General features: G+C 42.8%; 3 protein-coding genes across 5 annotated transcripts in view; 2 read left to right on the plus strand and 1 right to left on the minus strand.

The window, feature by feature from the left end:
* The window catches only part of CHST10 (carbohydrate sulfotransferase 10), a 22,103-nt gene extending 15,203 nt beyond the window's left edge, over positions 1–6,900 (minus strand). The window contains exons 1-2 of the mRNA XM_039548682.1: positions 6,803–6,900; positions 1,936–2,070 (exon numbers count right to left, since the gene is read on the minus strand). Coding sequence (XP_039404616.1) covers positions 1,936–2,035 — 100 coding nt within the window. The 5' untranslated portion in view covers positions 2,036–2,070; positions 6,803–6,900. The remainder of the gene's footprint in view (positions 1–1,935; positions 2,071–6,802) is intronic.
* A 2,960-nt stretch (positions 6,901–9,860) lies between these two features.
* Positions 9,861–29,361, plus strand: NMS (neuromedin S). 3 transcript variants are annotated; one of them, XM_019282772.2, is made up of 8 exons: positions 9,861–9,974; positions 23,713–23,768; positions 24,140–24,190; positions 25,284–25,343; positions 27,261–27,296; positions 27,714–27,755; positions 28,728–28,758; positions 29,247–29,361. In XM_019282772.2, the coding sequence occupies exons 1-8, from the start codon at positions 9,905–9,907 to the stop codon at positions 29,261–29,263; spliced, it is 363 nt and encodes a 120-aa protein (XP_019138317.1). In that variant the 5' UTR covers positions 9,861–9,904; the 3' UTR covers positions 29,264–29,361. The 3 variants fall into 3 exon arrangements, with proteins under 3 accessions (XP_019138317.1, XP_039404629.1, XP_039404643.1); XM_039548695.1 differs by lacking the exon at positions 9,861–9,974 and adding an exon at positions 23,440–23,584; XM_039548709.1 differs by lacking the exons at positions 9,861–9,974; positions 27,261–27,296 and adding an exon at positions 23,440–23,584.
* An 11,740-nt stretch (positions 29,362–41,101) lies between these two features.
* Positions 41,102–47,939, plus strand: PDCL3 (phosducin like 3). The gene is made up of 6 exons (XM_039548717.1): positions 41,102–41,173; positions 42,529–42,658; positions 43,800–43,890; positions 44,548–44,691; positions 45,542–45,750; positions 47,064–47,939. The coding sequence occupies exons 1-6, from the start codon at positions 41,168–41,170 to the stop codon at positions 47,204–47,206; spliced, it is 723 nt and encodes a 240-aa protein (XP_039404651.1). The 5' UTR covers positions 41,102–41,167; the 3' UTR covers positions 47,207–47,939.
* Positions 47,940–71,390: the final 23,451 nt, after the last annotated feature.

Consider the following 71,390-nt stretch of genomic DNA (forward strand, 5'->3'; position numbering starts at 1 on the left):
AACTACAAAGCAAAAAGAACACGATTTCTCTCTGAAAATTTATTTCCATCTATATTGGATTACTTTTCCCTTCACACAGATTCTTCTATGAATAATGTTTCTTCATCTGCATCCACAGGGGCTTACCGCTTTATGGTTGAGAAAATGTGTGTACTGCCTACGTCCTTTTCTTCAGGGAGTACTCTGCCTACACTGGATTTTAACAAAGGGCACGCATGGAAAAGCAAGTTAAAACTGAAAGCAATGTAAGCGTTCAAGCACTGTAATTATTGCTGTGCGCAGACTTACTTCATGGTATTCTTCTGGAAAATACAAGTAATCCGATTCAGCTAAACTGTTTTTCACTATCATTGTGTAAAAGCATGCCTGTAGATGCTACAGAAACTTGCTCCTTAAGAAGTTCCTACTGTTCATGCACCCAGGACATTAGTAAAAGGCTTAAACAAAAGAACATTGATTCATTGAGCATCTGCTGGTTTTATTCTATCTGCTAAGATAACACATCCAAATAAGAAGAATTTCTGACAAGTCATATTTTATTAAGTCTAGAAGAGCTTCTCCAGGATTTACCATCCTGTTTGGACTTTCTCCAAAATTCTGTTGGTATATTCAAAGTATTTCCCTTCATTAGTTCTAGTACAAACACTCCAACACATATATACACTTAACCACAGTCATGCCTTTGCAGGACAAGCTTAAGAACTTATATATCATCTGGTTAGAGAGCTATTTAAAAGGAGTGGAAGAGTCAGCATAGAAAAAAATAAAAAAGAGAAAAAACTCGGCAAGCCAAGATAAAAAAAAGCAAGTAAATGCAGAGGGTATGCTGTAGTAATTATTTTTTTTAACTACATTTTAATTTTCCTGACAAATTCTGATGAAAAGAACCACTCAAAGAACACCTGAGCTGGGAAACGAGTTGGCATAGAGTGAAATACTGGAAGATATAACTACCTAACGTAAGACTAGCTGATTTGCAGATGTACCAGGACAGAACAGCCGGGTCCAAGGAAAGCTAAGTTAGTCTACAGTTCTCCTCTGCAAGATTTGCTGAATAAATCTCCACATAGATGCGTACTATTTATAAAGGTACACCTAATGTACTTACCCCTTATCAAGTTATTGAAAAATATGGCACCTAGTATCAGTGCTTCAAAAGTTACTTTTTTTTTGCGTATCTTAGGAAGATTCAGAAACACAGACCTCTTAAGACTGTAAGTCATATCATCACCTTCACCCAAAACTCTGAGTAGGATGGCTTTGTAAGAGCAGCTCCCCAGCAGACAGAAAACTAAAATGCTAGGTGGTGTCATCAAATGGCTTAAATTCTTCATCATCTTAATAACACCTCAGCTACTTAAGCTAAGCAAAAGCCTGTAAGCTGTTTACAAGTCAAACAGCAGGTGATAAAACTGAATGCAAGAAGCAGGGCAGAGGCGGCTAGGCAAAGTGCATTGCAAATGAAATAAAACTTTCCACAAGTTTTACATAATACCTCTGCCACAAGACAAGCAGTCACAAGGAGACAGAAACTAGTATCATGTGAAATGAACTCTTCAATATCTTCTGAGTCTCTTTTAACTTTAAACAGGTAATAGTACTCTGTTGTTTTTGCAGAACTCCTACCCCTAGTAAATCAAGATACTGACACTAAATGTATTTGAAAAAGCAGACCTACCAAAACAGTACTGTCAAACATGATCCCTCCTGTTCTTAACCATCAAAACCCCCACCATGACATTAGACTTGCAGACTTCTAGCAAGGAAAGAAGGAGCTGAATATCAGCACTGTCACTTCTAGAAATTTAGTTGTTCTGTTCTCAGTCCTACTGAAGAAGTAGTAACATGCCAAGAACTACTTTTCATAGAAAAGAGTATTTGTGTGAAGCACTATTCAATTTTCTGTTTCACATTAAACATTAAAGCTGAACTTACCATCTGGGTCTTTAAAAGTCAGTGTGATAAACTTGCTAGCAACCATGAACATGAATATCACCCAAAAGCATGCAGCTAGCAGCAGCCACTGGTGGTGCATGTTGTCAGATGTGAGCCATATAAAGTTGGGACTTCCTGTTTGAAAGAGAAAAGATTGAAACACTAGTTATTTTTGCTACAGTTTAGAAAAATACTTTCTATAACCTAAAAGAAAAAACTTTAATACGTATGTGTGTCGTAAAACACAGCAGTAGATTTCACTTTTTACTTTTTGCCCATTCAGTCATATTTTTAACCAGTGTTAAGGCTGAGGCAATGTAACCACTGACTGCTATCAAAAGGAGGCTTCACTTCTTCACCCCTGTGTACACATTCCCAGCCTCCTGATTGTGCTGAGAATAGCACTGGCTGGCTGACTGCTTGGGGAGACAGATCAGCAAAACCCATGATTTTTTTAAAGAAGAGTTTATTTTTTGATTCAGCTTAGCAAGACAGCCCAATGCAGAAAAGGAAGGGAGCATGAAGAACGCTGTGCTCTCAGTGGTAGATGTAACATTAATACTGTTCTTGGTTATCCCAAGTCAGCTTATGACACATAACATGGACTCTTCCCCTGCCCGGCCTACAGAAGCTACCAAGCTGCAATGCTAAGCTTAACCTGGCCAAATATTTTTCGTTTTCCTTGCAGCAGTGCCTACTACCTGTAGCTGTATCCCTGCCTCAAAGACACAACTTCCTCAGGAGTGCAGGAAGGGTTACCCAAACAGTTGAGACTGCAGCTTTAATGTGCAAAGAAACCACCCACCGGAACAGACTGAATACATGCAGTTTTATCCTGATTTTTGAAACTGCAATCCTAATAAATTATTTTCCATGACTGTAAGTTAAGATTAAATATAAGGAAACCGATGATAAAAAGGATTGAAGCTCCCAGCCACTAAGAGAAATGGAAAATGTTAAGCTGTATCTTTTGCTGAATTGCCAGCTTCTGATGGGCAATACACACAGGGGTGGAATCAGGCATCTGTGAAGCTCCACCACAAATAAAAAACAACCCACAACCAAAACCTAGAAAAACACAGCTCTATTGTCTCTACTGTTGCTGGAGAGGTAAGACACCTGAGGGGCTGAACTCAAAAGAAAAAGAGTGAATGCTTCCTTCTGAGGACGTATGCAACACAACATCAGAACACTTAACTGAAGAGGACCTAATACAAAAATCTCATACAATTACATCCTCACAGCAATCCTGTAACTACCAATAGGATCAAACTCAGTCCTAAAGTAGCCACACGCAACTTCAGCGAGAGTCACAACTGCATGGTTTGTGATCACAATTTCTATACAGCCATTTGAGTGAATTGCCAAGGAATGTAAGAAATGCCCTCACTCCCAGTTATGATGCTAAAAAATGTTAGTTAATACTTCTAAGGAAGCGTTTATTAAGTTTTTCAGTCATATACCAGTATTCCATCTTCTTCATTCCCACAAAGCATCAATAACAAAAGTAAGATACTACTGCTACAGGTGCCAATTGCTTTTCCAACTAGCTTTTGCCTTCCAGCAATGTAGATGTTTCCAGGAAGAGTTCTCTCCACAGCTGACAGCAGTGAACCATCTTCAGGATATGCTGAAAGTCTGTGCAGGCAGTCAAGCAGTTCAAAACACATTTGGGACCCAAATGATGTATGAAAAATGGGTAAGAGGAGGTAAAGAACTGAGTATCTCCAGTTAAAGGGAAAAATATTTAGCTAGGGTGCCAGTGTTCAGGCCTACTTTTATTTTCTCGGTGCAGCATTTTTCAGCTTGGCTTCTGAAAGTTCCCTTCTTTCCCCCTCTTCTTTCATGAGTTCATTTTTAAGTACTTCTAAAAACACCACACCTAGGTATCAACTGTCTTTTGGACACTTAGAGGTGCTGTGACCTCCATTAAGACGATGTTTGTCATCTCCTGTTTTTTGCTGCAATTCCCTGGCTCACAACTGAGCATGCCATGTCCAAAACATGTTTATTCTTCATGATCTGGAAGACTGTTGACCAGGAAAGGCAAATACGGTATGAATTCCATCAGACTTTTCAGTCTGGCCTCTTTTCAGCTAAGCAGTTCAAAAGTTATTCCCAACCTACCACTGCACTAGTGCAAAGCCTACCCTAAGATTCATGCTGAAAACCACCAGGTCTCAAAGGTCCTCATTTTTCAGTCTGCCATGAAATGCACCATCTTCCACTTAGGCACTGAGATTTGTCACCTTTACTTTCAGACATCACATTCATTTCCAACTCTCACAGATGACAGAATTCAGACTGACTATCAAGACACAAAAATGTAGAAACAACATTTTTTACTTTTTAGGTAGCTCTGCTAAAACCATGAGAACCTTTCAACATTCTAAACACAATGCAGCGGGCTGACAGAAGCTTGCAGAGAACACTCTGCAGGAGGAAAATCTCTAACCATCAGCTACGGGCTTTTCAGAGGTATAATGAAAGGTCTGGGCCAAACCTCTCTGCCCAACTCAGTATATTTGTTCTACATAAAGCAGGGTAGAAACAGCCTCCAACATTCGTAGCATCCCTGCTAGTCTGCCCACTTTTATAATGGTGATGGATGCACACCATTCAGTAAGAAGTATTGATCTATATCCCCTTACGTAATTTATGTATTGGATTTCTAAGAAATTGTGTTAAGTCACATGGGAAATGCAGTTTCCATGTGCTCTGACCTGAAATGCAGTTAGTGTAGACAGGACCCTGCTGCCAGGTCCTGTGCTGTAAGGACAGGAGAGCATTTCAGCCAAAGTCACCTACAAGCAGTACAGTTCTCACCTCAAGCACAGGGCTTAGAGAGTAGGAAGGGGTCAGAACTGCAGCCACATCCATAGGAACCACCACTTCTACCCTTGAAGACGTGGAAGCTGAGAGGAAAACATTAAGCAGTTTTGTCTACTCTTTTTTTTTTTAATGTGCACAGGAAATCTGCAACCATACCCATGAATGTAAGAGCCTTGTCAGAGGATCTGTCATAACGTAATTATGATGTTACTACACTGTTACTCACTTCTAGCATCCTAAAGTACATCTGTATCAGCAGCACATCACCCATCTCAAGAAGCAGAACTCTTCAAAGTTACAGACAGAAGTACCTCAACATGCTCACTTAAATGCAATGATCAGTACTTTGTAAAAAAATAATGTGTTTATGTTGTTTCTCTGTCTCTACCTTAATATTTTTATTGTTTTCACATAGGGCAATTGCATTTCCTATTTTATCTCCAACCTTACTGCATTTCTGTTGCTTCTCTTGCATTTATTTTCTAGTAAATACAAGTACTAGCTTCTGTTTTTCCTCTTTAATAGTTTCCTTCAGCTTCCAAAACAGTCTTCTATTTCTGGTTGTCTAAAACACAATTTTTCTTTACAAGTAGAAAAAAATGAGAAATATGTTGACGGTTTAGTCCATTTTCTCACAAGGAAATACACAGAGTTTTCTGGTTACTCTTTCTCCCTCTTATTGCAATTCTACACTTTTTAGGAGTGATCTCAAAACTCCTGTCCCTACCCATTCCTCTGTCCTTCCCCCTCAGGGCTACCACAAAGACAAACTGCCACATAACCCTCAGATTAGCCAGATGAAGAGTTTTGCATGAGAAAAAATGGGATCACCAACACACACACAAACATGAACCAAAGATCAAGACACAGAGTTGCAGGCTTGACCCGTTGCCCGCAAGTAACCTGCTACCTCCAATAAACACTCATTCTTTGCACAAGACTGCTGTCTTCAAGTGACTGATGGGACAAAGTGCGAAAGATTTAAGCAGCATTAAAACTCAGTGCAGTCTCTGCTCTGCAGCTTATGCTGCTTGCATAGGGGCTCCTTGGCAGGACAGTCCTTGCACGCATCCTGAATGGCAGTGACACTCCAGGAGGCTCAAACTCCCAACTGCGTGCCCAATCAGCACATGATTAATGACGTAACTAGAAATGGAACTGGTAAGGAAAGCAGCAACTAACTGGGACACCTAAGCCATTTTCATCAATGCTTCCTTTGTGTTATCTTACAGGTAAGAAAATCTGGCCAATTTGTTAAATTTAAAAATATTCCTGACTAATATCTATCACAGACGGTCCTTTGGCAAGTTGCGTGGTGCTACTAAATGTTGTAACATACATCGTAACAGGCTGGTTCTTTCCTAAGGCTTTGCTCCTCCCGAGGGCACTGACAGGCCTGTGCGTCTGCTCTTCCAGCTCCGGCTGGGGCGCGGAGCGCTGCCTGCGCACGCAGCTCACCTGTCAGCGGGATGTGAACCGAGGCCCGGGGCAGCAGCGCCTGCACCAGCTTCGTGACCCACCTCAGCCCGGGGCAGGCCCGGCGTGTGCCGGTGTCGCGGCCCCGGGCTGCGCCGGGACCCTGCCTCCCCTCCGTACGCCGTGCCCTGACAGACACCAGCTCCCACTCCAGCGAGCGCCCCATGCTCTTCACAGCTGGGAAGGGCAGCGGCTCCTCTGTCCCCTCCATCCAGGCTTCCTGGGTGCTCCATTCATTCCATAAGAGCAGAGCGGTCCCCGCCAAGAAGAGGGGACAGGGCCGTGCTCTGACCGGCAGGGGACGAGCCGAGGTAATAGCCAGCCCCAGCCCGGCTCCGGACGCAAGGACCTGGGCTGAACAGACATAAACTTTTCCCGTTCTGGAGGAGGACGACGAAGCTGGGCGGGCTTCCCCTCACCCCCAGGAGGGACGGACGACACATGCCCGCAGCGCCCGCTCGCTTCCCCGCCCAACCCAGGATGCCGGAGGAGCCTGTGTCCGGGGCTGGCGGCCGCCAGGCCTCCCCCCGTGGCCCTCCCCAGCCCCTCCCCGGCTTACCGGCCCTCCAGCGCCGCTGCCCGCGGCCCCGGCCCGCGGCGGCGGGGTCCCGCCTCACTCGGCAGCACGGCCGGCCCGCTCGGGCGGCCCCGGCTGTCGGCGCATCCCCCCCGCCCGGCTGCGGGCGGCGGCGGCGCCTCCCCGGCCCCGCTCAGCCCCTGCCGCCGCCGCCCGGCCCTGCCGCCGCCGCCTCCATTTCCTCCCAGGGCCGCGGGCAGGCCCCAGCCCCGCCGCCGGGAAGGGGAGGAAGGTGAAGGCCGCCGCGGGGACGGCTCGGTTCGGCTGCGAGAAGACGCAGCGCCGCACCCGGCCGCCCGAAGGCGGGAGGGAAGGAGGGAGGGCTGGGCAGCTCTGCCCTCCTCTCCCCGCCTCTTCCCTCCTTCCCCTCGAGTGTGGCTTTCCGGCTGGACTCACATATATACACGTGTATACGTGTGTTTGGGTTGTTGCGGTTTTTTTTTTTTTTAACGGCTAAAACATCTTTCGTAGGTCACTAATGCTCCTGTTTAAAAAAAACCATATAGATGTGGAAATCACAGAACCATTAATATTGGAACAGACCTCTAGGATCTTCGAGTCCAACTGTTTCCCCAGCACTGCCAAGGCCACCACTAAACCGTGTCCCCGAGGGTCACATCCATATGGGTGCTGTGGGAAGGTGATTGCACCGCTGCCCTGGGTAGTCTGTACCCATGTTTGACAACCCTTTCCACAACGAAATTTTCCCAAAAACCTGACCTAGATCTCCTCTGGTGCAATTTGAGCCTGTTTCCTCTGGACCCATCACTTGTACTTAGGAGATGAAATCGATCGTTGCTCGGCTACAGCTTCCTGTTAGGGAGTTGTAGAGGTCAAGAGTCCCTTTCCATGTGACTCTTCCTCCCTGATGTTTCTCCAAACACTTCTTACTATTTCTTCAATTGTCTGAGGCCCACCATCAGGCAGGAAAGTTGCCCTTGGCCAGGCAGGAATGAAAAAAAAATGTAAAAGCAGCTGGCAGAGCCAGGCATTGCCCAACGCCTCACCCTGACACGGTAGACACAGGGCGGGTGTAGGCTCCAGGAGAAGAGGAACACTACCCTAAACCACTGTGAGAAACAGCTGTAGTGTGAAGGCTGGTGTTGTCTGAATGCTGCTGTCCACAGCCTTTAGCTAAGCCCAGGCTCCTTTTCCCCCAAAGGCACTGCATAGTGCACACAGTCACTGCACACAGCTGTACACTCAGTGCTCAGCTCACTGGACAAGAAACATGCTCACAGTGGACAAGCAAAATGCTCACCTTGAGGACTCTGATACACACAAACCCCATGAAAACCCGGTGATGGTGATCTTCTTAACATCTATTTAAACAGGTCCTCTTGAGGACATATTGCAGTCTTAGAGGGCACTCCTCCCTGTTAGAGGAGTATTTAGCCCCTCTGATCCATGTCTTTTCAGACTTGACTACCGTGGTGCACTTTGCTGAAGCCTGACCAAGGAAGTCCAAGGATTCTGTCACTGGTACAGATACCATGGCCAACCTATGGAGCAGAACAGGGTAATGCAAATGCGTTAGCAATTATATGCTCAGCTGATGGCTGCTGGTCTCCAGTGAAGCAGCGGAAACACAGATCTCACTGGGAACCAGTGGCCAAAAGCCAGTAATCAGAAAACCAATTCTCTGACTGACTCTATGTTTGTTTGTATCAGCACCTTGGGACACCACATTCTTGTGCATCCCTTCCTCTCTACCTGTGAAGTAGAAATGATGATTGTGACAGTTACCTTGTTGGCAAAGCACGTTGGAAATCTGTGGCTGTCACCAGTCTGAGTCTTGCACAGGCTAGAAAGCTACTCCTTTCTTCAGGTTTCAGTGATGACTACCGTTTCAGCTACACACAGATTTATTAATAAGCAGTCTCCAGCTGTGGAACCAATTCCTGCCAGATTATCAGGCTCAATTTAGGAACTTTAACCTTTCAAGTATGTTGTTACTGACATGTATAATAATTAATCCAGTACAAAAGAGACCAATTTTCCAAATTAAGCACAGTTAATAAGCTTTGTTGTCAGTAATCAGGCCTGAAAGTGTCTGATGACGTTGAAGAATGTGTTGCATAGGCAACTGTACTGTTGGATTATATAGTTGCTACTTCAGGCCAACAGGATTCTTGCTACTAATAATGCTAAATTGTAGTGGAGTTTAGCATTTCAAATAGGCAGCAAAATTGATGTGTGAGTCTAGGTTCTTTTTAATACTAGAGAATTTTTACATTGCCAAAGAGATGTAAAGGATAAGTGAGCTGGTGAAAAGTCATCCTGCTCTCTCTGGGATATTCTAGAGTGTCTTTCCCAGATATGTGATGCTAAAGCCAATGGAAGTGATGTACCCATTTTTTCTGTAAAGACATGGGCCTAAACGTAAAAAGTTGATCTTTATAACATGTTTAATGTTTATGCCACTAAAAAAAGGGGTGTATGTCCTAATAGGGTGTATGTCCTAATAACTCTTGTATATCTTTATTCCGGGTTTGACATTTCTCCTGGAACAGTCTTACAAAAGATCCACATTTGCAGGTTGGCCACTCAGGGAAGACCAGGTGTAGCTCATGCAAGCATTTTAAGAAGTTATCTGTCAGTGGCAGGCTGTCATGACTGCCCTTGGTATAAGTTAATTCTAAATAGCATTTAAGCATACCAAAATGTTTAAATGAGCCTCTGTCTTGGACAAGGTAAGCAATCATCCATAGTGCAGTTTGCATTTGAGCACATCCAGCCTAATCACACTGAAAGAACCTTTATTTTCCTTGACCTTCCAAGCTCATCCTATTCAGCAGAAGCCTGGGCTTGCCCATATTGTTAAACTTATGCTATGTTTATTTTTTGCTCTTTGCAGTTATTTCAGGTTTAAATCCAATGCCAATTACTAGGATTAGTCTTGGTAGCCCTTTTGAGTCATGCTTTGTTTCCATAAGAGCTGACCTTAAGACAAGTCACCTGCTCAGCATCAAGTACTTGCGAAGATTTAAATCTTATTTAAATCAGTAGGAAGACGTGCTTTTCCTAGTGCTCTGCCATTATTAGTGAAATCATCTATCTGTTTCATGACTGCATTTCTGAAGCATGACTGATCACCAAAGGAGATCTCTTGGGTACAAGTACCTTGATTTGCAGATCAGACATGGCACCTTTGGTATGTAACACATTTATTAGAGTGTGATCTTCGTCACCAGATTCTGTCTCTTTCTGGAACTTAAGGGAGCTTATTTAAATGTGGTTTGTGTTGATACAAGATACAACATATAATATACTTTGTGGCCTCTACATTATTAAGAGACACTGTGGAAATAAAAAAAAAGGCAGGCCAATGAATGCAGGGAGATACAGCCTCACACAGATGCAGGATTTACTAATATGGCATAAATATCATACATAAAGTAGCATGTGTTTCCTGGATTTTTTAAAATATAAAATAACTTTAACAAAGAATAAAGTGCATGTCAAAAACAGCTCTTTCATAGGAAAGATTGAGGTGTGTGGAGGGACTGGGGGGACTTAGGGCTGATATCTGTAGCAAAAACATACTGCCTGTAGTAGGGGTATAATCAAATCCATAAGCAGCAAATGAGATGTGTTCATTTGAAGATTAAGTTAACTTTTTATTTTGGGTTAGAGGCAAGTTTTACCTTGATCACGAGTGCCTTGGAATTCTTAAATCTTTGCATATCATTACACAATTTGATTGCCTTTGAGAAGGAGACAAAAAGTTTAGATTGAGGTAAGTAGGTCATTAGCTGAACCATCTAATTTATCTTATATTCTTCAGACATTTAGTCTGAGCTGGTAGTTTGAAAAGGGAAAACAGCTTTGTGAAGTTTATTAATAGCAAAGAACAAAACATGCTGCTAGACGCTGGACTAGAGTAGCTAAGAACTACATTTAATTATCAAACCAATTTCAATTAAAATTGAACCTAATGATTCAAAATTAATTATATAGGTCATAAAATGAGTGCAGCCAATCAGCAAACTATCATGTCAATGTAGCAAGGTAAGTCAATTCTTTAAATAAAAATCAGAAGTAACAATTGAATTTTAAGTCCCAGTTATGGGTGTTTCCCAAAGTAGAGAAATTAAGACAATTGACTGAACCACTTAGTGTTCAAAACAAGTTAGTGTATTGCAAAGCGACCTGCTACCCTCTTTTAACCCTCCCCTCTCCCCACAGCTCAAATCAGACAGCTGGATTCACCAACTTTCATTTTGCTCTATGGCTGGCAGAGTCAAACTGGCAAGCAGCTGAGTCTTAAATTCACCTGTTGCATTCCCCAAGGGACAAGTTATTTCCAGGCTACTCCCAGGTGACAAAGTTGCTGTGACCCTGCAGGTATGGTGCTCACGGTTGCATCTGTGACTTAGGCTCCAGTGAGGACAAACTGCAGGTGCCCGTGCACCTGCCAGTGCTGTGCCTTGCCTTGAGAGGAGCTGCAAGATTGGCATTGCACAAATAGAGAGCACCAGAGCTGCTCTAGGCTCAGTAAGAAGTAAGGCAGATTTCAGGTGGAGGTTTTTTTTGTCACTGCATTTCAAAAAGGATTATTGAGTGGAGGCAGCTGTGCTGCTCTGAACCAATACTTCTCTTTACCAGTGTTTGAGATTACACTCTAAAATATTGGAAAAAACACCTAAGGACAGCATGCTAAGCAGAAGACACAATTCCTGACATATCTGATACCAGTAGTACTGCTGTAGCAAGGGTTGGGAGAGCTGTTGTCTTCTGCTTGATTATCTCCACATTAGAAAACTGACCAGTTTTGGGGTAAGTAGAAACACCTGAAGGAGGCTGAGGGGTGACTTGGGTCATGGGGGGATGAGATTAAAAAAGAAAAGTGGGGGCAGGCAGAGAACCTGGGTCCCATTTGCTAATGAATGTATGTAGGATTAGAATATTTTACGTTAAGTGGAACAGCCTTCACAGGGACACTGAGTGCTTCAAATAATTTATAACTTGCTGTTTAGGGCTGGCTCTTGGGAGGTGGCAGATGTGGTATCTATCAGGAGGAATTTGAACATTTGTTTCCCATATCCTTATAGTTGAATAATTAATTAGGAATCACACCACTCTTGTGAAGGCAAGAAAAAAATGTTTGTGCCAGAAATTCAAGGAAATGTAAGTCTAAAAGAGTTATCCTAAAATGACAGGCATTGTGCTACAATCCAGACTTGGGAGGGCAAGTGGGTGAGAGGTGGGACTTCACCTCTGTTGGCGCATCCTCCTGACCAAGGCACTGCAAATGCAGACTGTGCTCTGGCCACAGGGAGTGACTCCCCAGGGAGGGCCCACGTCCTCCTGCACAGTGTGGCCCCTTTGCCATACCTCAGAGTGTGGTCCTCTGGGGGCATGGTCCTCATCCAAGAATAATTTTGGAGTTATTTATATGTGACTGTTTCCAATGGAAATTAAGAACCCATCATTTTACAAAATCTGATGCCTACTCCATAGTTTCCTTGACTCTTTAAAACAAACAAAAAACAACAAAAAAAATCCCCTCACCCCCCAAAAGAAGAGAAACACAAATTCTTTGTGTTTTTAGGGGATTTTTTTGCTGCCTTCCTGAATATGAGCTGTTAACTATGTTACCATGTGTCCTTAACTTACCATGCATGTTCACATGCTACAATATAAAAAAACAAAAAAAGGGACAAGGAATTTCCCCAGTCACCACATAGACAGAAATAGGGATGGGAGGAAAAATTAAGAGGAAGTAGTTGGATTGTTTTGAAGAACAGGCCTTTGGAGTTGTAACACTGAGGTGAGATGAATTCTTCAGTCACTGAAACTTACGTTGAAGTTTCTTGCCCTTGAAAAACAGAGACATCAAGATCTAGCTTTACCTTGATTCTCTGTGGCAAATTTTATTTCCTTCAACTCAATGTTTCTGAAGATATTAGAGCACAGCCCGTCTTGGGCTGCAACAATAAAATCTTGTTCTCACTAAGGTGAGAACACATAGGAGATTGTCTATTTGAAAATGCCCATTTCTAAAATAGGTGTAATTTAACCAGTTATGGCAACCACCACCAAAAAGATCCCTGAAAATATGACGGGTAGGGTAAATATAGCAAGTTTTAGTGACACTGCTTTCAGCCTCACTACAAGGAAAAGGCTTGAGAATATAAGATGATTTCAACATTTAATGTAAAGCTTTGAGATCTCCCGAAGTATAACCGATGGTCACCAACTAGCCTCTCAATTTATTCAGTTCACCCAAAGAGCAGTTGATGTTTTGGAATTGTGACCGCCAGCCATGCATCAAACCTTATGTCAGGACCAGCCATGATAGATCAACCATGAAAAGCATTAGGTTTTATCTCCAGAATTTATTCACCTAAAAAGAGGGAGAATGATTTTACATCTTCTTTCTATGTATTCAACTTAAATGAAAGAAGGTTAACAAGATGAAATTCATATTCACAGATGATCTCTGAAAAGTATTATAAGATACTCAGTTACAAAGCATACAGTTAAATGAATAAGTCACCTGTTGCTATTGCAATTGGTATTTGATAAAAGGCAATATTGAAGGTGCCAGCTTTATACTTCTAGAAAAGAAAAGTCATTGTTTAATGCTTTATATCCATCACTGTAGTGTTTATGAAAGTATCATTATGTGTTTTTTCAAGTGATGTTGCTCTAAATTGCAAAATCTACATCTGAGCTCAAAATAATGAAACGAAATAAAAAAAGAGTAAGCCAAGCCAAGATGTTGTTTTCAAGTATGAACCAAGTGTTATGATTAAAAGTACATTTTTTTAGTGGTTCAAGATACCATCTTGTAGCACAGATCCTACAGACTCTTTCTCAGCTCTTTTAAAAATATTGTGGGTAGCCTATATCAGCTGTATTAAGCATTCCTCTCTTACCATATTACAGCATAAATTCTTACTAAATACAATCTTTTTTGACCATTTGGAGCCAAACCTTTCCCTTTCTTAGGCTGTCAGCTCTTGCTGTCAGGCACTAGATCCTCTGTTCACCTTCAGGCTCTGCTCACAATAATCTTTGAGAATTACAACTATTTCTTTTTTAGTATAAGGAACACCCCAGCCCTGCATTTGGAAGCATCACACCACTTAGGCAGGCATATTTCCACAGCAACACTGTCTTTCTTTTAAGTTGTATCCCCAGAAAAGAAGGAGGCTGCCATCCATCCATCCATCCATCCATCCATCCATCCATCCATCCATCCATCCATCCACTTACCAATTCCCTCTAGAGATTTTGTCCTTTTATATTTTGCATCATTTAACTAGTGGGCTTTCCTGGTTTGAAAAAAACCCTACCAGAGCAGTTAGCATGTACTTTGCTGCGACATCCTTATTCCCTAATTTACACATCTTTGTTGAGCACTCACTTCATTAAGGAAACTGTGTCACTAAGCAGTGACTCATTGATCCAGCCACTGCAAAGAGGGCAGATTATTTTCTCCTTCAGGAACGATAAACAACAGCAACACACTGAGCCTCATTCTCTTGGGTAACTCGTGGTGCCACATTGTGTCTTGCTCTGTTGTTGTCTAAATGCGCTCCTGTTGCAGAAGTTCACAGAATTCACAGAATGTCTGGGTTGGAAGAGACCTTCAAGATGATTGAGTCCAGCCCATGCCCTAGCACCTCAACTAGATCATGGCATCGAGTGCCATATCCAGTCTTTTTTTAAACACATCCAGGGATGGGTCATATCAGCTTCTGCTGTTCTCTTGATATTGCTGGAGTTAGAACAGGAAAATTAATTTTGGCTATGTTTTCTCCAAACAGAAGGCAGGGAGCTCTGCTTGATTTTTCCTTTTTTTTTTTTTTTAATTGTCACACTGTAGTCATTATTGATGCCATGATGATTTTTTGCCTTTTCTTTTATACCCCTTTTATATACCTTTTTATAGCTTTTTGTATTCTTAGTGTTTTTTAGCCTACATTCTTAGACTTATTTTGTTAAGCTAGGAGACCAAACATCTTAGAAGCCTCATAGTTAAAGATCAAAAAGCCCCAGACACCAAGGTCCTCTCCAGAACACATTTTTTAAACTAAGGTAGAACCATCCAGGGGAAGGTTCCTTGAGGAGAAGGGCTCACTTGAGCCTCTCACTGGGGAATCTTTGATAGATATGCTAATTAGTAAAACCTATAATGTTATACCTGATCTATCGGGTGTGGGCATTGCAGTGTGCGTTTCAACACATTCCACCTGGATGTGGTGCACCTAAGGATCCTTAAAATAAATACTGAAGTAAAACCCCTTTTTCCCTTCTAACCATGTTTGATTCTTAATTTTAAGACCAAGAAAAGGCATCATTATGAGGTTATCCTTAAGCCATTGCACACAGATTTCATCTTATCCAACTCCTTCACACAGGAAAAATCTCTTTTCTTCACTAGCATTTTACAACTGGATAAGTGAAGCATGTTATTGATTCCATGGCAAAAATAACACTGCTTTAAAACAATGCTTGATAATGGTAGTTTGATATAGAAGTTACCTCAAGACTGCCTTTCAGAGTTGCAGGCAGACCAGGAACTGCAGCAGCATCACTGTTTTATGCCAAAAACTCTGCAAATTGCTAGAACCTGCCAGGCTACGCTCTGAAGTGAATGTGTATTTCTTTTAATGTAAAACCAACAGAAATTGGATACACAAATATGTTTCTCATGTAGAACAGAGGACATTTAAAAATATTTTTCAAATGATAGCTTGGGTTTTGGAAATATATCCAATACACTCTCTAGAAATTGTTTCTGTAACTTTATTATGCCTCATGAAGCTTTATCAAGGTCTTTATTGGCTTCTTTAATGTTGTACTCATTTATCTTACTGTATTTCATCGTAGATGAATTGATTTTGACTTTACATCATTCTTCACTATCCCATTAAACACTATCTTCTTCAGACACTCTGTTGCCAGCTGGGAATATGTTAACTCTGTCAACAGAAAGAAAAAGAAAATTGAAATTGTATGCAGTTAATTCTCCTGTCTCAGGACTATTCATCCAGCTAAATAAACATTACATGATCTCCATTTTCATGTGACTTCATGATAAGCACATACCTCTGGCCATCATAAATCTCTGAGGTTTGCAGTGATAAACTAGACAGGATTTGCCAGTTAGTGCACTGTATCTTTTTATATTAACAAATTATGAGATGTGGTCCCAATGTGTCATCTCTGCTAAACCTCTCCTCAGTGACATGTACTTAGAAGAAAGGTACCTGATATAACCATTGATGTGGCTGCCTGTTTTGGCTTTTCCTTCATCTTTAACAATTAAGTCTTTCCAGGTGAAACTCTAAGCTCTCTGCTCACTTTTAAGTGGGGTGCCTTACAGCAAATTATACTGCAGAGAAAAGTCTGTCTTCTCCACTTACATGCTAGAGAGGCTCCAGCCTCCACATTTTTCTGTAGTAGGGCTGAGACAGGCAGAGACTGCATTTGACAAAACATGAGGGATAGAGTAGTCCTCTGTTGAGTCAGAAAGTAGTTTTCCCTGTGGATAAGCTCTCCGCTCTGTTCTTTGGTCATTATTTCCTTCAAATTCTCTCAAATTTTTCCCCTTCTTCTTTGGCTTTGGAGTAATTCCTTCTTTATCTTGGAGCCTTCAGAGCCAGCAGATAGTGCAGCAGTTGCCATTTAGGACAGAAGATGCATTGTCAAGATGTGTTGTTATGAAGGGGAAAAGCAAGCTGGCCTTACTGCATTTTGTGCGCAATGTTGCTAGCATTGAGGGACATTCAGGTGCATAATTATCCCAGGGAAAAACTGCTCATAGCTTAAACCAACTCAAGACTGAAGTAGTTTATTGAATTATTAACAGCACATAATTGGTCAGCAACTGGTGAAAAATATATTCAAGAGCTATACCAGGAGATAAACCTCAACATTAGACACTCACAAACTGTTACTGAACTGGAAATTTTTAAACACCCTTGTATAACTAATCTCCAAATGCTCAAATTCTGCACAGGGAGGGACAAATGCCCACCGCTCTCTCCAGGGTAATGGGCTCCACTCCTGCCTACTTCTCCTTTGGGGGATGTGTGTGCTCTGGCTGTGTGTGATCCCCCACTGCTCCCAACACTCCCTGAACCCTCATGCCACCAAGTGAGACCTGTTGGGCCACAGGTGCACGATCTGCACTACATCCACTGGGTCATCCCTACTGGGTGCCAGCTGTGTCCCCCAATCCACATGGGTGCTGCAGTGCCAGTGCTGAGCAAGGCCCCTGTCACTGTCAAACCCTGCTCTGTTACCATCACCAGGGCACTACCCTCTGTTGGAAATTTTGGTCCATCTTTTGCACATCTTTTGAAGCTCAGTCTATTTCAACAGACTCCAATATCCTGGTTCCTGTTAAACCATGGTGATGGTCTTCATCTATAAGCAGCACCTGTTTGGGCAAGCATCTTCTCAGTTTCTGGTGTTCCACTCGTGCTTGTTGACAATCAGCTTCCTGTCTTACTAAGCTATTTTGTGAAGGGTGGTCCACAAAAACATTCCCCCCCCCCCACCAATATTTTGCTGTAAAGAAATACTTACTAAGAAGAGAAAGTAAATACAGATGGAGGATAGGAACTCCCAAAACGTCTGTATTCCTGCCACCACACTATCATTCTCCCTCATTTGTCTTGTCTAGCTGGTGCATCATATTATGGGAGGTCTTTTTCTATGCATTTCTGTCTAATGGTGTGTCTAGATCTTGGACTGGAACTTTAGCCCCCGTTGGGCCTGGAAAGGGCTGAGCAACACAGTTCCCAGAGCAGAGATCAAGTGAGCAGAAGGGCTCATTCATGGAGTCCTTCCCCAGGCAGGGAGAGCTTTCTTAATTCAAGGTTTGGCCTACATGGAGCAACTAAAATCAAGAAGATAATGTGTAAATTGGGTGTTAATGGATACAAATTAATTCTGTATCTATAATAAATACCACCATGCTTCTGCAAACAGACCTTTGGGAAAGGATAACAAAAAATCTCATTCAAATTTATTGGAGAAGAAGATTAAAAGCTTTTAAAAGACATTCAACTGTAAAATGGTTCCTTCAAAGGAAAACCTGCCTTTTGTTTGCCTGTGATTCTTCTGGACAGCTGCTTGCAGGCAGACCAGGCAGATCTTTTGCCATAGAGGAAAGACGTATGTGTTCTGGGCACAAAGGGCTTTAGGACTCAGGTGGGGAGAGAAACAGCTTCTGAGGATGAGACGCAATTCTCAGTAGAGGCTATGGACAACACATCACTACTGACAGACAGGTTTGGACCCTAATCCAAGCAGTAGGATTAGTATTAGTGGTTCTTTGTTTATTGTTGGTTTACAGTCTGGTCTGACTGCTAGACCCAGAAGTGCATTTCCATGAAACTTGCAATTCCAATATTTTGAGGCCAATAAAATCCTCTAACAACTGAAAAGTTTTGCTTTCTGATATAGTAGAGCTTTTGTGGAGTGATATAATCTAATGAGATTTAAAAAATACTCAGGCCAATGAGTGTCAAGGCATAACCATTTTGGCCAAAGGACAGCATAAAAATTAGCTTAAGTTTTACATCTTAAGTCAGAAGGCATACAACAGTTCATACAAATGACATTTAATGTGTAAAAGAAGCAATCACTTCATTTTCAATACCAGCAATACTCTGTAAAGATATAGCTGACTTGAAAGAGAATGAGAAAAATGAATTACTTTCATATTAAGTAAGTCAAGTTACTTAAGAAAAACACAGGTATTTTCAGCAATAAGTGTAAGTGACAGCGTTTGAGTACTTACTCATTTTGAATGGCCCTCAACTCAGATGTCTGACAGGATTAACTGTTGATAAGTATGGCTAAGGGAGCAGAGCTTTGGGTTAAACTCTTTGCTCCTCATTCAATAAGTGACATGTAAGTTGGAGTGTCCAGAGGCTTGAGCTCCAGTTATTTAAGCACTCAGCTTCCCAGATGGGTTGGTTTTTGTGTATCATGTTAAAGTCAGGCAGATGATGGGTCATATCACTAGTACAGGGTGGATGGGTCATATGATACTGAAATAGAGTAACGTAGTCTGGTGATTTCTTCTCTCTGGCTGGTGGGTTTAGAGTGAGTGATCTTTGAGGAAACATAGTCAGGTAGTAAAAATGGTCTGGGACTGGCTCTCCCTGTAGTCAGTTCTTGGTGAGACAAACATTTATTTTCAGCTACTCTCTTCTCATATAGTAATGGATATGTAGGATTTGGGTATTTGCCAGAAATCTGAGATGAATGATACACATGTTAAGTCCTTTACTCTAGTAATCAGTGTAAGGTGTCCACAGACTGTGGTGATCCCTCTATAAACACAAAATTATGATTTACATATAGCTATACTCAAAGAAAATTAAAGATACAAATGAAGTCATTTAGATTTAGGAGGCATGGATGAATCAGTGTCAGCATTATAATTCAACTATTAAAATCAAATTTGTTCAGCTGGTGCTGTGAAGTATGTGTCAGCCACTCCAGCATTTGACTCAGAGGCCACCTGGAAATTTATGGCAGGGCTAAGATGCCAGGAATTAATCATTCTGGACAAATCCTTGATGAAAGCTCAATTGCAGATATTGATTGAGTTATCCCACCAGTTGCCTGAGCAGAAGAGCATACTGCTTCCCTGTCCAGCTGGGGCAACACCAAATAAAATTAAGCCAAGTCAGAGCTCCAGGTTAAAGATCTTTTCAAATGTCTCAAAATCTAGAAATTATACTGATCCTTTATCCCACTGTAGCCAAATACTTCCCATTGCTACAGCACTCTTTCCATACAGCACAACATGATAGGTACAAATTGCTCCATTTCAGAGGAATTTACACTTCTCTGGCTGAATGTAGCAGACATAAAATCACATTTCTCCAAAAATTAGCCAAGAAACTATCCAAAAGAATGCAAATATTTAGATTCCTGGTCTAGTTTCCTAACCTCACCACTAGCATCTGTCCTCCATTTTGATGCTCTTGGTTAGTTCTTGTCTTTGAACTCCTGCCCTGTGGGACATGCTTTTAACTGATCCCCTTGAAACATTTACTTGCTGGCCTACTCAACTTTAAGACCACGGCTTTATAGCTGTAAGGTATAGCAACCCAACCACAAGCAGAAGCATAAGACTGACTATTGTGTACTTACTTGACATTCTGACAACCAAATCAGCACCTATAGCAGATACCAGTTTTACAAAAGTGTGATATGTGCTAGTAAAGCAAAGTTGGGGCACACAGCTCTGAGTGCCCAGTGGAGCCCATGTGAAAACAAAAATGAGACAAGCTCCCACTGTTTGGACCACTTGTTTGTGCTGGAAAGGTAAACAAATGTTAACTAAAACCACATCAAACACAGCCTTGTATTCAACGTAAGTAGGCACTGTTATATGTAATAGGAACAGTGGGAGATGTCTGCAGGCTCTGTGACAGGTTTGCCTCATAAATCCTCTCCATTTTCTGCAGCTTTCCTCATCTTTCCAAACAGGTCGTGGCTGAGGTATTGAAAGCCCTCAGAGCAGGATAAGGCTTTGTAGGAAGTGCTGCTGAGCTGCGGAGGGGGAGAGGCATGAGCAAGCAGAAGCAGCCGGTTGGGACGCACTCGGGAACTGCTCGATGGTGACATTTTGCAGACTCTGTCCTTGCTGTCTGCAATAACTACTGATTTCATTGCAGAAATCACTTACAAAAAGGAAACCAGCCCTTCATCTGTTTTGCCCATTGACACCAAATTTTCTTCTTATTCATTTATCAATCACAGCATGTTTTAGTCTAAAATTATGGGTGATATTGCTGTTGCTAAATATATGCCAAGCCTCCTTACTCACAATAAAAAAAAAATCCTCTTGTTTCTCATCTCATCCCTACTAAAGCTTCATTTTAAACTCACTTGTGAATCACTGTGGGCACTGAAAGTCACCCTAATTTTCTCTCTTTGTGCAGAGAGCCCAGGACCTTAAAGCAGTAATTTTATTTATCTAGTAAAAGTGTGGCTCATTAATGTGGCTTGGTGTTGATATATCCATTGGCAGAGCTGCACCTTAGCTAACACCTTTAAAATGAAACATCCAGCAGCAAAGAAAGTTCTGATTTAGGAAGCTGAATGTGTTCATTATAAAACACCCTCATATATTTGAAATTTTAGTTCTCAACACTTTCCCCATTCTTCTCTCATACTGCACAGCTGTGATAAAATACTATTTTCAGCTAGGAGATAAGTTGTGATTTTTTTTAGTGGAGTTTGAATGAGTAAATTTTTATCTCATCTCTAAGTATTAAGCCTCACTTGATGCAAATGAATAGCTCCATAGGCTTCACTGTAGGCAAAATTTGCTGAAAGAAGACACAGAGTACACTTAGGGCACTCCGTGGTAAAGGGTGAAATAAAGCAGCAGATGGTTTATTGTGCATGAGAAGGAGGAAGGAAAGGTTCAGGTAGCATCCAGTATTTTATGAAAGGTAGAAGTAGATTTTACTCACCCAGCATGATCACATGCCACTTTTCCTATGCTGTTACAAAAAAAATCCTACTCCTAAACTCAGATGTGTTGAAAGAGGCTACTATATAGCAGGCTGTGTGAGAAAGAAGTGGGAATTTAGGCAGGTAATGGGTCACCTGAGGAAGAAGGCAGAAGACTGTGCTTTTCTACTCAGATAGGGAAAGCCAGAGAACCACATCCCATTACAGTGAACTATCACTAGCAATCTGGTAATAATTTATAAGTATTCTTTTGTAAAGAGATAGCAAGTTATTAGGATTTAAAAGGATTGGTATCTCATATGTTAACATTAAAAAAATAATAACAAATAGTGAATCTTTAATGGCTCTCCAAAATCCCGTGAGTCTGCAGCATGGGAGTGATTTGGATGCAAGATCTGTGATAAGCATGGCAAGAGAAAAACTGTTGGTGAAAAATAATTTTAAGTTTGGTTAAAGTGTTGAAAGACAGAAAGAAGATAGTTAATATGAAAATGTGTAATCCTTCAGAGTATCTTTACCTTCTCTCATTTTACTGTCTGCCTGTGATGAGCCCAGCTCACACTTAGTGGGGCTCTGCTTTCACATTTCTGTGACTACACTGGCTTAAATAAATTACACCAAACACAAACCTGCTTCTTGCTGCTATCAAAAATTAAACACCATCCTCCTTTTATGAGCGAATTTAACAAACACAGACAGTCCTTTCACTCCAGGATTTCATGGGCTTGGGTAGAAAGCAGGACCACTGCAAATAGGAGCTATGGGCTTCCTGGAACCCTGCATCTTCTTGTTAATGAAAGCCTGGGAGGATTTGCTGTGAGAAACTATCATCACAAAACTTGCTGCAATCTGCTTTAGCTCCCACTAATTATACAGTCAGAGGGACTACTAATCTCTTTGAATTCTATCCTGTCTTGAAACTCCCATTTCCACTTAAGACAGTGTGAATCTGACAGCTGAGTGTCTACTCCAGCAATGTCTGACCTCTCCTGACATCTCCCTACTCAGATTATTGCCCCCAAAAGGCTGTGATGAGGCGAAGACAGCTGTCTCTCCCAGGGGAAGGAACAAAGGGTGAACTAACAGTGTTGGGGTCACTCGGCTGCTCCAGTGCCTCTTTACATGTTCAGGACACACAGCTGTGTAGCTGACAAAGTCGATGAAGTCTGGCTCCCTTTTTCTTGGTGAGAAAACAGGTGTGTCTCCTCCCTGACTGTTCTGAGATGCTCCCACTAGGAACAGTCCTACCGTCATCCTTTTAGTGTGCAGCACAGCCATTGAGGGACATTATGAGATGAGGTGGGATGCTGTGAAAATAATAGCTTCTGCAGCTCTTTATGTCTCATATCCCGCACTGGAGCCGTTGCCTCCCAAGCATGTCTAGTACATAGAATCATAGAATAGTTAGGGTTGGAAGGGATCTTAGAGATCATGTAGTTCCAACCCCGCTATGTTAGAAGTTGGACAACTGAATATGTATTTGCTTCAGCAGGCCCAAAGTCTATAAAAAAGAGAGTTTGGGAGGGCTCTGCCTTTCTCAGTCTGTGATCTGATTAGAAAGCATTGCCCTTACAACTTGCACAGAGAAAACCAGGAAGAGTTTTCCATAGTCAAACACAATGATTAAATCAGGAAGAAAGGAGATTCACTTTCTGTTGAGAGCAGATCTGTATCTCTTCTACAGCCATACCCACTGAGAAATGAACAAAGAGGTGGATGGCCTTCCTTATTTCACGTGAAGGTAAATGTAGTAAAATGGGCCAGGACTTGTTCAATATGAAAGTTCACATCCTTTCTAATTAGAAGGCAAACTTTATTTCCCAAACTGCCATGAGGAGAAATAATTTCCAAACACTCAGCAAGCCCTACTACAAAACAGAATTTTCTGTTGCTCCGTCATGTGACCATGCACAGCATCTTCTTTTCATCTCTCACTCTTTCCTCTCAGTCACCTCTTGTAGAAAAGCAGCTTTGACGGGGAGTTCTCGGGGTTGGAGAACGGGGTCCCTACGGCTGGGGTGGGGGTTTCTCGTCACGGCGTGCCGAGCCGCGGGGCGGTGGGGGCGGCAGTGCTTGTCCGGCAGCGGGAGCGACACCGGGAGCGACAGTGGGAGCGCTGCTTGGGACCGCCCCGGCGCCCATTGGCTCGGCGGCTCCATATGGGGCTCGGCGCGGCCCCATAAAGGAGCCCGTCCGCTCGCCCATCCGTCCATCCCCGGCCCGCCATGCCCTCGGCGCCGCCTGCCCTGCCCTGGCTCCTGGCCGCCTGCTGCCTCTGCGCCCTCCCGCGGGGCTCAGGTACGTCCCGGCACCGGCGTCAGGGGAACGCGAGAGAACCCGCGGAAAGGGTCGGCTCCTCTCGAGAGAGGAGCGCCGTCGGGGCTGGGCTCCGCGGCATCCCAACGCACCCGTGTCCCGTCCCGCAGGGTTCCCGCAGCCTTTCTCGCGCTACCGGGACGGTGTGGAGCTGCCCCAAAACCAGGTACGTCTGTCATTGTCGTCTGACAGCGATGCGCGGTGGAGAGGTAGGGTAGAGACGAGGAAGGTGGAAAACGACACTCGTCTTTGGCAGGGAAAAGAGGTAGGAAATCGGCAACGGACTGGCAATGCCTTATTAAAAACCCTGGGGGAGATGGTAAAGAGAGGAGGGAGGCTGGCGCCCTGTGCCCTCCGCAGCGGCAGGTGGAACAGGTGCGGGCAGGGGTGTGGTGTGCAGCCGGGTGCAGAATAGGACACCTGGGTCAGCAAAAGCTGGACAGGCTAATAACGAGCCAGTCCCGACTTCCCGAGTGAAAACACAGGTCCGAAGGTATGATAGACTCACTGTTAATGTCTGTTCTTTACTTTTTAAAGCAACTGGCACTGTGTTTCAGTCAATGGATGGAAATGTCGGATCAGCCTCAGGTAATTTGACTCTGGTAGTGTGTTTGATCTGCTGAGACTCTCTCCTCCAGACATACTAATTGTCCTGTATAACCCGGAGCATCGATGCCTGCAGGTGGCACAGCCTCTGCCAGAGAGCCAGCAGCTCTGGAGAGCAGAGCTGGTTTGTTGGTGTATGTGCTCTCCTCCCAGTGAAGCTAATGCGGACCTAAAGGAAAGCACGGGTTTGTTTTTCCTTTCTTGCCATGCCAGTAGTAGCTAACACTGAAGCAAGAAGTGACGGACAGCTCTGCAGGAGTTAAAGGTCCTATGTGGTCCTGGCTCGGTGCTTGGTGGGTGGATGGGTTTTTTCTGGGGTGCTCAGAGGAGAGGGGAGCAAGGGGAAGTTTTCACAGATCACTTCTGCTGGCCCAGAGCTTACAAACACTTTAGAAGAAAAAATTAGTATGTGAAAGATCAGCTACACTGCATTTAATATCGAGCCCAAGGGTTATTTTCAAAGTGGGGAGAAAAATATTTGCAGGATCAGGAAGTATTTGGAAATTTTTAACATTTTGTGCTGATTTTTTCTGTCTGAAATCTTACAGTTTTGTGAACCAAGACTTGTAGAAAACTGTTCCCAGAGCCTGTTTTTGAGGTGTCTTATACCTCACTTCCTGTAGTTCTTACCTAATGTGATTGCATGCATAAGCAAATCCCTGTCCTGTGGCAATGACTATGGGACAGTAATTTCAGTATTCATGGTTAATGATTATACCATTGATTGACTGAAATGCTTGTAGGTGAAAATGAGCACAGATTAAACATGCCACAAACCAAAGCTATCCCTAGAACAATTAGCATAGAAAAATGTATTTTAAATGTGAGGTTGATTTAGATCTCTTTATAGCACCAGACTGTATTGACAACTGTTGTATTCTGCGTATTCTCCTCAAACAAGAGACTAATTTTTCAGCTCATAATAGCATCAGTAAGTTTTCCCCTGCTACAAGTGTTTTTAGTGAACTGTGCTCAATCTAAATTGATTCAGGATCAGAATCAAGCCTGTTTTCTATCAAACCATGTACACCACATTCTCCCAGTAAATATATTAAAGTATTGCTTGTTTTTTCAGATCTCCAGCACTGTTTTGGATCTCTGTTATTCCATATTCAACAGCATGCATAAAAATGAGGTAAGGGGCCATTGTTTCTTTTGTTTCAAAGCACGCCTTTCTTAAACTTAAAAAGCAACCACTCCACGATCAACTTTTTGACATTTCTCTCCAAACAATAATGTAGAATCTAATAGTGTGATGGTTTAAGAGATGTAGGAGAGTATATAAAATATTTTCTTCTTGTTAGTAGTTTGCTTGTAATTCTTAGTTACTTTAAATTATTTATATGAAATTGCTGTTTTTCACCAATTTAGAGCTCAAGAACCAAAACATGCACCTACAGTCAGAGTATTTTAACCTGACCCTCAGTTTTGAATAACACTGGGTTAAATATGCTTAAAAGATACATAACACTGGATCAATAGCATACCTTGTATCATGCTGAACATGGAGGTGTATGAATTGCTTTACTGATTTTAATACTCTATTTGAAATGGTCTTGGGGTTTCTTTGTGTTTCTGACTCAGATTAAAGAGATTAAGTTGAGGAGTTATTGAGTATAGTTCTTTTTTGTTAGTGCAGTCATATAAAGACCCACCTCAGTGTCAGTTCTGCTTTATATCACTATTTTATTATCACCACTTCATTAACAACCTTTTCCAGAAAATTCACTCACCCCCGAGTGTAAGCTAAAAAGCCAGTTTACTTGTGGAGGCTGAGTCCTCTGTTGTTTCAAAACAAGAGTAGATCCTGCAAGACAATAATAGAAAGTATTTTGAAATGCACTTCAATATCTCTTCTTGCCAGTGTCTTTGGCTTATTATAATTCCAAGCATGCTTTCCTGAAGCAGTAATAAAACTCTACAATACTGAAGCTGATAGTATAAAAAAATTCCAGCATTTCAGTCTTGAATGTCTAATAAATGTTTTTGAGTTCACTATTGACTCTTATGCCTCCACGACTTAGCCAATGAGGGAACATCCAGAATCATCTGGTAACTTTGAACAGAGTCCTATTCCTGGTTACTGTTTTAGTAACTAACTTTGCAAAAAATGGTGTCCTCAAGATTAGAAGCTGAATCTCATACAATAGCCTTTCAAAAAATATGAGCTACATGTCTGCAATATGATTTCTAGGTGTGGTCTGAGTAAAGCAGCAGATAAAGTAAATATGTGAAATATGGAAAAAGAACTATGTGAAGTTTTACCCAGCTGATCAAATCTCATATTACATGAAGTTATACTTTCTTAGCCTACAAGGAATCTTGAGAATACACTACAAACATGAGTCTGTACGTAGTGAGTCCAAGGAAAAAGTTATGAAATCCTACTAATGGCAGCTGAACTTAAATTTCTACATTATCCTATATTTCTGTGAATAAAAAAATAATTATTTAGTCAGAGTTAGAGATTCTATAGAGAAGGTAGGTGGGGTTTCAAGAGAATGAATGAGGCCTCAGCACTGTGAAAGGTGAAGTCCATGGCAATTTGGGCTTGAATGGGACTTGAACCCCACCTGGGGAATTTAAAATATTTTGTGAGAGCTAAGACTAACATCATCGTCTAATCTTTGGGTAAACCTTGTAGATGGTGCTTTCAAAGAAAGCAAAAAGAGCTATCTAAACCCATCTACATCACAATCACTTCACTGTGTGTTTGAAATTTCCATCCTAGAGTTGTTTAGAAGCTCAGTTTTTACCATATTTCTTCCACGTAGTAATCTCTCACCTGTTATAAATTAGTTAGGATAGTTGAAACTTCAGGCTAAGTCATGAGTCAATCTCTGTCTTTGCTTGGTATGTAATAATCATATCAGAACAAGGGTAGCATTCATATTGTCTCTGCACTAGTCTCCTCCTTTGCATACTTTAAAGCACCTTGATTGAGCAGGAGGGCTCCCAAACCATGGCTGCAGGTTTAGGGCTGCAATAGAGGGTCACTGTAACAAACCAAAACATGCCGGCATCTTGATTAACTTACAGTGTCCACTTGCAGGAATCACAGATTGCTTCTGCAAAGTTTACAAAGAAGGTATGTAAATGTGAAGACAAGCAGTGGCAGTAGCAGTGGCTAGGGAAGTATGTCCCTTTCCTTGTTTCTTTTGCTGCTTTTTTAAAGTCACCTTGTTTTTTTTCAGTGGTTGGGAAGTGATCTATGCTGACCCTGCTTATACCCGATGCGTAAAGCTTTCTTTTATATCTCTTCTAAACCCTGTGAATCTTTAATTATGGTAATTTATTATATTTACACTCGACACAATGTTCTTTAGGCATCAATTTTTAATCAGCATCCCAGATGAATGGGCATTGGGGACTATCAACATCTTGTTTGCATGCTGCTGAAAAAGGCCCCAAATTACCGATATTCTGATAGAAAGGTAAAATTTGGCAACGGATCTATGGAACTGAGTTTAAAGTATTTTGTCATTGTTTGTGTTTGATTTTACAGGACAGTCATGGAACTCTGGGGCGGCCTTTCTTCCTTTTCAGGGTATCTGAGTCTCTTCATTTTAAAGATTCTCAATAGCGGACATTGTTATATGTTCACAGATGAGCAGCTGTTTCACAAATTCTTGCTGCAGTTGTTTTGAAGAGAGGCCAAATATCCCTTGCTTGAAAGCTTAGGGAGCCATTTGCTCGAAAAGCTCTGGTTTGACTAAAATATGACAAGATAATGAGATCTGGGGTACTAATGGATTAAACACTTTTTTTTGTTTGAAGATACGCCTCTGCAAATGTTTTATCTTGAGCCAAATCATCCATGTGGCTTGTATCTCTGAGACTGTCAAGGTTCACTGATGCTAAATAAATTAGATCAAACATGTGCCTGAGCTGAGTGTCCACCTGGTTTGAGAGGTCTGGCAGGAAGTGAAGTCGCTGCGTAACGGTGAAAAGCCAAAGCAAAATGATCATCATTTCTGTCATGGTTTTCACCCATGGGCTTGCTGAGCTATGACATGGTCTAATACCCAATGTGCTGGTTTAGACACTCCCTGATTAACACCAAAGTAATTTTTAGGAATATCTTGAACACATTTTAAAAAATTTAAAATATTGTAAAGTAGGTCATGTCAGGTAACCAGAGTCCCAATTCAGCAGTAATTTATGTTTAATTCAAGTTATTTCAAGTGTGTCCATCCAGGTTCTTTCAGTGCTGGTATTTATATGCTCTTTCTTAGGTATGTGCCTATACTACCCCAATGAATTGAGACCCAAACCCTGAATGAGAATAATTAAAGCCAGAATGTTTAGGTTTTTGGGCAGAGGCTGAATGAAAATTCTCATATTGAAAGGCATAACCCACCCTGCATGGGTCCCCTGTAATTTGACATGTTGCTGTAAAGAAAATCTTACTACAGTCTTATACAGTCCTCTGTCTGCACGATGGGAATGTATTTTTGGTGTGCTTATAGGTCTGTAATCCATTACTTCTTTACAATCATCTAATTATTATATTTTTCAGCCTCGAAATGGAAGAACTATTGAAGGCAGTGGTAAGTAGGCAGCCAAAAGCATCATGAATTTCTTCTTCCTTTTCACTAATGATGATCCTCATGACGAAAGAAGGTCCTGAGAAGCATTACAAACCTAGTACCAATCTATGAAACACACATTTCATATGGCCACTGAGAGTTGTCTTGACAGAAACATGGGGTTTTTTCATGCTCACAGACTTAAGAGTACACACCCTTGACAAAGGGATGGTTTTCTTTGTCATGTTTCCATACTCTAAAAGAAGGTCAGCAGGGTTACAACATGGTAGAAAGAGAATTGTGTGAGGAGGGAGGATTCATGTTTGAGCAAAAATAACAGATTTGGGTGCTTATCTAAACTTTCAAGCATCTTAATCTTCTGGTATTAGAATCTGAAGCTATTTAACTTCTAACTTTGAGAAGAACCAGATGCACAGAACTCTGAGTACTAAGTCATATTCACATCAACATCTCAACATAAAAGATGATACTGTGTTAATTCATTTCAGAATACCGTGGAATATGAAGTTCATGGATTCATTTACCAACTCGATGACTTGGTTTACATAAAGGAAAGAGACTTCCCATTGCACTGGTTGTCTATTATGTGACGCAGTTGTCTGGAATTTGCTGTTCCATGTAATAAATTTGCAATCAGTAATTCTTTTTGTTGTCCTTTTTTTATTGAAGCCCATACCAGGCTTCCTTGGGCTATAGTGGAGCAGTGCCTGGTGCTAGCTGTAATCAAAGGAAATCAATGATCTCAATATCAACCATTTTCAAATCCAACAGTGAATTTTATAACATCTTCTTTAATATGGTCATAAATGATAAGCTTGTCCTTTTGACTAGGTAATATATTTCCCCATTATTTCAGAATAGGCATCCGGAACAGCACAATATTAAAATCATCACGGACATTTTAATGATTTATTTTGAGTAACTAAGTGCTTGAGTGTGATAATTGATGAAGCCAAAGCACTTTGAAAGAAGAGGAACAAGTACTGCTGCTACACACAGACATGATTTGATCAGATCATGTATTTTTTTCAGCTTTGCCTTACTGGCTATCATAAAGCACAAATGATGCACTTTGGAGAAATATTCTGAACATCTGCCCTTTTCTCCTGAAATCATGCTTTTAAAAATGTAGTGCAGCTGCTTGTGCTTGCACTGTATGGAGTGTTTTGGTACATGGAGACATTTATGGGCACAAAACTTCAAGTACTAAGCAGTTACTTCCTTAGGAAGAGAAGAACATAGTAAAATTGAGGGTCTAGGGATACAAATGAGGCTGCAATTCCTGAATGTACCATTGGTTTCCTGAAGCCCTCTGTTACCCCTCCTTCTCTTTGGCTACTGGGGCATAGTACCATTTCAGTTACACTGGCACAGCCACATGTGATTTGGATACACCTTTAAAAACAAACCCTGAGATACCTGCAATTTTGTTGTTTTGTGGGGTTTTATCTGGGCAAGTTCCCAATTTGGGCTGTGTTAACAGAAGTTTGGTTGGCAGATAGAGAGAAGTGAGGAGTTGTTCGGCAATTTTTGACTCCATCTAGAGTAGAGTGTTCAGTTTGGACCCTCACAATACAGGAAGGCCATGGAAAAACTGGAGGAAGGGCCTCCAAGGTGGTGAGAACTGCATCACCTACCCCTGAAGAGATGCAAGGGCAACTGGGCTGGTTCAGCCTGAAGGAGAGATGCCTTCAGGGGAATCTAATATACCCTCCAGTGCATATGAGGGTCATCAAGGAGACAGCTAGGCTCCTTACAGTGTGGGGTGGGAGGACAAGTAGCAACAGGCATAAGTTGAAGCAAGAGCTGTTGAAATTTCCAGGCAGTGCAACCAGTTGTCCAGAGAGGACAGTCCTTGGAGATTTTCAAGACCAGAGTAGACAACAGCTGGTCTGAATTCCCACTTGGGACCAGACTAGAGACCTCCTGAAGTCCCTGCGAGCCTCAGTTATTCTGTGACATGAGTACAATATCATGCTATTTATTTCAGCCTCCAACAGGGTCAAGACCTGGCTGAATTACATCTCCTGGGCAGAGGGTGCTGGTGGGGTGGGGGGGGTTCCCAGGCAGGCTCCTCAGAGAATTGAGGCCTATTTGTGCCCTCATAGCACCCTGTTGCTGTTGTCAAATCCTGTAGGAAATTATTCACCCTTGGAATGGGATGCTGGCTCCTCTGGCTTCTCAGGTATCTGGAACCAGTTAGGATGTCCCTCTGGAAGGAACAACTAAGCCAAATAAAAGTGGTGGGGATGCACTCTGGAAATGCAAATAAATAAGAGATAATGACGCAAAAGCACTGCAATGGCACTTCTGGCTTGTTTCATGTCAGAGGCCAAATCTGAAAAGTATCAAGTTTTGCTCAGTTCTGCGTAAGTATTGGTACAGGTATTGGCTGGGATAGAGTTAATTGTCTTCACAGCAGCTTTTATGGTGCTGTGTTTTGGATCTGTGACCAAAACAGTGTTGATAACACAGGGATATTTTAGCTATTGCTGAGCAGGACTTGCACAAGACCTGTTTCCCACCCCACCAGTGGGGCGGCTGGGGGTGCACAAAGAGTTGGGAGGTGACAGAGCTGGGACAGCTGACCCAACTGCCAAAGGGATATCCCACACTATAAGCTGTCATTCTCTGCAATAAAAATTTGGGAGGAGAAAAGGACATCCCCCCCCCCTTTGGAGTGATGGTGTTTGCCTTCCCAAGTCACAGTTAGGCATGATGGAGCCTGGCTTTCCTGGAGATGGCTGAACACCTTCCTGCTGATGTAAAGCAGTGAATGAATTCCTTGTTCTGCTTTGCTTTTACCTATTAAATTGCCTTCATCTCAGCCCACAGCTTTGCTCACTTTTACCCTTTCAATTCTCTCCCCAACCTTTGGGGAAAGTAAACAAGCTGGCTGGGGTTAAACCACAGCAGTACTGCACCACAGGCAACTCATGCTGTGCTCTCACAGTCAGCAATGGCTTTCTTCACCCTCAACAGGTTTCAAGAATAACATCTATTTGGGCCTTGAAACTTAAATAAGATTGATAAATAGGTGGTAATTTGCAGGTGAGAACCTATCAGGCTCCTCAGCCATCTGTAGTAACTGGCTCCTCCATAAAAAACACAGAAGAGCTCTTCTTCATTACTCAGTGGAAATCTTTGCTCCCTGGAGCAATGCAAATGTCACCTGTGAAACAAGAGAAATTAATAATATAGAAATGCAAAGGTCATCTCTGGCTTGAAACTTTCTGAATATCTCACTTCAAAACCCACGGCAGAAATTCAGGAGCGCAGACACAGGTGACAACAACAATTAGAAGCACAGAAATATTTCTGCAAGAAAAAGAGGTGAAAGCTCAGTTCTCACTGTCAGACAAAGAGACAAATCAAGAGTTTCATGACAAGGTATACAAAGTAATGAGTGTGTTTAGAAGAGTAAATTGGGGCCTATCCATCCTCTTGTAATAAAAAGCATCAAGAAGGCACAGTCAATTACACTGAGAGGCAACATATTTCAGCTGCAAAGGGGAATTTTTTTGTAGCACTTAATCAACTCCTGAAACCAGTTGCCACAGCTTAGAGCATGTGGTTACGAACAGCTCAGAGGACTCTTGGAAAGGCAGGAATGGTCAGGAGCGCACACCTTCGTGCCTCCTAACTTGACTTGAAAAATCACTTCAGGCTGGCCTAGGACCTTAAAAGCCTGGCCTGCTGGAGCTGGGCTCAGGAAGGCACTGCTCAGCAGAGCGCACAGCAAGGGACCTGGAAATGCACTCACCTGTGGGGGAGTGAGTGCTGCCTGGCCTCATGACATGCTGCTCACCAAAGAGACAGAGCACGAAGCACAAGAGGAAAACCTTCTTGGTGTTTTACTTCCCTCTCTCTGGTCCCTTCGTGATCTTGTGCCTTGGACAGCCTCACTCCCTTCTCAGCTCCCACAGGGAAGTGCTCACTTACTGAATCTTCAGGTAACTGCAAGCTGGGAGGGATGGCAATGCTGCAGGACAGAGTCAGCATTCAGAATGATCTTGGCAAAGATGCATATGGAAAAAAATATGTACAGCTCACTGGGGATGAAAGGAAGTGATTACACATAGTGAAGAATAATCAATTGCAGCTTTGCAGCAAAGGGGATGGGTAACTGTAGAGAGTCAAATACCATAGTGTTGAGGAGAACACAAAAATACAACATGGAATGGATAAGAAACTGTAGAGACTGTCACAGGGGAGGTGTTGCATTACTGAATATAGGTAAGGCTTCATGTACAGAGCAATACAGGAGAAGAAAGGGGAACCACCAGCAAAGAGGAAAGGCAGAGGTCAAGGAAAGTTGGAACTCTGAAGTGGGATTGATTTTCAAGAAGGAAAGTATGAGGAGGGGAATGATAAAATGCTTCATTTTAAGCTCACCATTCCTGTAGGCATTCATCAATGCCTGTGTTTACTTATTTGCTGGGATCTTAGAGTCAAGCAGTGATTCCAGGATATCTACTGGTTTCTTATGTGGAAATCACTCTTAAGACAGATTTACCTGTTCCAGACAGCTCACACATTGCAATTGCCATCCCTCTACCTTATTAAACAGGGTAGAAACATATCTTTGACTGGGCTGGAGTGCATAAACTGCACTCCAGTTTATGCACTCCTATATATATATAGATAGATAGATAGATATCGATAGATATAGATATCGATAGATATAGATATCGATAGATATAGATATCTATAGATATAGATATCTATAGATATAGATATCTATAGATATAGATATCTATAGATATAGATATCTATAGATATAGATATCTATAGATATAGATATCTATAGATATAGATATATAGATATAGATATATAGATATAGATATATATATAGATAGATATATATATATATATAGATCTATCACTCTGATAGATTTCTCCACTGAACAACTAGAAGGAGCTACTAAGTCTCCTTCAGTCACTTCTGGATCTACTTTTTCCAGTGTACAAAACCAAAAATATAACTGATCTTATAGCAGGATTCACCACCTAAAATTTTGACATTTCTCTTGTGCAAAGAACCTTGCACACCAAACACCATCTCCCTATTAGCCTTCAACCTGCTAAGAGATCAATACAGGTAGACTGAATGACAACATAAGGCAAACTTGAAAGAAAAGTATTTTGCATATCTTTACTACAAAGCTTCTGCACCCAGGGGTTACCACACAGCAGTCCAGATAGTACTTGCTGGATTACTGCACTGAAAGATGCGTACACAAGTACAGGCTTCTGGAGTACAGTTATCTAAATATTAACCAGAAAAATACCTAAATATGGACTAGAACTTCCAAAAGAAAATGCAAAAATGTGCAACGCACATGAACCGACCTCAGAGCACCCACAGGTAATCATGTGTGATCCATCAGAAAAGAAGCAAAATTCAGGAGCCTCATTCAGCACAGCACCAAGGTCATATTTCCTCTCATGACCCTGGCATGAACTGATGTGCCACAGCCACCTACATACACCGCTGCACAGCTTGGCCTCTCCAGGGACTTCACCAGAGACACTGCTACGAGAAAAAAACACCAAAAATAGCTTTTGCTATGACTCAGTAGTCTTATACTACATCTTTTCCTTCATTTTCACAGCTCTGTGTAGTCTGCATAGTTCCACAGACTATGTATAGTCTCAGATTACAACCCAAATTCACTACACTGTGACTTTCACGAGAGCAGCAGTTGACTTCCAGGACAAGTGTTTAGGAATTGCAATATTTAGACTGGTCAGCAGAGGGCAATGCCAGGATCAAATTTGGGGTGTTCAAAGCAGATGCACTCCGGGCCCTACCCCTCTCCACCGTGCGCTGAGCTTGACCAGTTCAGGTAGTGAATGAGTTCAGACCTTGTACTCACCTAGACAAGAATCTCTGAGGCCATAACTTGGGATGCTTCCTCTCCTTACAGAGAAAGTGAAGGTGACAGAAGATATCAAGCCTATAAACACACAAATCTCAATGCAGAGTGAACTACAAGCACTCTGCACAACTAAGACATCCATCAACAGCATCCAGTCCTCTAGACAGATAAAAGAAGAGTTTTTCCAGGCATCATTTCACCTCCATGCTTCCATCTGCCCACCACTTCACTGAATTGTGGAGCACCATGTACACGCATTTTCTAATGGGTGTTATTGAAGACATCTGTTTTCCTTGAGAGACACTGGTGCCATGACATAACTGAGTTAGGAAAGTAACATCACATCAAGATAAATGTGTTTTGCAGCATAGGTAACAAGAGAGTTGCCAGAGGAGCTGTGTTTTGAATGGTTGTTTTCTTTTTTTGCTTCGATTTGCAACTAAGTCACATACCGGCCTCAGCTACAGGTGATTGAGCCAAGTTGAAACCTATAGCATGAGACATGACAGAACTAGTCACGTGCAAAAGTACCATGCACTTAATGTCTCATTTTGTCACAGTAAATGAGCACTTTGGTGATCAACAGAACAGGCAAACTTATTTCTATTAGATTTGTAGTTTGAAGAGGATCTCCTATACTGTATTACATGAAAGAAAGTTTTTAATCACAATTTCATTAGAATCACCTGGGGTATGATTTCCATACTACAGTTTCCATGCTTCCAAGCACTTCATTGAAGAAGGGCTTTCCTGTGGGTATGAAGCTAAACATCTACACTACTAAGATGACACCTTTATCTTTCCCCTTTGTGAAAAAAGGGTATAGTTACTTAGCCTCAAAAGTTTTGCTGTGATACTCTGTGCATTTCTGTTCAAAATCATTCAGAGGGCTTATTAATCAACCTGGATACAACCCCAACTTTCCAAGGAAGCCAAATATTGATGATCTGGATATTTGTCTGAACTTGTTCCCAATGCCTATGGTTAGAACGAATAATGATATTAATGACCATGACAGACTAGTAATATTTTTTGAGAGTTTACCTTATGATCAAATAAGAGAATTTATCCTTGAAAAAAACTTGTTTTCTGATTACATGAATGCAACATTATTTATCAGTTTAATTAGTGCTACTCTAGTAAATGTTTAAGTGCTTCTCAGCATGTTTTGCAAAACTGGGTGCCAAAACTGAGTTCTGCATTTTTCCCCTCTCATACTCGCAACACCTCTAAGCAAAAAAAACTAAATAAACCCCCAAAAAACCACAAAACAAAAAACCCCAACTTTTCTTATTGTTCTATCCCCAGGTTTCTGAGGATCTATAATTTCACTGCTGATGTGTTGTAAGGCAGCAGTGAAGTGCCATAACTGTGTTTATTTCCTCTTCAGCAGGAGAACATTTGATCTGTTGATGGCCCCTGCCAGGGCTGGCTTGAAACTTAATGAGCTGCATTCACTTCTAACAAGTGTTGTGGAAGAAAGAATATGTCTAGAAAATATCAGTAGTGCCGTTGTGTAAGTAACAGGACAGCAGGTATAAATGCAGAGCAAAAATGGCCAGAAAGTATCCTGACATTCCTCTTGCCTGACAAGCTTTATAGTGTAAACAAAAGAGTATCACTCAGTTCTTCCTGCCACACAGGGAATTTTTCTTCGCTTTATTCTATTGTGAAATGCTACCTCACACAAATTTTACATTCACTTCCTGCTGACATTTATGCTGCTCTTTCCTTCATGGTCTATATCTATCTCTCATTCTATTTTTACAGCATTTTCATCTCCATTCTCACATTTCACAGTTTCTCACCACTTCAGAACTATTTCTCTCAACAACAACTTCTACTTGACCTTTTCCTCCTCCTGTTGCCCCAGCACAGAGTGTCCTGGTACAGAGGAAGAAGGCAATGAACAGGCTCTGACGAGGAACATGCTATAAAGCAAATACCAGAGCAAGTTTCCTTTGAGAGGAACTGTTACTTGTTAATTTCAGTCAAAGTAAGTTAAATGTCCCTGAATATGGAAGAGCCATTTTACTTTTTTGAAAGGATGCAAAAATGACTATTTAAAAAAAATTATGGATCCATAGAGGAAAGCCAATGGACTAGGGAGGGGAGAAGGGGGGTAAGACCCCTTCTCACGTTCTTGATAACTTTGTACAATAGACAAACACTGAAATTGTCATCTGTGTTAAGAGAGAAGACATGGCTGCACCAGTTTCTGCATGCTTTGCCGTGATAGAGACTTAGAGTAATGATGGAGCAGTGTAAAGAGAAGCAAATGCTCAGTACCATTTTATGAGCAATCCAGCTTTAAAATGCACAGGGTTACTAACTTTTAAAGCAGAGTTAAACAACCTCTGAGGCACTGAACTAATTGCACCATGAATCCGTGCTAGATGGAAGAAAAGTTCACAGGAATAGCAGTGTGTATCTTTTCCCTCCTTTCCCTGATTCACAACACTTACCTGTAACATGTTTTCAAAAGTAAGCATGTACTGGACTTTTTAAAAAAAGTTATTCAGGTGCTATTCTAGGCTATTTTTTTTTTTAATATTTTCTCTGTTCTTCCATCCATGAGAAAAGGAGACCAGTGTTGCATTCTAGAAACTTTGTTACATGCTTTAAAAATGCCTTAAAATTAGCGGGCAAAATACTTGACAAAGAAGCAAACACATACAAATTAGTGGTACTGAGTTCCATCATCCATAAGTGCACAGACCAGACCAGGAAAAGCAAGTTTCAGTGGCTACCACCATATGCCTGAGACGAAGCAACAGTTCTACTAGTTTTCTTTGGAAGGAGCTGAGAGAGGATCTTTGGTACAACCCCGCCTTGAGGAATGGTCACACAGGCAAAGAATTTGTTCAGCTCTTCATCACTTCTCACAGCTAGTTGAATGTGCCTTGGCAGGATCCTTGTTTTCTTGTTTTCATGTGCAGCATTCCCTGCCAGCTCCAGGACCTCTGCTACCATGTACTCCATTACTGCAGCCAGGTAGATGGCAGCACCAGAAGCAATCCTATCAGCATACTTCCCTCTTTGGAGGAATCTATAGACACGACCCACAGGGAACTGCAGACCTGCCCTGGCTGATTTGCTTCTCCTTGATGCACTTCCAGGCTTGCCAGCCACTGCTTGTTTCTTTCCACGTGCAGACATTCTGACAGGTAAGGAGACACAGAGGGCTGGAGGTCTTCAAAATACTTGGGTGCTTGGGCTACAGCTAATGGGTAGCAAGAGGAGGCAAGAGCAAGGTCAGTTACCCTTTCTGCTCTTCCACATCAAGGACAGAGCTCATGCTTTTCTTGAGGAAAGAGCTCACCACACACCACAGTCCATCAAGAGCAGAACTAAAATTTTAGCTGTTATTGCCCTTTTACAGCCTGCCTTTTAGGAGAAGGATCTCATTGCAAAGCCTGTCAAGGGTTACTGAAGTTAGATATGAAAGGCTCAGAAGAAGAGAGGCTTTACCCTACTACTTGGAATGTATTTGGGATTGAGGCACAGTGGATCTTCTCCAGTAAGATTTTTTTAAACACCACGGCTGTTACCTCAGAGCTAACTTGAGGCCAAGCCTGTCTCGTCTTCCAAGAGGAATCTGTATTATAACAACTTCTACTATCAAGTTACAACTTTCCTCCATTTTAAATCTAAAAATGGAAAAATTCTTGCATCCCACAGCTTGTTATACCCAAAATACTCCAGGACATTTTCATACAGAGTTTTAAATTAATTCCCCAAGTGTTATTCTCTGGCTGCTATGAGAGTACTACTGGAAGTCTTCTGCACCAGGAAAAGGATGAATTGATTTGGACAGCACAACGCAGACTGAAAAATAGAAATTACCATCTACTTCCTCATGACAAAGGAAATTCAGCCCAACTAGAATACTCTTACAACTAGAGTAGCAAAAATACTCATTTAAATAACATTTCTAGTCTATGAGTAAATAGGACAGTTAGCTTCCAGCACAGCTGTTTGCAATATACAAGAACACCCATCCCTACATTAATATATAGGGTTTTTACAAAGGTTTAAATATTTAAGAAAAATCAGAATAAGCTTTGAGAAGAAGAAGAAAAAAAAAGTAGAAATAAAAAAACCCCAGCCCCTAATAAAATTCAAGCAAACCAAACCATAACTCCTTATCCCTATTACCAGACAATACTTTTTCTAAATTACTCACAATACAGGCATACTGTGCAATAGAGGCAGCTAACTTACAAAATAACATGAAGCCCACAACTACTCTAAATCTTCCATGATATATTATAAATGAAAAATGCATCACATTACCTTCAAAAATTCTTATTTTGTTCTAGTCTATGCCTTACTGCAACCTAGCCTCAACCACAGGCAAGCCACATAACACCTCTAACCCCTGGGCTGAGAACCTTTTTATTAGCAACATTTTCTCTTCATCAGTGGGTCACCTGGGTAATTAATTAGTCATTTGTACACATGCTTCATCTTCCTTCACCTAATCCCTGATTTGGGGCAAAATGAAGAAATATGTTACAGCTGCTGAGAAGCAAATTCTCTGGGGTGAGGGGGAAGAAGGCAGGCTGTCTCCGAGGGCTGAGCCATAGCTACATTTCAGTCTCACTAGGACACTGCCAGTTCTCACCCACTCTGGCTGGAGTATTTCTGTCTGTACGCTATGTGTAAAAACAGTCCTCTCCTTCCTGATGAAGCTGGATAAAAAAAGTACATAGGGAAAGTGGGCTTTATAAATATATTTTTAGTTGGGTGGGAGGGGGAAACTGTGTTTTGCTTTACATGTGTCCTGGGCAGAGTAATGCTTGGTTCACATAGTGTCTGACCCCCACCAAGTGATGTGATGGGGCTGCTCCTAAGATTTAGGCTTCTGCCCCCTCTTCTGGTAACTGTCGCAGATGGGGCTCAGGGTTTACTGTGGTTCTGGGTGCTTGGCTAGTTCCTCTCAGTTCACCTGGGCAAAAATCTCACCTCAGGCAAAGGAATATTTTTGAGTGCCTTTTAAAAAAATGAGTGCCTGCTCATACTCTTTCTGTGTTTGTTTTCTGGCATTCAAAGTAGGTTCCAACCAGCAACATACAAGAGCCATGGGTGCGAACAGTATTTCAGCCACAGAAGATGACTATTTAAACCAGAGGGTACTCTCGGAAGCCCAGGCTCTGGCAAAACATTCAGACAACAGAACTGTCATGAGCAGCTCAGCCTTTGGTTCTGCCTGCCAGATACCAACTGTGAGTCAGAGCCTCAGAGCACCTGTATTTGTGGCACTCACCCACTTTTCCCATAAGGATGAGCATTTAGTCCAAGCTGAGTGAGGTTGAGTTTCCCACCACCTCAGGGCATTGGACAACTGGTATGGGGTACCCTCTGCATCTCCAAATGCTCACCATAAGGACTGATGTCCTCTCAAAGGACAGCTGTCCATTTCTTCTAATTCAAAGGCAGAAAAGGAGGCTGTGCCTTCCCTTTAGTAACCCAGACTTAGCATAGGGAAAGTGGCCAGCCCACTTCAGAATAGCTGGCTGTTAATGGACTGCCCAGGATCTTACAACATGTGGAAGTAGGGCTCCTGAATTTTCATTTCAGCCCTTGCCAGAGCTGAGACAGTCCTTCCTCCACACACCCAAACACAGTCTTAAGGCCTGCTGGCAGATTCTTTAGGGTCCTTTTCTGGGGACTGAGATCTGGGCTCCCCCTTTCTGGGCGAGCAACCTGTCCATTGGGCTAGAGCATAAAAAGAGGGGAAGGGAGGCAGGAGCAGGTCTCTTCCCTCTTCTCTGCTATGTGTCTTTGAGAAGCAAGTTGAAAAGATCTACTCAGTTCTTTGAAAGGGCAGGCCTAGGTGCCCATTTGTATGGAATGGGGTGTTGATCCCAAGCAGATTTGGGTCACCACACTCGACACACTTCTCCTAGAGACAAATTTTTGGTAATGTTAGTTGGCTAACAATTAACAATATTACAAGTACAGCTAATTATGCCTAATAAGAGTAGATAATACAGCCTTGATTGCTTACTTTATTTTTATTTTAACAGGTCAGGGAAAGAAAAATAAGCAGATAAACCAGCAGGGAAATAAAGCAGGGTATGAAATGCAAACGGATAAAAAAGGCTCAGTGAAGTGGAAAGAGAAAAGTTACAGGGAATCACGGAATAAGATTGGAATGGAGCACGGTGGGTCATCTCTCCACCCTCCCTGCTCAAGCATGGTTATTCTAGGCCCGGTTGGACCAGTTTACTGGAAGGTGCCCCTGCCCACAGCAGGGGGATTTACGATCTTTAGGGTGCCTGTCAACCCAAGCAATTCCGCGGCGCTCTCTAAGCGCCCACGCCAGCCCGGAGCCCCTGCCGCGGGGAACCAGCCTTATTAGGCCGTGCGGGAAGCGGCGCCCGCCCCGCGCCCGCCCCGCCCGGGAGCGCCGCCTCCTCCGGCCGCGCCGCGCACGCCGGGACCGGCCCTGCCCTGCCCGGCCTTGCCCAGCGCCGCCGCCGCTGCCCGGGCACGGCCCCGGCTCGGCCCCGCCGGCACGATGCAGGTGAGCAGCCGCGGTGCCCCCGTGTCCTCGCACCCGGCCGTGTGCGGGCGGTGCTGCGGGGCAAGCCCGGCCGGGCCGAGGGCTGGGGCCCCGCCGACAGCCACGGGCCGCCCTCCCCGGCCGAGTGCCCGGGGCAGCCGGGGCGGGGGCGGCCCGGGTTCGTGCCGCTCTCTCGGGGCGGACGTGGCTGTTACGCGGCAGTGTTGTTCGGAGCTCCGTGGCTGGGTTTGTGGCGATTTGTTGCTTTTTTTGCAAGTACGGTACTTACTTCACTACTGTAGCGAGCGGGTGGGCGTTTCAGGCAGTGCATCAGCGTGTTAGTAAACGATAGTAAATGCGGGGTCGAGGGAAAGGTGACCACGGTCAGAGACAGAAAACAAATAGTATCTGGTGTTCTGTGTGCTGAGCTACATTGTTCTCTTTATTTATTTCTTCTTTTTCTTCTCCCTCTCTGTCCCCTACCCCTCCCTTCCTGTCCCGGTAGCCCATAAGTGCTGGGGTTTAGTCTGAGAAGAGATACGGTGATATGGATGTGAACAGACCTAGTGTAAGGTGTACTGATACAAGCTGTAGCAAAGCAGTAGGCGCGTTCAGTTTACAAAGTGGACCTAGGCCAAGATAGCAAGGAAGCACAATCAGCCTGTGGGTGCTTATCACTGAGATTTCTTGTATTTTAAAAATTAAAATTGCCTGCTAAATAGGAAAGTCTTACACTGAGCTTTTCAACAATACACGGGGGCCTGTTGGCCTTGTTTTGCAGGATTATTTCAACTATTTTACAGTGAAGTCTCAAGAATAGTTTAGCTGTAGATTTACATCTGAATCCTTAGCAATGGGCTTGGCTGACAGAGGCTGCTTGCTTTTCTCTAAACACTCACATGGTCACTCTGACTTGAATCTAAGACGGAGACTTCCCGCGTACTGAGAGGCCTGTAAGGTTGGTGCCTGTGTATGTCTTGTCACTAGTGCTTCCTGATGCAGTGACCATTGATTTGGTGGCCTGTCCTGCTCAGGGTCTATAAGGGAGCCCTTTGGCCACCATGCTTCCCTGCCACCCAGCTGATACCCTCTCCTTTCATTGCACTTTGTTAGAGATGCAGCAGTGGTTACAATGCTTCAAACCGTGGTACCCAACCAAGGCCTCACGTATGTGCTGTGAGGGGGAGGAAATAAAACAAAGTCAGTCTTCGTGGTGCTACAGGTCTGGGGCTGGAAAGAAGCCCCAGCATCAGGAGGATTCGTGCTGTGACTTTCTGGTACCATCCATCCAGTTACCAGTTTAGCAACTGTGTTGAGTTCTGGAAGTGGTAAAGTTCACTTTGAAGAAATATCATCCATATGTTGTTCTGTTCCAGGATCCAAATAAAGACACAGAGTGGAATGACATTCTGCGCAAGAAAGGTATCCTTCCTCCAAAGGAAAACTTGGAGGAACAGGAACGTGCAAAGGAAGAGGAGCAGTTTGCTATCCTTCAGAAATCTCTTGGTGAGTGACCAGCCAACTCAGGCAGCCGCACAACAAGCCTTGGAATGGCTTCTGGGGGAAGCTTTTTCAAAGAAATGGCCAGCAGCAATGTTTATATGCTTGTAAAGCAATGTATCATTTTCCAGGTCTGTAGGGATACCAGAGCTTCATCTGTGCAGGGTGATCAGCTGATAATGGTATCAAACAAATACATTCCTGAACACATGGATTCTTCCAGCACAGGAAAGCTTTTTTCTTCATGTCAACTCTGTATTTTTATGGAAGTAAATGTTTGAAAACATTTTTGAAACGTTTGTAAACATGTTTGGAAACAGAAACAAGAACAATGCAAAGGTAGTCTAGCAGGTGAAGTGCATGTCTGTGCTGCAGCTGCTAAACTTGAAAGCTTGTGCAGGTAGTTGGATGCTAGTCTAGGCAGCCTTCAGCTCAGAGGCTTTTCCATCATATTCTTTCCACCTATATATCTAAAGCACATAACACTTTCTAAAAATCCAGTAGGAATAATAATGACAGGCTGAGAAAGCAGGGGCTGCTCAGCCTGCAGAAGAGGAGGCTTGGGAGAGAACTGTAGCACCTTCCAGTGCCAAAGGGACTGACAAGAGAGCTGGGGAGGGACTTTTTTGAATCATAGAACAGAATCATAGAATATCCTGAGCTGGAAGGGACCCACAAAGATCACTGAAGTCCCAACTCCTAAGGGCAATTGCAGCTTTATGATACCATGTAGTGATAGATAGGACAAGGGAGAATAGCCTTAAGATGAAGGAGAGTAGGCTTAGATTAGATATTAAGAAGAAATTCTTTGCTGTGAGGGTTGTGAAGCACTGGAACAGGTTCCCCAGAGAAGCTGTGGATGTCCCATTGCTGGAAGTGTTCAAGGCCAGGCTGGATGGGGCTTTGAGCAGCTTGGTCTAGTGAAAGGTGTCCCTGCCCTTGGCAGGAGGGGTGGGAAGTAGATGGTCTTCAAGGTCCCTTTCAACCCAAGCCATTCTATTATTGTAGGATAATACTCAAAAAAATCCACTCCATGTTTCCTATTAATCTGTCCTTAGAGTAAATAAATTCTGTTGGATTGATAAAAGATGATGAGTTTTAATCCTGGAATGAGGTTTTTGCTGATTTGATGTTTCTTCCATTTTAGTGAAAACTTATGAGGACATGACTCTGGAAGAGCTAGAAGAGAATGAAGATGAATTTAATGAGGAAGATGAGAAAGCTATTGAAATGTACAGGTCAGAGCAGCTTGCAGAACTTGGCTTTAATGATAATTGGAGGGTATTTCTTTTATATGCTTTTAGATATTGTTGAAGAGAAAGAATGTTTTTAGGATGATGGAAAAAGGGGGTTGTGTTTCTGGTCTCTTGTGGAGCTTCTAAGTGTCTTTAAAAGGATAACAGTGTTTGAATTCACTATCCTTTATCTACGACCTAGCTTTGCAGAGATAATGTGCACCTGCTGAGTGCATGGCTGGGAATCCTGAGAGCTTTGAAAATCACCTCCAATATTTCCTAACTTTTGTGTGAATGAGATTAAGGTGCTGCAGATTTGCGTAATTAGTGTTGGTTTCTGTTTATCTCTTAACCTCTCTCATGGTTTTTGCCATTTAGTTTTGTAGTGTATTGCCTGCAGAAGAAATGTCTAGTGAGGCCAGAAATGAGGAGAAAAAGGCATTTCTAAAAACATAGTTGTACTTCTTGCATGTTGGTGGTTTTAACTTACAATGCAAATACAAGAGCATCTACTATGTCATTTTGCTTTCACTGCTCTGGGGTTAGAAGAAGTTTGTAGTGTGTCTCTGAAGTCTAGGTTTCAACCAGCTCCTTCAAGTGTTGTTCTGTCAAGAAAATGCTTCTAATCACAAGATGTCTTTTCCATTCCTGGCTATTCAGGCAGCAAAGGTTAGCAGAAATGAAGGCAGCTCAAATGAAGAATAAATTTGGGGAAGTTTTGGAAATTTCGGGAAAAGATTATGTTCAAGAGGTTACAAAAGCTGGAAAAGGTATATGGGTAGTCTTGCACCTCTACAAACAAGGGTAAGAATTTGTTTTTAACCATTAAACCTTGCACTGTCAATAGCTGAAAATGTTCCAAGGTAAATTTGTAGTTATTGTGGAACTAAGGACTGATTCTGGAGTTCTAAGAAATAAAAACAAATTAGTAATTTCAATACTGTTGATTCAAGACTGCTGGACTTCATTTTAGAATGATGTAACCATGAATTGGCTTTTTTATACATAGATATGACACAGCATGATGTGTACCATACAGCTGCCATAGAGGTAGCTGCTGCCACTGAAATATCCAAGCTGTGGAAACTATTCTGCATTAAATGCAAGGGTCAGTGAATAAGAAGGATTGATATATATTTAGCTTGGTTTCTAGTGGCACACAATTGGAGTAAGCAAGCTTTCCAGTCCTGTCACCATGATAGAAAACCTTGTCAAAAAGGTCTGTTAAGTGCTAGAATTTTTTGGAAGGGTTATAAATACTTGCTGTTGTTCTTTGTCTCTAATTTCCTCACAGGTGTTGATCATCATTTGCATGCTTTCTTCCAGGAGCAGCTTTTCTTTTTATTTTGCCCTTGCTCATGAAATTTCTAAGTATCTTAAATCCATAAGATCCCTGTATATAATGGGGATAGAGGGGAAGGCTGCATTAGTAATATATTAAAACAAAACCCTACCACACACCACATTCTCAGTGGTGCTGATCTCCTTTGAGTCCTGGAATACTGGACAACAAAAGTATCCAGAAGTTGCTTCTGGTACTTTCGTTTTTCCAGAAACTCATCAATCTGATATTTCTGACCTTTCTTCTGGAGATGTTTACTTTTGAATTGTCTTGTGTTTTTTCCTTATGTGTGTGTGTTGCTGTTCTTCACAGAATTCCACTCTGTGCCTTAATAAATCAACATATGAGTGGGCTTGCGAAGAAGTTCAGAGATGTGAAATTCATCAAAGCCATCTCTACCACCTGCATTCCCAACTATCCTGATAAGAACCTGCCTACGATATTTGTGTACCTGGAGGGAGACATCAAAGCTCAGTTCATTGGGCCTTTGGTGTTTGGTGGCATGAACCTGACACGGGACGGTGAGTGGCTGCATCTCTGGTCTTCCGAAGGCAAAGCAAAACTGTTTTGCTGGGGAATGAGAGAAATGAAGCTTAGGAGGAGAAGGGAGGTACTGAAAATCATATTAGATTTTTTTTTCACCCCTATGGCTCAACCACATGGCTATCTTGTACAAGCAGTGATAGGCCAACATATAGAGATTTGTCTTGTGTGTGCAACTGTTTATGCCCTGTGTTGGGTGAAACAAATTTTGCTGGATATATTAAAGGGTAAACAGTACCCATGCATGTTCTTTGGGTGTCTTGGACATGAATGATTGCCCTTGCCTGCAGTGATAATCTGTGCACTTGCCTATTGGACTGTAGGGCTCTTTGTTTCATTTTTAAGACGATGGCATATGTTTGTCTGTTGTTCCTGACTGAGTCAGCTTAATTCAGTCATCGCAGGAAGCTGTGCACTGAAATTTCTGCACTTTCTCTTGTCTTCCTTCCTTCTCCCCTAGGCCAGGTGCCTTCCACTGGAAATTAAAGAAAGTGTGAGGTTGGATTCATTATTCTGTAACATCTGAAGGAAATTAGATTTGATTATAGGATTGTCAGCAGGAGTAGGAGAAGGGTTTCAACTGTATGTGTTGTATTGACTTTTTACCACTTCTGGGAAGCAATCCAGTCCAATTTGGGCCTACTGCTGGTGGTGGTCTCTCTTTACTGTCTTAAGGAACTAATATTTAGTGTGTGATGTAGAGGCAAAGGGTGAATTCTATTTACAAGGTACATCCCTGAAAAATACCTATAATTCAGATGTGTACATGAAATTTCCACAATTTTTTGCCCTTTATTAAATTTATTTCCTGCCTCTTCTGATTGTGGTGAGCTCAGTGTATGATGGGAACAGCTGTAATGTACGAGCAGTATTCCTTCACTGGCAATAGATGTGCAAACATGTCTTCTGCCCTTATGTGCTTAGAAGGAGGTACCATTCATTTTCACTGGGAGAGTTGCCTCTAAAGCTGTTGCTCTGTATCCATCACCTCTTCTGCACTCCTGGTTGCAGGGTGGCACTGGGGATGTCACTGGTGGGCTGCAGAGCAATACCCTGACCTCTGTGCCCTGGGCTGAGACCTGTGCCAGCACTAGGGACTGGGAAAGGAGGGCTTGGTTGGAACAGGTGTGGTAAACAGGGCAGGAGCTTGGCTCTGGTTGTGGAAGAAGAAGAGGAGGACCCTAGTGTGGTGGTGGTGGTAGGGTGATAAGGGAAGTCAGCTGGGGAGTGAAGGGTGGGCTTTCTCCAGTTTGCTCCCGTATGTTCATGACTCTTGTTTTGCACTGCACAGAATTGGAGTGGAAGATTTCAGAGTCGGGTGCCATCAAGACAGACCTCGAAGAGAACCCCAGGAAGCAGATCCAGGACCAGCTCATGTCCTCAATCAGGGCGTGTGTCCCAGCCAGGGGGGACAGTGACTCAGAGGATGACTAATTCCTGCGACTGCATCCCGACTGATGCAGTGTACTTGCAGCCAGTGTTCCCACCTCAAGCACTGGAGACACTCCTCAAGGCCTTGCTGAGCCCCAGAAGGGTCACCTTTCAAGATGTTCATTCTAGAAACCTCTAGAAACTAAAAACATTTCTGTTTTTTAAAAATTGCAGCTTAAGATGCTGAAAGACATTTTGTATAGTGAAGCCTGAGTAAATCTTACTCAAGAGTTTTAAAATACAGACATGACTAGAAACGGGTCTCTTGTTATTATTTTCATAGTAAATTGCTGACTTCTTAAAAAAATTTGAAATATGAAGTGGTGTGAAGTGCACTGTTTTTAACAAGCTTAAGTTGTACAAATCAAATCTAAATAGCTGCTCTTAAATAATTGCTTATGGCACTTAGATGGGCCATCTCTTAGCCCACTGTGCTCAGACCTCTGACAGCCTGGACTTCATAGAGAGCTGGGGGAGGGTACCCGTGGTATGGGTGCTTCTGAAGGTGGTATGTGGTGCTCTGCAGAGATGTGCTGGCACCAGAGGGTCAATAAGAGGCTGTAAGCTGGGACCCTGTGCATCCTGAGAGAGGCCCTGCGGATGGCCAGCCTCTCCTGGGACCTGCTGAGTCCAGAATTCCACTTTGAGTTAGCAGCACTATTTTGCCTTTCACAAGGGCTGAACTTCCTGTACCATCTTGCCTGCTAATTGCAGAATAAAACTCAAGCTGGTGGTGCTCAAGTGTGAAACTGCTGATTTCTTCCACAAGATCAGAAGTCAGGTGTTCTTGCAGTAGTGCCATTGCCAAATGGGAGGGAGGATGATGTTTGAGGAACTGAGATCTTGCTATATTAAAGATTTCTATCTTCTAGCTACAGTAATAGTAACTGAAGCCTTAGAAGAGTATAAACTTAAATACCACCTTGATTATGGATCTGCTGACACTGGGAGCTGCTTGATTATTTTGGGTTGGATTTAATGTCCACCTACACTTTCAGTTGGTCTACACTCAGGATAACAATCTCCAAGAGCTTTTGCTAACGAGGCTGCCCCAATGACATTTTGTTAAATTGCTGGTGGATTCTGTGGGTGGATGGTACAGAATGCAATACTCAATAAGAAGTGATATTTTTAAAACTTTTTTTTCTTAGTTCGTAGTGACTTTCAAGCATGATTCCTGCACTCTGAGACAAATCAGTGTGTAGACCAAACAACAAATAACTGTTCCTTCAGGTGAGCTTGTAAGATCCTGATGGAGAGCTTCCTCTGAGATGTGAATAGTGATTTGAGTCTCACTTGTGTCTTTTCTTGTCTTTTATGTGTTTTTTGGCAGATAGCTAAAATATTAATCTTGTGCAAGTGAGCCAAATGCAGCACAATAGAAGCTGATGAATCCTGAGTATTATTATATAGCAGCACTCCTCTCATGACTATCCCATTTGGGACTACCCCAAATGCTATCAGACTTGATGCTTTACTGTGCTCACCTACAGCTTCGTACAGTCTAGGAAGAGGACAACTCTTCCTCTGTGTAGAAGCCTACACTGCATATTTTGCTTATCTTTTGCTTGTTCACATTGAATTGGTCTTTGGAGTGACCTCAGATCATGTGGACTGCATTCCTTTTGGAGTAAACTAGAGGAGCTAGAGGTGAATAAAAAGGGGAGGTGGGACTTCAGACTGTTTCCTTCACAGTCTCTTCTTCCAGCTGGGTCTTAAAACTATAGCTGTGTTCCCCTTTTGTGTGTGGTCCAATGGGTTTTGTGAGCTCTTGGACCACCGAGAGGACAGCTCCTGAAGAGGAGCAGGGCTGCCTGTGGGTTGTCCCAGGCCACTCAGCTGCGGTGAGCCAGATACCCTGTGCCTGGGAATGGTACCTGTGGCACCCCCAATTGTAGTTATCTCTTTCCTCTACAAGAAGCAGACCTGGTCTGCCTGGGAGGTTCATCCAGGAGATTAGCTAGGAGAGGGGGAGAGTGCCTGCTCCCTGCCGTCGGGGCTACAGCCGGGGGCTGCCTCACCATTTCATAGGCAGCTGTATTTTGGTAGAGCAATTCAGGAGAAATGGAGACAGTTTGACCTCCATCTTTTATCCTCAACTGCTTAATCTGCTGGCATGTTGGAGGATGCCACTGGAGGATGCCATGCTGAAAGGGGCAGATGTGAGAATCATCACGAACTAGAAGAGTCTGAATATCCTGCCCAGCTGATGACACCCACATGGAGCATCATTTCAGATGGTGTCTACACTCCTCACTCCTTGGCTAGGTGTTAAAATAGCTTTTTGTAACATTATTTTTCCTGCCAATCATATTGCTGTGCTCAAGGCCTTTTGTAGAAATTAGGTCTCTGCAGGAAACAGATAATGAGATCTGTTTAACCTTTTGGCAGAGCAGAAGCTGTATAAACACAGTTAAGGGAATGAGCTTTAGCTTAAAAGGAAGCTGGCTGCTAAATAGCAAATCAAAAGAGTCAATTATTATACATTGCAGAAAGGGGCAATATAATGGGAAAAAATAACTGGAGAGCATGAACTCTCATTTGCCAAGGCTTGGGGCACTGTTGCTAAATGCACTATCAATATTTTTGCAGCCTGTCAACAGTTAGTGTCAGATCAATGCTCACTTTTCATCTGTGTGAGAAGGGTCTTTCTGTAAGCTATCATGGGAGAAATCAGAGGCAGCGATCCTGTAAACAGTGCTGAGGCTTGGATGAGTTGCTGTCCTGCATACTGCTGTGAGAGCATCCCTGACTCATCCCACACTGCAGCCGTGCCAGCAGGTGGTGGGAGAGGGAAAAGTAACCCCAGGCCATAGACAGGGGCAGATGATTTGCCATTAGTGGACAGTCACTCTGGAGTTTTTTGTGTGAAATGTAAGTGCACCACTAGTAATAAAAAGAGTTTTCTTCATGGTGCAAGTCTGAAGTCTGCTGCTTAGCCAGGCCATGTGAGCAGTTGCATCAGGTTCACGGCAGGCTGCCCTGATCTGGATAAGTTACCATTCTGATTTTTTTCCCCCCAAATCTTCTTGTATTCACAATATGGACTCACCAAACCTGGAGGGCAGCGTTTTACAACAATTTCACATGTAGAGGGAGAGCCTGGTGTTGTGCAAGCAGGGCAAAGCCATGGTTAAGCTACCAGTTTTCCAGGTACTGAATCCAGCCACAGTCAGGGACCTGTACATAGGTAGAAGCATCCTCAGGACTGTGGCTGCAGGAGGTGAAATGAAGGAGAGTCCTTTGAATGGCTGCGCTGTCCTGTACCTGTTTTGGCCAGGTCCTACTTTCCCAGGGCTCAGCTCAGCCTCTCCTGCCTCCTCCTTGTGGCTGTCCTATCATCTGCTTTCTCAAATATGCTCAGGTGGATATTTGGTTGGCCTTGTTGCCAGGAATAATTTAAGTTAGGTGAGATGACTCACTATGAGAAAGCTGGGTGTGTGCCTCCAGCTCTGTTGGATCAACACACAGGATGGGCACACAGTGCTAAGCCATAGCTTAGCCTGACACCTGAATACTAGTATTTGTCTTTGCAGAGTTCATGAAGAAAGTCATTCTGATCTACAGCAATTCTCATGAAAGTTAAGGTGCACTTTTTATTCCTGTTTTAAAAACTCAAGTTCAGAATAATTTGTCATTATCCTCTGGAAATCTGGGGAAGTTAATCTACTTCACAGGCAATGAGAAATGAAACTTCTAACAGAAACTTCAGTAACTTAGTTTGGAGTAGCTCTTTTTTTGCGAAGGGGTTAAAACCCCTTGCTGTTATATGAACATTTTGCTGCATATTTATTGGGATTGGATCATGTCTAAAGAAACTTTACTCTCACTGAGATCAAAGGGGAATGCTTCCCCATCATTGCTAAAACTAATATATTCCCTGTTTGGAATTATTTGGAAGGCAGTTGAACTCATTTCTCATCTCAACCCATTATAAATCACTCCTCATTTCAATCTCATTTAGTTAATTCAGTCATCAAAGGGTTGTAGGAGGCATGAAGTATTTTATTGATGTATTTAGCTCTTCACAGAATTAAAAAGAAGTATTGAACTTCTTAGGTCTATTTGCAGATGGCTCTTGTGATGGAGGAAAAAGCTTCCTTCCCTCCTGTAGAAGCCAGAACCATTAAAATATGAAAACCAAACAGCGAGAGACTCTCTCCAGGCTTCTGTGGGAGACTGATGAACAATATGACTTGTTTTCATATACCATGTTTAAAATTTCATCTCTTGACAGCATGCCAAAGTTTTGAGGACTTCATCATACTAATTTGAATTTACAGAGCTGACTGAAGCAACTGAGGTCTGATAAAAAAAGTCAGGAAAAATATCAAGTAATTCTGAAGTTGTTTTCTATTTAACACTTCAAATGTTATATAAGGAAGGAATTATAAGATCTAAGGCAGAACAGTCCATATAGAAGTTATTAATGGACAATGAGATGTATGTAATTATGCATATTTGTAAGCCTCTACTTCGATATGTCTCCTATAAAAAGGCCTATTGCAGTATTTCATCAAACACAAAGATGCTTCTTGTAAAGGCAAAGGTTACAGCACTTGCTAGTGAGAGCAAATCTTGGGTTTTCAGCTAGCCATTGCCTACCCCCACAGAAACTGACTCATGCTATAACATGTGTCATCCTGATCCCCCTCCCCTCAATATCCATGGGAATACTTTCTTTTACAAGGAAGGTAGCAAAGCCAGCTAATGAACTCCTTCTTCCATGACTGCAGCTTATCCTTCTGTGAATTAGTACAGACCATTTGGGGGTGCTGGGAAACTTCATTAATTATCTGTCCATACAGAGATGATTTCTGTTAAGTTGAAAGTAGGGATGTCCTGGATCCTCCAAGCTGACTGTCACTTCCTGTGGTTTAGTTGTTGCCCTCAGGTGATTAGGAGAGCAATTGTGAGGGCTGCCTCCATGGCAGAGAAGCCCAGAAACAGACAATTGCAGAGATCTGCCACAACATTACAGCATAAACTATAGTCTTTAACAAGAAAGTGCTGGTGGTAAAAGGGTGCAAAGTTTGGTGTGATATAGCAAAACCATGAGAATATTCAAAATGTGGAGTTGGGTCTCCTGTCTGGTAAACATCCCCAAACTTCTCCAGCTGAGGTGCATTCACTCTGATTATGTCTATCCAGAAAATTTAATAGAGCTGAGGAATGGGATGTGAACCAGATCTTGTGGGGTGAACCAAGTCCAGATCAAAGGGCTCATCCTGGAAGTGCTCAGTGAAAATTTTTCTTGTTTTCCTTCTCCCCCTGAGAAAAAAGTGAAGGGGAGAGTCCTTGAGTCAGTGGAAGAGATGAAGGGCAAGACGCAGAGGCAGGATAAAAGGAGCTCAGATGGGAAGCTTCAAAGAGAAGTCTGACCATTGCTAGAGAAGAAGGGTAGAGGTGAAGAAGATAATAAAGAAAAATTTTAGAGCTTGCATTATGACGAATATTTGGTGTTGGGGTAGACTGAGAGAAGCACTGTTCTCAAAAGATAGACTTTGTGTATGTAGCTGAAGACTGTGCACAGAGGAGAGCAGAGTGGATGGCAGCATTAAATCACAGTGGAGAATTTTGGTGCAGACCCATGAAAACTTCATCCCTTACTTCAGCATATAGGAATAAAAAAGGTAAAGATGCATGCTCTGTTCCACAGAGAAATGCTGGGGGTGAGCAAGCGAGCACCACTAAGAGCAGAAATCAGGCAGGTTTTCAATAAGTAAAATGGATTGGTAAAAAAATAATCACATGCAATTCAAGCCAGGAGAAGATATTGCAGTATTATTTGCCTACTAATAAGCTGTCTTTAGCATGAGCTCAGGAGAAGATATGAATCTTTCAGGTGAGAGGCACTGTTTATATACAGTTTTACAAGACACAGGAAGCACTAGAGACATCGTGTCATCTGGCATATGTTACAGATCCAGCCCAGTGGGTAATACAGGCTTTCTCGCTACATTATGATGCCAAATGGCATTTTCAGTTTAAAAACACTACTATACTGTCATTTTCAAAGTTAGCTGCTGCCCTATGTCTTTGTGTTTTATTATAAAAGAGATATCAGTGTCATTTTAAAAACAGTTGAGCAACACTCTCACCACTGGCTTATTGGTAGCAGTCCCACATTGAATGCAGCTAGAAAAGGGAGAAGGAGAGAGAAAACATCTCTTTGTCCTTTTACTGATGAGTAGCTGACACTTCAGGCTTTAAAACCTCAGGCGTCTCCTGGTGAGAAAATGGTGACCAAGGATTTTGGTGGCACCTCTGCAAAACACACAAATCCCTGTCCTCTTCCTCTCCTGGTGGTAGGATAACCAGTGAGAACATGGACATCCTCCCAGCTAAAATACCAACAGGCTTCCATCACTCTGGGCTTCAGTTAGGGGAAAATCTTTATCATCAAAGCTGTAACTGTCACTCAAATCTGTGTGGAACACGTGGGATTTCCCTACAGAGTTATCCAAGCAACTGGACCCTGGGTTGTGCGTCATGCACCTTGTTCTGAAATGCAGATAATGCCCTGGAGATCCATAGAGGTCCCCTCAAAAGGCCCAAGGAGTTTTCCCCAGTGCAAAGGACCCCTTGGAATGGGGCACCTCCATGCAGTGACAGAGGAGTTGCATTGTCCCCGTCGCTGTCGGTGCATTTCACTCCACTACCCTGTCAAAAGGGGAGCATATGCAAACCAGAGTGAGGGAGGATGGGGCCCTGGCTGAGAGCAAGCAGCTGGTGGGTGGGGTGCTCAGGTCCACCAGGATCCAGGGAGTGCTTGGAATCACTGGCTCACCCTCCAGCTTTGCTAGCAGGGAGACAAAAACCTACCTGGAGCAGACCTTCCCACATGAAGGAGATGATTAAGAGTGTGGATGGCAGCATAGTGTGGAAATCCTGAGAATGATGGGGTGCCCGATCTGTCACATACCTCTGCAGAAGGACTCCCAGGCTGCTGTGATATACATTGCTCTATGTTTTAGGGAGGACATGCTCATGGATGAGGTATGGAAATGGGATCAGCTTCTCCTGGTGTAGCTGTGGCAGCTCTTCCTTACATAAACAACACAGCTTCTTTGGGTCTCATATTCCTCACTAGGAGAATTCATGTTCGTGTTTACTGACCATATATTGGTATTTGAAGGGTTTTTTGTAATTTATGCCTGCAGTGAGTTACGAAGCACTGTTGCTAAACTATAGTAATTGTTGGTTTGTCTATTTGTCCATCTATGCCAGATTTTCCTGCGCAGGAGTTCTCTATTGCTGCTGTACTTACTGTGAGTCTGCATGGCTTCCAGCACATGCAGATAGTCTGTGAGTAAGTGCTGCTATTCCACTTGCTAATGAAAAAAAACTTTTGTAGCACTTGGTCAGTCCTGGTTTTCCACTATTCATTGATTTCATTGTGATACAGCTGGCTTTCTCCATTAAATATACTTAATGAAGCTCCTGGCCAGACAAAAAGAAAAAATGTGCTAGCCCAGAAAGCGATTCAGATCTTCTTATTGTTGCTTGAGGACTGGAACAGCTGTTGCTATTTAGGGAGACTGCTCCATTCAAGGGCTTGAACTCTGCTGGAGGCATCCTGGAGTTTTCATGAGAGGCAAGGGTGAACAAGTTCTGCAGTATCATCTCTCACAAAGATGCTGGGCACTAAGTAAATGCAGTTGTGCACAAGATGGCAATGTTCTCCACGAAAAGGACCTTTCATTCCTTCCTTGTTACAATCTGCCTGTGTGCTTTGAGACAGAATCTGGCTTCAGTAAAGTATCAATGGTAGCACTTGAGGTGTTCAGTTCTGCTCTGTGAATACATAGAGATATGCACACCATTTGTATGTTCAAATGTGTCTCACTGCAGGCACATGTAAACCTGTCCCACAGGTTTCTAACAGATCTAGTGAATGCACCAGACAGCAGCTTGTTTTTTCCTGCGTTCTGACCTGACTATCAGTGCACTTAAGCCTAGTGTCTAGATGATTAACTTTGTAAGACTGCTCTTTGGGAAGAATAAATCTGCACCATGTTGGTCACAATAGCTGACTGTAAACACTTCTAATTCACCCATCACCACAGACCCAGATGTCTTGTCCACAAAAACATCACATCTACATCAGTCTCCAGAAAGAACCCGGATCCAAATCCAGATGACTGAGGTGTGAGCTTAACCTGTCTGTAGCAGGTCCATCCCTATGTATGAGACTTGTGAAAGTCTTCACAGGACTGCAAGTTCCCTGTCGCTGTTCCTGTCTGAGGTAAGATAATTTCCATGCCTTTCTCCAATATCATCTGCACTCCTCTGGAGAAAATCCTGCATAAATAGATTACTTTCACTGAGCGAGCTCCATACATTAGGACTCACATGATTTACAGAGTAGAGAGCACCATGGACCAGGAGTGGACACCTCTAGACAGAGAGAAAACCATCTTGAGTTAAGAATCTGAGGGCTAGTATCTATCAGTGATGTTCAGAAAGACCCAGAAACTTAAAAACAAAACAAAACAAAAAGTTGTATTGAGTACTGGTTTGATTAGAAAGAATATTCACAAGTAGCAATCCAGATTGATCAGGCAAATAGGTGAGAGTCCCTTCATAGATCTTTGATTTTCTGATCAGACTCAGAAGAGTCCCTGGCTTGGCATTGCAGGTACCAGTCTAGGTGGGTGGCTGCCACCCCGGTGGAGAGACATCTTGGCAGGAGGCATGAGAATCTCTTCGCAGTTCCTGTGGACATCCGCCCCTTCAGGAGGCACTGCTGTGCAGCAGCAGCACTGACTCAGTCTCCCCGTAGCTGAGCCACCTGCGGGGATGTCGCCACACGACAGCCACCACTGCATATCCCACTGCAGCTCTGCTCCCTGGGGAAGCTGTACAGAGGCACTGGAGAGGACATTTCAGGAGAGGAGAAGAATCTTCCATTTCCTCCAGCAAAAACTAATTTCTAGACTTGGTGAGGGGACATCAAGGTGCAGTCCCGTGTGCTGCTCAGTAACTGAGGGTTAAGCGCCCTCCACCTGCATGAACAGCGGTGCATAATCACTTGAGGAGCTTTTCAGCGTCTATCACTCATGGGTAGACCAGGAGGGATTTGAGCCCTAATGTGATACTTCTTATAAGGCTTTTGTCCCAACTCTCTGCTACAAGTGGTGATTCAGCTTCTCTTCATGGGGTCACTTTCCTCTGTTCTTTCTGAAGACACATTTTTTCATAACAGCATTGCTTTGAAACTTTGTTTACAGAGGAAGTCAAACCCCATTTTTTATTGCTAAAGACCATCAAGTATGATGACGGGGGGAGAAATAGAACCCGGACATTTTACAAATCAGAGCTGGATTCTGGTTGAGCGCACTAAGAAATGGCCAAAGAGAACCCAACCAGAACTGCTGGAGCACACAGCATGCCATTAATAATGACAGTGACAGGGTAGACCTCATACCTTGCAGTCACAGGAGGATATGTGGTCTCCCAAGTCTTAGGGTCTAATGCTGTGCTTCGCAGAGCTGTAGTGTTACTCTGTGAGATTTCAGGATTCTGTGTCTTGGTTGTTTGTTGATTGCTTGGAATGTGGGTAGCCTCTCAGAATAAAAAAATATTTTACCAAGGAGTAACTGAAGTTCCTTGAGATGGATTGGCCACTTCTCCTTCAGAGCCCTGCCCAGCTGAGATTCTGCAGTTTAGGTTTCTAAGCTTGGTTTTCTAATCTGCAGTAGGCACAATCCACAATTTATGCTGTTCAGCAGAAGGGCTCTCCAAGGGCATATGCATGGTATGGGTGTGCACAGTGGGTCAGGAAATTCTAGTTTTGGATGTGTGCAGTGCCCATACAAGCCTATGGCCTGTGGCCATGGGCAGAGCACCCCATATACCTCTATTCCTGTATGTGATTGACATTCAGTTATTAGAACCTCCATAGAGCTTTTCAAACCTTAAATAACCCAGCCTCATAATCACTCTGGGAGGTAATTAAGCTGCCTGGTTATCAACAGTAGAACTGAAATGTGGAGTTGGGATCTAAATTTTGGATGAGATATCCTTTTTTTTTGCAGGTCAGGTCAGAAAACATTAATGCAAGTGGTGTGGAACAGGATTTCTGCTTCTATTATGTCTCAACATCAATACTTGAGTTAGATGTTTAGGAAGCTCCAATATCCCAGCCCCGTTCTCAGAACATCTTCCCATAAGGCAGAATCCCAATGTGTCTTGTTAGAAAAATGAACAGAACAGGATGTTTTATAAAATCTGAACTGTACCAAGATCATGGTAATTTACAGAACACCATAGGCATGTTTCTGTGTCTCAATGCACTGTTAGTGTCTCTCTTTGTATCAGGTTTTAGCATAATCTGTGATGGACTGAACTCTTTTTTTTGCCATGGCAACCTCACTATGGTGATTTCAGGGTTAGGGAGCTTTATATTTATCTTGACCAGCATGAAGAAGTCTGACCCTCATTAACTGAGGAAGGTGGATGGATAGCATGTGGAACACACTGCACACGAGACGGCGCTTCCCTTCCCAGGGCAACTGGGTCATTTGTATTATCTACATGAGCTGTGATTTTCCTTTTGGAAATACTGAGTTGTTAACTGTTCTCTCTGTCCCAAGGGAAGAAAATCCAGACAGACGGCTTCAGAGAAACCTTGCATCTTTAAGGGAAGATATCCTCCTGGAACAATAATTAATGCTGGTGGGGCTTTTTTTTTTTTTGAGAAGCTTGGAAAGAATTCAGTATCACCAGAGGGCATTAACACAGAGCCTTGCAGAGGACAGAAAAAGATAAAGAGGGGAAAAAATAGCTAGCACAAAGCAGTGATCCTATTAAAATGACATTGAAGAATTCTATTAGTGCTCTTTGCCCCCTCGCCTGCTGCCTTCGAAGATTCAAGGCGAAACACAAGTGCTTGTCAGTCAGACAAAGCCTACTAATAGTCTCTGCTAAAAGGTGACATTCACAAACTGCAGAGGGACACATGGGGCTCCAGGCTCTGGGCTGACCACATCAGGAGGCTGCTGGCAGAAACCCGTATCTGGCTGTGGGTGCCAGCAGCCAAGGCTGGAGGGGAGGGGATGGTGGGGCAGGCATGGGTTTGGGCTGCTCACCACCCCGAGGCTCAGCAGCTCTGCCTGTGTCAGTGGGGCTGAGCAGCACCACTGATACTGTGCCAGTATTGTCTCCACAGGAAAGGAGACTGTTGGTATGCTTTGTATGAGGGCCCTGGAGCACTGGGCGAGTGGGTTGAACTTTGTCCTCACTTTACTGTAGCTGAAATACCTTCCTGTACTGCTATCCTCTGGTAAAACCTCATCCCTATTGAAATAACACTGTTTTGAACTTTGGATGTGTTGACTCTTACTGTTAGAAGCACACAACTATAAGGGAAGAAAAGCTGGATCCTAAGCTAGTCTTTTCAAACAGAAGTAACAACTACCTTGGATGTGCTGCCTAGTTTGATGCTGTGTGCTATATCCCAGGGGTCTCCAAAACAGTGATGACTTTGGGAACCATCAAAACTGAGACTAAGGGTCGTTCTCTACCAAGGATCACTGGGAAAATGCAAGACCTCATTCCCCACTAGCAGCTAAACCTCCTTATTTTAACTTCCTGAACTTGTTCTGCTGGTACATTTCAGCAAATGTTTGTGCAAGAGTATCTAGTGCACCATGCACAGGATTAAGAATGTTTTCTTTTCCTAGACACATTCAAAGTAAGTTTTGATTTCTATTAATTTTTCTCTCTCCCAGCTTTTTTAGTAAGAAAGTCTGCTTGGATCAGGATCAAAGGGATAGATTATCGCTCTTTGTGGAAAAGTAGATTCTCTGGAAATTACTAAATGTAGCACAGAAAACTCATACACCATTTTGTCTGTTTTACTCAGCAGAGATAATGTCTCAGCTGGAGTACTTTGTGTAGCACTGGGCACTGCATCCCAGAGAGATACAGCCTAGCTGGAGTGAATCCAGAAGGGAGCTGCAGGAAGGATCAGAGGGCTGGAAATCATGACCTACCAGAAAGAATTACTCCATTTGGGTTGCTTTTCTTAAAGGAAAGAAGATTAAGGATGGGGGAAGGGAGAATGATAATATTCCTCAAATATGCAAAAGACTGCTGCTGAGAGAAGAGGAAAAATTTCTTCTCCCTTGTGAAAAGCAAAAGAAATAATGGGTTCATATTGCAGCAAGAATAACTTAAGTTAGGCATTATGTAAAAGCTTTCTAACAGGATGGAAAATGAAGCACTGGACAGGATCATCTGGGGAGACATGCCACATGCCATAGATCCCACTGGGAGTCTTTAAAACCAAATTAAGCAACTGTTCCTCTTGGACAAAGGAAAGGAACAGATGACTTCGGGAGTTAAAGGCATTATTATTAATATGACATTTTATATGAAAGTAATTCACCTGGAAATTCAGCCACTGGTAAAGTGGCAAGTTTAAGAAGAAAATAATAAAGTTTTTATTCACACTTTTCTATGTCTTATAAACTTTAAAAATCATCCTTTCAAGATTTACTAGGCATATCATATTAAAACATTAAAAGATAACAGAAAAACAACAGAACCTAAAGGGGAGAGTTTGTACGTTTCAGTACTGGACTGCACTTGGCATCTCCAAGCCACTGACGTACCCGGGGATACTTGGCACAGTGTCTCTCTCCAGATAGCTCACCTCTTTCCAGATCATCCAAGTGAGGAAGGCAGATTTCCTGCCTTCTTCAGGGAGCCTGGCACTGCCAAAGGTGTTCGGAGAGTATCATCGGGGCAATCCAGAAAGGAGAGCTACACCTGCTCTAAATGGTGGCTAAGCACTGCGCTGGAATGTCAGAGGATGGAAATGGAAAGAGACGATAAGAAGATTGCCAAGTTGGCCCCTGCAGCTGAAAACACCCTGGCAAAAGTCCTCTCCTGCTTCTCTGCTGCAACCTCTCAATCACTCTTGGTACAGCCTTTGTAATGCTCTGCCAAATAGGATTACGCTCCAGCAGAGGGAGAATTTACACATTCCATAGCACTTGATGACAGAGCAATTGATAAGGGCACGACACTGTATTAACTGGAAAAAAAATCCATATCTATTAGGGGCTGGCTGGGTGAGAAAAGGAGAGTTACATCCCCCTGTTTGGTTGGTTCAAGCCCAAGCAACCCTTGTCTTCGTGCAGGGAGAGTCTTCTCACAAGCCTTGTGCTTGTTAGAATTTAATTGCTTGCTGGTTGTGCTGCTGGCGAACTGGTGCAAATAGAGATGATCCCTCATTAATGCAGAAGCTTACATGAGGCCAGCTCCAAGGAATAATTACAGTCGTGTCTAAACACTGTCTGGTCCAAGTTTCCTTAAACCAGAACGACGTTTTATTAACATATCTGAACAGAAAGAAAAATCAGCAACAAATCTTTCTGGTAACTGTTTCTTCATCCTCCAGATACTTTTAAAAGTAGGTCTTGTGAGTTTGTCTTAGAGGGTATTTGTGTCCTGGAACTGCATAGAAATGCATTTGGAAACACATCACCAGGCAGGAGGTCAAGGGGCCAACGGCCACTATTAATTGCCTTGCAGCCAGGCAGGAGCAGAAACGCTGCCCTTCGGCCTTGCTCGGATGAGGAGAGTGTAGCACAGCTGTAAACAGCTGTAAAGAGCCGTCAGCGAAGGAGAAAGCTACACCTACCTTTTGCTTTTTTAGTCTTATGTGGAGAAAAAATATAAAAAGCAAATGAAAAACTCCCCTTGCAGGAAGATGTGCGTGGATTTCTTCTCCTCCTCTTCTGAAGCTGAACACATCAGTCTTCTTTCGCATGCGACGCGAGCTGCATGCTGAGACACCTTGTGATTATAAACTCTCCTCAGCAAAATTACTGAGGGTCAAAGAATCTGAGGACTCGTGGGATGATGTGATTGGCAGGACAATTAGGTCTGGACTGTGTTCTTTCATTTCTACTGGAAACTTGGTGTAATTACAGCTTCTGCCTCTGGCCTGTGTGCTGCCGGAGGTTGGATGAGGTGATCAGAATACTCCCTCTGGCCGTAAAATCTATTAACCTTGCTTTGCACCACACATGGCTCAGGCATACAGAAATTCAATACCTGTCCACCATCTGAAAGCTCTCTTGTCAACGAGGGAGAAATAGAAGTACTGAGGTGAGCAGGGTTTCTTTCCAGTTTTTTCCATTGAAATTGCTGGAAAGAAGCTCCCAGGTGAGGGAAGCAGGGCTGTGTTTTGGAGGCTCTTATGACAGGACTTGGGAGGAGTGGGCCCCTCAGCTGGGGTGCACTGCAGAGCTGCTTGGCAAGTGATGGACAACTGAGGGAGACAAGGGCCATAGGGATCCCCATGCTCACTGAAGGTGCTGTTCCCTTATTTAAAGGGGATGGAAGAGGGAAATCTGTTTTTTTGGTAGCAAGGGGGCTTGCTACCCTTTCTTATAAAAGGAAAGCTCTTGAGTACAGGAAAATAGGCTGCCCCAGAAACAGGCCAGCAAATCACCATACTCCAGAGACTGTAATCTTTATTTTTGCACATATAGGGCAGAAGGATTTTTTTGAGTGAGGATCCTACTTATTTACCAGCTTTCTTCGGGGGTATTTTTTGGAGAAAGGGGCTAGTGAGGCTTTCTAGTTAATTTGGTAATCTGCCTTAATGAGTGGGAGATTCATCTGCCTTAAGTTTGGTATCTAAAGGTAAAAGCTTTCAAGCCTGAGCCAGCCAGACTTTTACTCCCTTTGTAGGAAAAACAGAAGAAGAGATGGCAAAGACAGATCAGACTACTGAGCCTCTGGAGATGCCCATTTCCCTGCATCAGCTACACAGGGAGCCATGGGTGACCACTTCAGGCTGCAACACCTAACTTGCAGGATTCCAAGGTTAGGTAAGATACACAGTAGCCATCGGAGTAAAACTGCCATGCTTTTCACAGATGATATTAATGTCATTAGAGAAAAAAGTACCACCGAGCAATCAATCCTTAGCTTAACTAGCTCCAAGCTATGAAGTCAGACAGTTCCAGCTGGAGGCCAAATCCAGCCTGTGGGCTGACTCCATCTGTCTTATTTGTGCCTCTGCCGTGACTGTGTGGTGGGATGGGCGGTGATGGGGAGCAGCTGTTTGCACCCTGGGGGAAGTCCAGCAGTTCCTCATGTTTCTACCGTACTTAAATGCAGCCAAACCCTCAGTTCAGGGAGGTGCTGTGTCCACATGGCTCACAAGGGGAGTCTCCAAATGGGCATCTGGGCTCCAGGAAGACAAAACAAAGCTTGGACCACCCTGTGAATTAAGTCATTCTTCTTGGCCAGAAAGAGACTTAGGAAAGTAAACATCTTGAAGCTTATATTGCACAGCCTTTCTTTCAAAAGTCCAAATTAAGTGCTTGGATGTGCAGCCTGTGCTGAGAGGTAGCATTTGTGTTGTTGGGGTTCTTGCAATTTCCTTTGGAGGGATTTTCACAAAGAAAACAAGAGTTTGTGTTTTCTGACATTTGCTTTAACTAAAAGACATTATGAGGACTTTTACAGAATGCCAATTAGACTCACAGGTTAGTGAGTGAGAGCTATGCACTTTGTGTTGGCTGAGGTCACTGCACAGCAGGAAAAAGAATCAGAGCTATTCACAAACAGCCTATCCCAGAGCTGCAAATCTGATTTCTCCACTTTAGCTAGATGAGGGTTGCTAGCAGAAGTAGCATCTCTCCTTACATCCACTGATTCAGTTAGAAAAGAGTAGACTATTAGCTGGGCTGTGATCAAGGTCTGAAATAGAACCTGGCAACCAGAAGGGCTTCTGCTCCCAGGGGCTCATCTGGGCTCTTTTTTTTTTTTTTTCCTTTTTTTCTTCACAGCTACAGCAGCCAGTCTAGGAAGAAATATTACCTCACTATAAATGATGACTTACATCTATCTCTGACAATCACAGCTATAGCAATATTGCTCTTAATTCCTATCACTATTCAACAATTGTAAGGCTTAGAACCCTCTAAAATACTTTTTGTGCCTTTGTGTTTGTCAACAGCTTTATGTGCTTATGTTTGACAGGTGATGCCTGTTAATGCCAGGGCCACTGGTGCCATGAGACAGGTTGTGCTCTTGGGTCACCAGAGAAAGCCTGTTTACCCTGTGCTGGGCTCAGGGAGAGCTGGGTGCTCCAACAGGTCCAAGTATGGCTCATAGGTGAAATTTTATCAAAGTAAAGCAATCCTGTACCTCAGAGACTCCTTTCCCTAATATTCCTCTGCCTTGAGAAAGCTATAGAGCAAAACAAACCCTTTCCTCCATAGGTACCACACAAGAAGCACACCTGCCTGGCAGTGGATGGACACTCACATAACAAAGCAAGAGGACAAGAGGGATTCCCTGAGGCAAATCCAGAACTTGCTGAGAGACAGACACCACCACTCTGAGCTATAGGAGGACAGACCATCTCCTATGACTGTTTTCTGAGTGGGCCACTGAAAACAAGAATGAGGAAGAGCACATTGTAATGTTATAGCACATCTTCTCAGTGGTGTGGAGCACAAAAAAACTACTTTTCATATGGCAGTAATATGCAGTGTTTAACAAAAATATATAAAGTAAAGAAGGTCAAGGTAAATTGGAGTGATTTACTCTCAATTTTTACTCATGTTACCTCTAATTCAGCAGACAGGTTTTCTTGCACTCTCTCTCTGGTATGAAACTATCTAATAGTGATAGAGCTGTACAGAACAGAATTTAGCCACCTACACAGCTTTAATCAAACATCTTTCACTACTTGAAAGGGGAATTTATCCAAGTAACAGCTTTTAAATTGACCATGCTTGTGTTTCTGCGATAAGCCCTCCATCATTTCTTGGTATTTTTCCCCATCTGTCACATTAACCTTCCTCTGATTTCTCTCTTACATGTCAGTTCACCAGGGTCAGAGGCAGCCACAACATGGCCAGGAGGGCCCTGAGGTAGTGCAGCTCTTTCTTCATTACCTGATTTGGCACACATTTGTGTGGCAGCTGAGACTGATGCCCCTGAAACTCCCCCAGTTAGTTTGTCCCTTGAACAGAAGAACAGTGAAAAATGTCACTCTTTTTGATGGATATAGTTCTCTCATAGATGATCTAAGTCCCAATCCTGTAATTCCTCGCTAGTGTGTATCATCACTCTCTTTAACATTTCTATTGCTCTGCACCATAACCATGTAGGCAATGTCTGTGCTGCAAACAAAAAAGGATTAGGTACCGATGCCTGGTCCTAAAGCCAAGTGGCATATTGGGTACAGCTCCTGTATGAAGATATAGCTCCCATGCTGAAAGCCTCCTTACTTCAGCTTACAGAAGCTGAAGTAGAGAGTAGCTGCTGTCTTTTCTAAATTTTAGTCTGTGTAGTCTTTAGCTCAAGCAAATTGTTAGAAAAAGTAGTTGCTCTACTGAGGTTGATATGAAACATAGTGTATAGGTGTAGCATATAGAATGAAACTTCCCATCGAACTCATTATTGAAAGAACAGATTTTAATGCTAGGAAGGGTTCATCAATTAATGGTAGTGTTGTCTCAAAACAGTATTTGGAAAGTACATACAGGCACATGCATGTGCATGCACACACCACCTTGTTCATGACCTGCTCCTCTTTCTTAAGTTCTCTGGTCACTACATGTAAAGTGGAATCCTTACTTCTTTAAATAACTCATTTCTTCCTCTTTCAATGAACTTACTCATGCTCTTTGAACTTCAAGGTAGAAAGATCAAAAGCAGTCACTGTGTCTCTTAGGAGTTCTTGACCTACTTTGTACTGATCAGTTCTCATCTCCTACAGAAATGTGGAAACTGTGTCAGAAGGATTTACACAATAAGCTGTTGAGAATGTTTCTTCTTTTAACTTTATGCATTTCAAGGAAGGGAACCTGAATGCAATATGCACAATCTTTAGATACAAATGTAGGAAAAATGTCCATGCCAACAGATAATGTAAAAGATCTTCTGTGGGCTCAAGAGGTGACTTGAATGAGTTGTCTAGTGTAATTCAAAAAAGAGTCCCTGAATTCTTTCATGTTGGCAGTAAAATCAGAACTATCACAGAGTGATTTTGTTGACAGAAAAAGGGGAAATTTGAAAACTGGGGGAAGGAGGTAAAGTGTTTTCCCACTTGAAGATAAAATTCTACTAATCAGTTACTGATCAGTGGCATGAGATAAAAGCTCATAATAAAAAATAATGATCCATTATGAACAGAGGACTTCATATTTTAAAAATGTTGCTAAATAATCAAAGATCTGTTTAGGTACTGGTTTGGCCACCCACCCCTCAACCTGTCAAATGCCCATTAATTAAATTGGCAGTCCAGGACACTGCTATGCAGAGATCAGGACAAAACAGGTTTCATTGTGAGATAGCCTTTGAATTCTCCCCAAAACAAAGAAGGAAAACTAGTTACCTTCACAGCCTTTTTATGTCCCATCTCCTCATCCTCTGCCTGGGACTTCCTTAGAAATAGGGATTTCTTCCCCTGGCAGGCTCTGAGGACCATATTTAGGAACGCAACACAATAGGAAATGACAGTCTTACAAAACTTTGGAATGGTGAATATACAACCTGCTGAAGAAGTGGCATCCTGCAAGAATCAGAAAGAGTTTTGGTTAATGTCCTCAGGGGCTTTGTTTAGTGTCATTAGGGGTCAGCCTCATGATTGCCACTGTGCTCTCAGACACAAGTTGGTCACATCTCTCAGTGCTGGGCATCCCTGTAAAGCCCACACGGTTCTGTGCTAAAACATACAACAAACAACACATAGTCCATTTGTTGCTTGGAAATGCCCTTGTTTCTGGCAGCAAACACTTCTCTACATGGATAGCAGTATAAGTGTTCTGATACTTCCATTAAACCACCACCAGCTTTTTTGAATACAAAGGATTTAGCTTTCAACATGTCCATTAAAAGGTTTGGTATCTTTTTGTGCCAATACCTCTGTGACCACGTATGTGTTGTATTCATATATGAACGTGCACGTGTGCTTTTTCACAAACCTTTACTGTGGAAATGGAACACCCATATCTCTGTGATCAGCACTTTGTGGGGACAAAAGCAAGGCAAGCCTGCATCATTATTGTAATGCCTCCAGTTCAAGGGCAGAGATTTTCTCAAACTGTATGGGAGAAAGTCTGCCTCTAAGAGAAAAACTGATTTAAAGGATGTTGGATCCTTCAGTGACAATTGACTTAAAGCTACGGTGGCATCAGCATTGTCAGACAAATGAGCGGCACCAAATGCTCTCCTCAGCCCTTCTGATCCCAGAGCTGCTACTGAGGCTTGGTTTGGATCTTGCTCCTTTCTGCAATGCTTTTCTCCAATGTGGACATGAAATGAAGGGATGGGAGGGTCTATGCCATGCTTACCGAGTTGTTTGCCATGAGCTCCTTCAGACTGGTGGAGTTGCACCCCATGCTAGGAATGGAGGTGTGTGACCCAGGCTGATCGTCCTCCCAGCCAGCATGATGCCCTCTCCTGCCCTTCAGACAGTCTGCTCTTCCGTCTCCTGGAAAGACCACGAGCTGCTTCTCTGGAAGAAAAAAGGATGTGATAGGCAATTTCCATTTAAACCTGGTTTGTGGGTATGATTCTTGTCACCATGATGTTCTAAATACAGACAGACATATTCCCATGCATGCAGATGAATACATCACACCTCTGTGTTCTGAGCACAGCTATTAAAATAAGGGGAGTCTGATAGATACTCACCACCATATATTAAAGCTACAGCCTGCTAGAGCCATCTCCTCTCCATTTTGTGCATGTACCAGCAGTAACCAGGTAACAGTAAACTGATTAACATTCCAGGGAGATTATCCGCAGTGATGTGCTCCATTAAATGGGCGGACGGTGGCTTACATTTCATAATCCATGGTGACATACTGGAAATGAAAGTGACAAAAATTATAGATAGCTCTTTGGCTGAAGATGTGAAAGAAAAGGCATGGAGAAGAGAGGCCCAGGGGCTTGCTTTTGCAAAATGCCAAGCCAGGCTGTGACATACCGGCTCATGGATCAGGTGCAAAGGGTTGTACTAGGGGTTACATCAGGCTGGTGACCAGTCAAATGGGTTCCATCTTAGGCCCAGTTCTCTTCGACATCTTCATAAATTACTTGGATGCAGAATTCAAAGAGTTACTAAGCAAGTATGCCTATGATAGTAAGTTGGGAGGAGCCATCCACTCCCTCCAGGGCAGAGACAATATGCAGAGAGACCTCGACAAATTAGAGGGCTGGGCAATCACCAACCACATGAAATTTAACAATGACAGGTGCAAGATCCTGCAACCCTGGATTTACAGCCAGACTGAGAGACATGAGGATGGAGAGCAGCCCCATGGAAAGGTCATTGGGGGTCCTGGTCAATGGCCAGTTGAACATGAGTCAGCAGTGCCGTGGTAGCCAGGAGGGCCAAGCGTGTCCTGGGGGGCATCAGGCACAGCATCGCCAGCCAGGCAAGGGAGGGGATTGTCCCACTCTGCTCTGCACTGGGGCAGCCTCACCTCGAGTGCTGGGGGCAGCTTTGGGTGCCAGAACACAAGAAGGATATAAGGCTATTAGAGAGTGTCCAAAGGAGGGCTATGGAAATGGTGAAGGGCCTTGAGGGGGAAGCCACATGAGGAGTGACTGAGGTCAGTTTGTTTGCTCAGCCTGGAGAAGAGGAGACTGAGGGGAGACCTCATTAACATCCTCAGTGGTGGAAGGGGGAAGAGGAAGTATAGACACTGATCTCTTCTCTGTGGTGACCAGTGACAGGACTCAAAGGAATGGCCCTGAAGTTGTGTCCAAGGAGATTCAGGCTGACTATTAGAAAAAGGTTTTTCACCCAGAGTGTGGTCAGGCACTGGAACAGGCTCCCCAGGGAAGTGGTCACAGTGCCAAGCCTGACAGAGTTAAAAAACATTTGGACAATGCTCTCAGGCACACAATGTGACTCTTGGGGATGGTGCTGTGCAATACCAGGAGTTGGACATTGATGATGCTTGTGGGTCCCTTCCAACTCAGGATGTTCTGTGATTCTGTGAGTGCTCCCATTTCCACTTGAGGGCTGTGAAAGGAGGGCACCGAGCTGCTCAGAGGAGGGCAGGATGGAGCTCCCATTTGGAAAGGAAATGTTTATTTCTTTACAAATATCATCTTCTGTGACTCAACATTAAATCAAGTGCAAACTTTGAATTTGCTATTTTTCTGGTTTTTATGAAGGCACAGCTACGAATGTGTGTATGTAGGTGTTTATTTGAGGATTTAACTCAACGCAGGCTTAGTTTGAAAAATAAGCCATTACTGACCCCAAAGATCACAAAGGCAAGCAATGAAGACTGAAATTGATGGAACAAACAGAAATTGTGAAAAGAATCTCAGATGCCTGAAATTTGTATTAGACTGCATTTTTTTAAGCCATAGGACACTCGAATACAGATAAATACTCAAACTGGGTCAGCTCACAAGCATTCAACAATTCCGTATCTCTTCTTGATGACTGCTCCTTGGGTCACAGATGCTAACGCTCCACAGTTAAATAAATAAATAGGGCCATCATTTGTGTCTCCATGTTTCTAAAGTCATAAGTGGGCACTCTGGGACCTTAGGGGTTTCTGGAAGAGCCATGGTTGAATCCAGGGACACCTGTAAAATAGTTTTATTCAAAATTAGCATCCTAAAAAGAGACTTAAATCAGCCACATGTCAAGACAGCCTTTAAAATCAGAAACATAAAAATAAATCCCTACAGACTTGCCTTAAAAGATAGCTCTGAACTCAACAGCTCTGAAGTCGAATAAGTGCAGTATAAACATCTTTTGAGCAAAACACACTGGTGAAAAGAATGTTTATTGTGTTACAAAAATCAATGCAATCTGCAGGGACCGAATCAAATAGCTGTACAGTCTACCCTGTGATTCATTTTGCTTTCATGAGTAAGGGATGCTAGGATGAAATGGAATATGCATGTAGCTGGAATGGTTGGAATATACACGATGAGAAAATATAATCACTTTTTTCCGGCTTGGAATCTGACATATGCTTTACATTGCTTTCATTAATATATCAAGATGTTCTTGTCACATGATGAAAACCACTAATTCATGGAAATGCAGATTAGATGCCACAACCCCTAAACTAGCAGAGAACCTTTCACTTAGGTATAATTATGAAATACTACCATCACCCAGTCTACTGCTGGCATGCAGGATTTGCTATCATCATTCACACATATATTTTTGTGTGAGTTAGACTTGCAGCTCATATTTTCAAAGCATTTGTGTCAGTCTCTGAGCTCCTTTGCTTTAAAGTAAATATATAACTGCATGAAAAAGATTGGCAGTGTCACCAGCAGCATGTCTTTATTCTAAAGTGGAGATGAGTCAAGCAAAAATTAAATTATAATCAAGTAATGCCCATTCTACACGCAACTATCAGCCCCTTACTTGCCAGGACTGAGGTAGATATCTACTTTTTTCAGTGTTTTGAATGTTAATTTTTTGAGTTTGTCATACGGGAAATGAGTTAACTGAGTATTGTAAGGCCAGTCTTTGCCCCACGAGGGATATGTCTGTAGGAGAAAGCAAGCAAGTCCTGAGAGGGCTCTGAGCATCCTTGGAGCTGCATGAGTTCAGTGCTTAGTTCAATGCACCCTGAGACACAGCAAGCTGAAGGGTTCATACTTGGTGCCAGGCTGACTATGGCCACTTTTGTTTTGATTCACACCACTGCACATCTTTCTGCTCTAGGGCACACACAAAGCAAGGCTGCTCCTGCCTACAAAGTGTTGTGGGCATATTCTAGTCACTGTTTCCCAGCTCTTAAACAAATAAAGTACACATGCATGGAGGAGATGGGAGGGTTGTGGTCATGGCACTGGACTGAATCTGCATTTTTCTGTGCAGCCTTGGTATTTCATAGTATTTCCTTTTACTCCTGTCTTAATTCCCCTTCTGACTAGCTGGAATAAAGATGCTGGCTTTTATACTGTACAAGGTTGGCTTTCTGTCTGGTCATGACAGGTTTGCATAGTAGGGTGTTGAGTACAAGTACCAAGCCAGAGGGAGAGGGAGCAAACCAGAAAGGTTGAAATGTTAAACGACGTATTGCAATAACAGAGGTGTTTGGTTGGGGTTTTTTTGGTTTGTTGGGTATTTTTTTTAGCCTGGAGAATTTATAAAAGGACAGCAAAGCAATGGCAATCTGCTTGTCACATCACAGCCCATCGCAGCCCTCCCTCTCTCCTGCGCTGTCACTGTGCACCCACTGAATGAATAGGCAAACCCAACTTCATTTCAGCTTCGGACAAGGATTGTCAGTCACTTCTGACAACAAGCATTTGGTGCCCGTTTTTAGCAAGATTTTAACAGATCAATCTTTATCTGGTGGTTCAAAGAAGCAGTTCCATCTGCGTGCAGCTTCGTACTTGCAAATGCTGTGCTTGATCTCTAAACGTATCATTGTTCTGAGTCACCGGCTGCTTCTGTTTTAATGTAGGTGATCTGATTCACCAAAGTAAGTTAATAATATAAATGGGGAAAATTAAGTTCCTATTTCTATGAAAGCATAAATGTTATCTGAGATGGTGACATTTACGATTCACTGAAAAATATGATTTGTTTTATATGCAGTTGTTGAGCTGCCAAGGAGGGTTTTTTTTTATTTCTAGCAATTTAAGATTCTCTGTAAAGTAGATGATTTAAGACAGGCAGAAGATGCCTTTTCCTCACTGATCCATTATGCCTGCCTTTTCACTTACTCTTGCTCTACAGCAGGCAAAGAAGCAGCACTGGTTAGAAATCACTGGATAAATGTACACAGCCCATTTTTCTTTGTAATATGAGGGAGGGAGAAGAAAACCTTATAAAACACAGAGCCATTAAAAAAAAAAAAAAGGAGCAGACAATTCTATCATGATGGATAACACTTACACAATTAAATAAAAGTACACTTGCGATACCAAAGAGCAGAGCACATTTCATTTTTATCTGCAGTGTCACTCTCCTAATGGTTTCTGTCACAAAACCTAACCAAAACAAATCTTTGAAGCAGACAAAGTCTCAGATTTCAGGGATGCAGAGTTCTGCCAGGTGGATCAGAAAAGTAGGTCAGTGGGTCATTAATGCAAACCTGACAGGAAATAAACCCTGACCTGCTGAAAAGGACAAGGTTTAGCACAGTCGTACATTCAATACACTCCATGCATATCATTTTCTCTAAACAGGCATTGTAGGTCA

Source organism: Corvus cornix, chromosome 1 (genome assembly GCF_000738735.6).
Source record: "Corvus cornix cornix isolate S_Up_H32 chromosome 1, ASM73873v5, whole genome shotgun sequence".
Lineage (NCBI taxonomy): Eukaryota > Metazoa > Chordata > Aves > Passeriformes > Corvidae > Corvus > Corvus cornix.

What these genes read in the sequence shown, in the direction of transcription:
- NMS (XM_039548695.1), top strand. Translation starts at nt 23,512, where the DNA reads ATGCCCTCGGCGCCGCCTGCCCTGCCCTGGCTCCTGGCCGCCTGCTGC. An exon ending in CGCCCTCCCGCGGGGCTCAG is followed by an intron (nt 23,585 to 23,712) that starts GTACGTCCCGGC and finishes CCCGTCCCGCAG; the next exon opens with GGTTCCCGCAGCCTTTCTCG. An exon ending in CTGCAAAGTTTACAAAGAAG is followed by an intron (nt 27,297 to 27,713) that starts GTATGTAAATGT and finishes TTGATTTTACAG; the next exon opens with GACAGTCATGGAACTCTGGG.
- PDCL3 (XM_039548717.1), top strand. An exon ending in AAAGCTATTGAAATGTACAG is followed by an intron (nt 43,891 to 44,547) that starts GTCAGAGCAGCT and finishes CTGGCTATTCAG; the next exon opens with GCAGCAAAGGTTAGCAGAAA. An exon ending in TTGCACCTCTACAAACAAGG is followed by an intron (nt 44,692 to 45,541) that starts GTAAGAATTTGT and finishes TGTTCTTCACAG; the next exon opens with AATTCCACTCTGTGCCTTAA.